This window comes from Eretmochelys imbricata, chromosome 9, assembly GCF_965152235.1.
Source record: "Eretmochelys imbricata isolate rEreImb1 chromosome 9, rEreImb1.hap1, whole genome shotgun sequence".
Lineage (NCBI taxonomy): Eukaryota > Metazoa > Chordata > Testudines > Cheloniidae > Eretmochelys > Eretmochelys imbricata.
In genome coordinates this window covers 11,997,773-12,069,861 of record NC_135580.1, presented here as the reverse complement: position 1 = coordinate 12,069,861, position 72,089 = coordinate 11,997,773, and the positions used below count along the sequence as shown (strand labels likewise).

Genomic DNA, 72,089 nt, shown 5'->3' with positions numbered 1-72,089 from the left:
TTCAGTACCTGGACATGTGTCTTCCATGAGCTACTAGAAAATAATCTCCTAAAAATGAAATAGGTGTTACATGTCCAGTCTGGCATCCAGAGCATCATGATGAGTTTCTGCTGCAACCAATTTTGTTGCCACAAATTCCCTGAGGCATTCTTGCCCAGCACTATTTAAAAGGGGAACATTCAGTGTGCCCTGGGGAAGTGAAGCATGAAAGTCCTGTTATCACTGACAGAAGTTTTGCCGCCAGTTCCCCATCTGCTGTGCTGAATGTTAACTTCTAATATTGGCACTTCAGCTGAAATAATAAATAGGGGCTCCAAATCAAACAACATATTAGTCAGTCAGATCCTTGGTCAGTGCCAGGCCTTGGTCTGAAAGGATTTGGCACAGACATTCTTGTTTCAGGAGAGTGAAAAGACCAAAGAAAATCACATTGTAACCTTTTGCTGATCTAGGGGAAATGCGAGCATAGAACAGTACTAAATAATGGGTCAAAACCAGAACCATTTATTCCTAGTCTCTGTCAGATTTGGGGGCTCAAATGAAATGGGACCTGGCTAGGAATCACCTCAGGTTTTAGTTTTGCAAAACCTAAGCCACCCTCAAATTTTGCCCATATCCACGGGGTTCTGCAAAGCTCCTTCTTGCAAATGATATCTAGAAACAGCCTAAAATAGCACAGAAGGCAAGAAAATCATCTGAACAAGGATTAATAGTGGCTTTAACTAGTGTCCGTGCAACTCATGGAAATGTCCATTTATCTCAGCTGAACCAAGGCTAGACCCTTAGATTCTATTCCAAGGAACCATGATTAGGGGGAAAAAATCTGCCTCCTTATATAAAAAAAATAAACCATCATTGTCCAACGGTAATAGTACTGCAGCGTCATTCTTACAAACTGTAGGTTTGCTGTAATTAATAGAGATTACAGCCATAGGAAAAATTGCAGCCGCTGTGCCAGCTCTTAGCATAGTTGCCATTTCTGTATTGGGGTATTTAGCCTGAAACTGCTGTGTTTTTTGTTTTGTTTTTTGCTGCATCTTTACATTTCTAAGAACCCTGCTAAAACAGCAAGTGTTTTGTTCTCATTGCTTCTGTTGCCCGGTATAGAAGGGAGATGCACATTGTGGTCTCTCAGGGAGACTTGGCTTTTGTTCTTTCTTATTGTTGGCTTTCCTGAATCTATGCTAAATTGGTTTTAGACTAAAAGTCTGCTATGAAAACATAATGTACCCAAGTTTTGGCTCACCAGCCAACAGGCAGCTCCACTTAGTAAATTATAAAAAGTTTTTTCAGGGTACTATAATGAATCATAGAATATCAGGGTTGGAAGGGACCTCAGGAGGTCATCTAGTCCAACCCCCTGCTCAAAGCAGGACCGATCCCCAATTAAATCATCCCAGCCAGGGCTTTGTCAAGCATGACCTTAAAAACTTCTAAGGAAGGAGATTCCACCACCTCCCGAGGTAACGCATTCCAGTGTTTCACCACCCTCCTAGTGAAAAAGGTTTTCCTAATATCCAACCTAAATCTCCCCCACTGCAACTTGAGACCATTACTCCTTGTTCTGTCATCTGCTACCACTGAAAACAGTCTAGAGCCATCCTCTTTGGAACCCCCTTTCAGGTAGTTGAAAGCAGCTATCAAATCCCCCCTCATTCTTCTCTTCCGCAGACTAAACAATCCCAGTTCCCTCAATCTCTCCTCATAACTCATGTGTTCCAGTCCTCTAATCATTTTTGTTGCCCTCTGCTGGACTCTTTCCAATTTTTCCACATCCTTCTTGTAGTGTGGGGCCCAAACCTGGACACAGTACTCCAGATGAAGCCTCACCAATGTCAAATAGAGGGGAACGATCGCATCCCTCGATCTGCTGTATCTACTTATACAGCCCAAAATGCCATTGCCCTTCTTGGCAACAACAGCACACTGTTGACTCATATCCAGCTTCTCGTCCACTGTAACCCCTAGGTCCTTTTCTGCAGAACTGCTGCCGAGCCATTCGGTCCCTAGTCTGTAGTGGTGCATTGGATTCTTCCGTCCTAAGTGCAGGACTCTGCACTTGTCCTTGTTGAACCTCATCAGATTTCTTTTGGCCCAATCCTCCAATTTGTCTAGGTCCCTCTGTATCTTATCCCTACCCTCCAGCGTATCTACCTCTCCTCCCAGTTTAGTGTCATCTGCAAACTTGTGGAGGGTGCAATCCACACCATCCTCCAGATCATTAATGAAGATATTGAACAAAACCAGCCCAGGACTGACCCTTGGGGCACTCCTCTTGATACCGGCTGCCAACTAGACATGGAGCCATTGATCACTACCTGTTGAGCCCGACAATCTCGCCAGCTTTCTATCCACCTGATAGTCCATTCATCCAGCCCATACTTCTTTAACTTGCTGGCAAGAATACTGTGGGAGACCGTGTCAAAAGCTTTGCTGAAGTCAAGGAATAACATGTCCACCGCTTTCCCCTCATCCACAGGGCCAGTTATCTCGTCACAGAAGGCAATTAGATTAGTCAGGCATGACTTGCCCTTGGTGAATCCATGCTGACTGTTCCCGATCACTTTCCACTCATCTAAGTGCTTCAGAATTGATTCCTTGAGGATCTGTTCCATGATTTTTCCAGGGACTGAGGTGAGGCTGACTGGCCTGTAGTTCCCAGGATCCTCCTTCTTCCCTTTTTTAAAGATGGGCACTACATTAGCCTTTTTCCAGTCGTCCGGGACTTCCCCCGATCGCCATGAGTTTTCAAAGATAATGGCCAATGGCTCTGCAATCACACCCGCCAACTCCTTTAGCACTCGCGGGTGCAATGTGACCCAAACTTTCACATTCTCTGTAAAAAACTGCAATAAATATATATAAAAATATATCTCTGGTGCCTTTCTAGGGCAGCTTTTTAAGCCATAAGACTGTGTTTTGGACATTGACCTAGCGGCTGGTGAATTTCAAATAGCAAAGTGCTGCATGTGGACAGGAGGTAGGCTGGAATGATAAGGTGCCAGCCCCGAGAAGTGCTCTTCTGTGAAATGTACTGTATTACAATGTGGCAAAGAGGAAAGATGGTCTTGAGGTTATAGCACTAGACTGAGACTCGGGAGATTTGGGCTCAATTTCTGCCACGAACTTCCTATGTGACCTTGGAAGCCCACTTTGTCTTTCTGTCCTTCCATTCCCTATCTGTAAGGTGGGAGTAATAATACTTCCTTTTTATCTCTCTAGTCTATTTAGATTTTAAGTTCTCTGGAGCAGGGGCACTCTCTTAGTAGGTGTAAATACAGCCCCTAGTACCATGCTGTAATCGGTTTGGTCTTGCAAGGCTGGTTGGGACTGGGTTATGGGATCTTTACAACAACCCTGGACTTTACAGGCGGTAGCGCAATTCTGTAACATGCTGGTGACATACAATGACCCCATAAGCAAGACAAAACTGTGTTCTAATACAATGGCCCAACAAGGCTTTCACTGTAATTATTTTATTAAACTAGAACTACCAGAGGGAATGGTGGCTTTCTTCCAAAGTTCTATCTGCACCTTTATGCACACAATTTAACCAAGTGGAAAAAAAGGAAGCCTGAGGCAAGTTCAATCCCCTTGTGCCCTGATCCCACTGGCTGTTCATGAATGAATGATTACTCCAGATCAGGCCTATCCATTGTCTGCCAGCCAGGACTGTGTCTCTGTTGCAAGATAATATCATTCAAATCCACCCATTTCTTAGTTCCTAAGGTGACAACTAATTTCTGCTCAAAAGTCCTTGTCGGGTTCCAGAAGAGGTACTGTTCATAGCTTGTATTTGCATACATCCCTCCTAAATGCAGAATTGTATCATTCTGTGGCAGGGACAAAGAGGAGACTGATTGCTGATGGAATTGTGACAGCCATTGAGCACACAAAACAAGATTATACTTGCACAGTTCCTTTCATCCAAGGATCTTCGAGCATTTTCCAAACATCAATTAATTGTTCCTCACAATAGCCCAGTGTGTTTAGAAAGAGTGCTACACGTTCAATTTTACAGATGAGGAAGCTGAACGTAAGAATGGCATCACTGGGTCAGACCAATGGTCCATCTAGCCAAATAGCCTGTCTTCTGACAGTGGCCAATGACAGGTGCTTCAGAGGGAATTAATAGAACAGGGAATCATTGAGTAATCCATCCCCTGTCATCCACGCCCAGTTTCTGGTAATGAGAGACTAGAGACACCAGAGCATGAGGTGGCATCCCTGACCATCTTGGCTAATAGCCATTGAGGGATCTATCCTCCATGAATTTATTTAGGTTTTTTTTTTTGACCCTGTTATAGTTTTGGCCTTCACAGCATCCCCAGGCAATGAGGTCCACAAGTTGACTATGCATTATATGAAGAAGTATTTCCTTTTGTATGCTTTAAACCTACTGCTTATTAATTTCATTGGGTGGCCTCTGATTCTTGTGTTATGTGAAGGAGTAAATAACACTTGCCTATTCACTTTCTCCACGCCAGTCACAGTTTTATAGATCTCTGTCATAGCCCCCTCGTAGTCATCTCTTTTCCAAGCTGAAAAGTCCCGGTCTTCTTAATCTTTCCTCAAAAAGAAGCTGTTCCATACCCTTAATCATATTTTTTGCCCTTCTTTGTACCTTTTCCCATTCTAATATATCTTTTTTTGGAGATGGGACGACCAGAAGTACATGCAGTATTCAAGGTGTGGGTATATCGTGGATTTATATATGATCATTATAATGATATTTTCTATCTTATCTATCCCTTTCCTAATGCTTCTTAACATTCTATTAGCTTTTTCGACTGCAGCTGCACATTGAGCAGATGTTTTTCAAAGAACTATCCACAGTGACTCCAAGATCTCTTTCTTGAGTGGTAACAGCTAATTTAGAATCCATCATTTTGTATATAAAGCTGGGATTATGTTTTCCAATGTGCACTACTTTGCATTTATCAACACTGAATTTCATCCACCATTTTGTTACCCCATCACCCCGTCTTGTGAGATCCCTTTGTAACTCTTATCTGATGCAAAGAGAGGGTAAGTGATTTGCCTGAAATCACACACCGAGCCAGTGGCAGAGCTAAGAATAAAGTCCAGAAGTCCAGATTCCCTGTTCCCTGCTCTGATCATTCATTAGATTACAGGTTTTATAGTCCCCGGCAGTTACTCCACAGAAAGATAGGTTGCCTGCAGTGATAATACGTCTTTAAACTAAACTTGAAGTAAGAAATCCACCTGCTTGTTAGGAAGGCAGTGTGGGCTTAGCTCAGGTCTATAACACCAAAAATCTGGGTTCTATTCCCAACTCGGCCACTGATCTGCTGGGTAACATTAGCCAAGTCACATCACCTTGCTGCGCCTGAGTTTCCCCATCTGTATAATGGGGATAATGATCTCCATTGTAAATAGTGTTGAGATCACCTCATAGAAGAGCTATTTATTATTATTCATGTCTAACTGTGTCCCAGAAAAAATCAACAGATATCTGGCACTATAGGTGTTTGTCAGCTATGTATTTTGAGCTCCTCATGCAATTTACTGACCCACTAAAACTGAACTGCCGTATTTCTCTGGACAGAAATGAAACCCAACAACAACAAAATTAAAAGAGTAAAAAAAGGCAGGCCTAAAGCAATATAGAGTTGTATTTATTTTTTAATTCCATCTCCTATAGCATCCATGATGAATGGTGTGACAAAAGGAACCTAACTGAATTAGAATTTCAGTATGGCCCACATAGACTGTAGCTCTTTCCATTCATAAACGGCACATCTGGGCTGTAATTGCCTGCTTGCTTATCTGCACGTCTCTTTTTAAAGCTAATCCAAACGCCAGACTCAAAACTAAGTAATTCCACAGTGTTCAATCCCCACTGCACGGTAGTTTTAGCTTTGCCTCTGCCTTTGCTTTGCTCCAGCTGCTGTCCTCTGTGGCACAGGGGTTGAAACAGAGGAGATAAGAAATTATTGTCCCCCTAAAGGAATTAGATGGGTGCAGTGGGAGAAGGAACAGTTGCTGCCATATCTGCCCCTGCTGTTTGCTCTTTTCCTTTGGGGGTTGTTTTGCTGCTGTTTATCTCCTTCCTTCCCCCGCTTCCCTGGTGTATCTCTGCTCCTCCTTTGTCATTTCCACTGGGGTGGGGGGCCTCTTTTTTTTTTTTCTATAAAATCCTCTCCCTCACACAGATCACATCACAAATTCTCCTTCTGCCTCCCACCCACAAACACAGCCACCATCAGTTTTTTAATCTTAGCTTTCCCCAGGTGACACGTGCCATTGGGTGACATTTCAAAGCCAGGTATTGCTCAGTTAATGAAAATCTCCATTCTGTTTTCACAAGGCACAAGCAAGTATGTACACTTAGAAATGTGGGAAACTAAGAGCTACAGAAATACACAGGGCCAAAGCCTGCTCCTGCTGAAGTCAATGGTTGAACTCTCACTGACTTCATTAGGGCCAGGATTTGGCGCATGGTCCTTTTAACTTTATCATGGATCCCAAAGCAGCAGTGAGCTCTCCCCCTAATTCTCTGACTTGGATAAACAGCACTCCCCCTGGCTTCCCTACTCCTTGGCTGGTATTTGTCAGCACACTGTTGGCTTCCCCCCATGTTTCAGTCTATTTTAACCACTAAACTTAATCCTAGGGTAATTATGCCGTTGTTTCTACCTTCTCAATCAGAGTACTAGCTTCTCAGAGAGACAGGATGGTCCAGTGGTTAGGCTCCTAGCCTAGGATTTCTAAGAACTGTGTTCAAGGCCCTGTTCTGCCACAGACTTCCTATGTGACCTTGGGCAAGTCACATAGCCTCTGTGGACTTCAGTTCCCCATCTGTAAAAGGAGGATAATAGCACTTCCTTATCTTGCTACACTGTTGTGAGGATAAATGCATGAAAGTTTTGAGTGGCTCGAATACTTACAGTAATGGGGGCCGGAGATAGATCCAACTGCACATTCCTGTATACAGTAAAGAGTTAACCATTTATACAGTCAAAGAGAATCTCCCTTTAACATATCACTTCACAGTAGACCATTACACAGTATATGCAGAAGAGCTCAGCTCCAGCGTAGGGGAAGATTTTCAACAGTGTGCAGCTCCCAGCAGCTCCCATTGTGACACTCATGAACCTAGGTTCACAAGTAATCCACTCCCAAAGTGCACCCAACTCTTTTGAAAATCTGGTGTCTAAACAGAAGCTGAGCTCTTCTGAAATCTGGCCAATTATATGCCCAGGAAAGCAAGGCTAGAGGAGAAGGTATTTTTGGCATTGAGAAGTAGGATGAAGACTCCAGCTCAAGCTCTATGCTGGAAGCAAACCACCACCAGTCTATGTTCTGGTTTAAGATGGAAATGGAGGGCTAATGCCAGAGAGAACCACAGTTTTTATTTTGCCTGCCCTATGTCCCGTCCTTTCCATGCAGCTCCTGTTTATATGTGACAATGCTGGTCGTGCCAGTAAGATTCAAACACTGACTGTGTGACTCAAACAGTTAGATGTGAACTTCCACCATTGTTGCCTTCAACATCCTTCCTCCTTAATGTAGTCTCCTGAGATCTCTGTTAGGGCTAGATTCCAAACATTAAACTTCTCCACTCAAGTCCCAGTGGGGTTTTGTGTGCTATGAAGACAGTGGAGACTCATGCCTTCCGGACTTTTTCTGCTGCCATTGTTCCTGCTGCTGGACACACCACACAAAGCTGGACCATTTTACCTATAGTCCCTGCCCTCCCTGGCACTCTGGGAGCTTTTGAAATGATGAATATAGTGCTTGTCCAACATGTCATTTCCTACATAAATGCAAATGCGTTTACAATTGACAGGGCACAGAAAGCTTTAAAATGTTTACTGAGTTTTGACAGGCAGAGGTGACAATTATCCCTGGCTGTTCCCCAGGGACAGTGATCCCCGTTGACTGCAGTGCGCCAAGAGATGTGATTGCCACGTGCTGGGACTGCAAACTCATCATCACCAGATGACGATGAGAATAATAAAGGCTGGCTTTTCTTTAGTCATTCAGTCGTCTCAAGGTGCCATACAAATAGCCCGCACAAGTGCAGAGGAGGAATATTATCTCCATTCTACTGAGGAGTAAACTGAGTAAACTGAGGCCTGGAGACATTCAATGACTGGCGAGAGGTCACTCAGGGGATATGTCTATACTGTAGTCACAGAGTGTGACTGCAGCTTGTGTAGACATAACCAAGCCAACTTGAATATAGTTAGCTCAGGTACTGAAGCTGTGGCAGAATGTACTTCGGCATGGGCCAGCCACGTGAGCAATTACGCAGGGCCCCAGGAAGGCTTGTACGAACCATACTGAAGCATGGGCTGCTGTAGCATCACTGCTCCAGGACCTGAAATAGGTAGCTCAGCTAAGTCAACTGGAGCTGCAGTCACACCCCATGATTGCCGCACAGACATACCCAGAGGCAGAGCCAAGGATAGAACCCAGGATTCCTCAGCTCCTAGTCGCAGGTAGTAGCCACGGCACAGCAGTCCCTCCCTTATTGATAATCTAGGGAACATATGGTAGTTGATTGAAGAACTCACTATCACTGATCTACTAAGTAATAGTGACCAGTATAATTCAGTCAGCATCCTCAGGAGAGGGAGCATACCAAAAACTAGCTAGTGACACTAACATTCGGGGCCATGTTTGGGGGATATCAACACAAATGAGGAAGCTGCTCCAAAAAGCCCTCAAGTCAAAAGTGAGGAATTTAAATTCTATACACTCAGCACAGAGGCTTTTAAACAGAGTCACAGTAAGCATGTTTCCCTAAACAAGAGAAGGAGCAGGAAGGCAGAAAGTTACAAAGCAGAGTTAAGTGGCAAGACTCAAGAGGTTGTTCAGATGTATCTTCTCCCCACCGCCCAACATGGAAATCCAGCATTAGAGATGTTTCAGAGTAACAGCCGTGTTAGTCTGTATTCGCAAAAAGAAAAAGGAGTACTTGTGGCACCTTAGAGACTAACCAATTTATCTGAGCAATTTATCTAAGCTTATGCTCAAATAAATTGGTCAGCATTAGAGAAGGAGCATAAACTATGGTAGGTAAAAAGTGAGATGGGAACTGGGAGGTTAAGAGAACTTAGGTGTGGGGAAAGTGACATGTAGCCTATGTAGGTTGTGTGCAGGCCTGCAGCACAGGGGTATAAATGTGTTACCCTTTCTTCATAGGTCTGTTTTATTCTTGCAAACACTAGGAGAAATATTAATAATGAAATACACGTAGAAAAAATCATAGGCAGTAACCTCAAGTCAAGACATTTTGCCATTTTAAAAAACAAAATCCTCTTGTTTTCTGTAGCTAGCTAACTCCACCCTCATGTTGGTGACCCCTCATGCCATGTGAACCCAACATTTCAAACTGAGGGTGCCTTTCACTCTGTGGAATTCCCCATTTGGGGTTTGGGAACTACACCTTAGGAAGGTGCAGGAGGAGGGCAGAGAACAGGCAGAAGTCATAGAGCAGCAACATCCTCCATCTACCTTCTTAAGCTCTTCTCAGAGGCAGCATTAGTTTACTGATAGCACCAATCTTTCTCCTCCACAATGCTGACCCCCTCCCACACTGTAGAGGTGGGATTTACAGGATCTAACGACTGACAGGAATGCTTGCTAGCATGGCGCTTATTGGTGCCACTGGTCATGAGACATGCTGGAGAGGAAACCCCAGCTACTTCAACAAAAGGACAAATCCCACAGCTGAAAAATGTATAGCCAGAGGGGCATTCTACATGGGAGTAATTCATGAGATCCCTACAAGCATATACCAATGGAGTTCTGTACACCGTCATTTGCCAGTTGCTTTAATCGGCATTCAGCATTGTGGCTTATAAAATTTTGCAGATAAATAAGAGCTATTTATGTAGGTCATTGTCTTGCACTAAGGTCTGTTGTTCCTATTCCGTACCATTTGGTTGCCCTACAGTAAATGCCAGCACTGAAGTAGAGTCACGCCGTTTGATATTGCCTTCGCCACTGCACGATTTAGTGTGGCTGCTACCGGGGCGTTAAATGTTCCCTAAGTGGTAGCTGTCTTCCACTAATGCAGATGCATTTCCTTTAGCTAGTTGCTTTATAGCTGTTCTTCTTAGATCATGCTGGCTTTACTTCTGTTCCTCTGCATCCCTGATTTGCAGTAATATTTATTTTTGGTAATGGCCTCAAGTCGAACCAGCTCAGCAAATGTTGGCATTAATGTAAAGACCTGCAGGAAGAGCAGGTATTTTGACCCACTTAACCGGGGGGGGGAGGGGGATTTTTCCAAGAAATACCACCTTCTGAAGCCTTTCTTCCTGTGAACACTATTCGCCTGAATGCCACTCGTTTTATATGCTCACAGACTGGGTATTTGTTCTTGCTGCTCTGGTATACAATGCAATAGTTTCTCTAAGTACTTTACAGTACTTTAGAGTGCTTTGTATACAGGTGAGTCTGAACCTGCCATCCTTATGTAACACTAACAGACCCTGGTCATTAATGGGTGGGATCGAACCTGGGGCCTCTGGAGCTTAGTGCTTGAGCCTCTATCGCATGAGCTAAAAGCCACCTGGTTGTTAGCTAAGGCTGTAGAGCAGACTCATTTTATCTCTCTCTTTAAACAGACTCAGTGCCACTAGATGGGACAGAACACCATTCCCAGAAGGTGTATGGGTTACCCTTACACAGGCAAAACTACCACTGAGTCAAGGAAGAAGGTCAGTCTTGTCTTTAAGGAACAGGACTGGGAGTCAGAAAATCTGAGTTCCATTCTCAGCTTTATTATTGACCTGCTGTGTGGCCTTAGAATCATTGATGCTAGGCTTAGAAAACTCCTTTTGGGCCATCCCTTGAATCAGGCAGGCAAGATCTTAATTAACAGTAATTCCACCACTCTGGGCGATGGTTCCACACTCTAGCAAACCTCATAGCTAAGAAACTTTTCCTGATATTCAGTCTATATTTTCCTCTGAAATGAATCCCATTATTACTCTTATTTATACCCCATCCTGAATAATCTTCCTCCCTGCTTGGTGTCTCAGAACTGAGCACAGCCACAAGTGACTGTCCCTGTCTCTTCAATTAATACACCTCAAAGCTTGTGTTTGTGGGAGGGTGGGATTTGACTCCTGGTTCCAGGTTCTTGCTTTATCTCTGGGTACCTGTGGCTAGGAACACTGCAAAAGCAGACTGCTGAGCCACTAGGAATACTGAATACCTCACACCACTGAATAGTAACTATTCTGTCTAAGTAATAAGTGGTATTGATGGCCTCTTCAACGGGAAGGGTCATGATTGCAGTGCACAGAGTGAAAGACAGGGAGGAGTAGAAGATTAAACTGAGGGCTAGTAGGGAATCCTCAAGGCTTGAAGGACAGAGAAGACTCCCCTTGGGAGGCAAATGACTTGTTCAGTTGGGAAATATTAGGAGTGTGCATCCAAATACTTCACAGCCTAGATAATGAAGGAAATGGCCATATTCAGGCAAACCCAAACAGCTCAGTGATTATATCTTTATGCGGATGCATGGTTTTCAAAAGCCTTTTAATACCTCACCATTTATGGTGTCAAATTAACACAAGAGCTGATCTTTTTGCAAATTTCCCCCTATCCAAGACGTGAAATGCCATAAGGAGAATTGATCTCATTATTTTGGTGCCATAAATGGCCCACTGAGGCCTCAAAAGAGCCTATTGTTGTCAGAAACCTGAACACAGGCAAACCTCAGACAAACATCAGCCTCTCACACCTTCCTAAAACATTACCTATACTATCCTTCTCGGACTCTATACAAAGGTGAAGAATTAGAGGTAATAGGCATTAGAAGCCCATCCAGACACTTAACTCTAACCTTGATAAGTGATGTGGCGTGAATATAGTGCCCTGTGTAATATGCCAGTGAGTTATCAAATGATTTTCAGGGCTGCTCCCTAGAATTACAGTGGGAAGGGCATTGGCCTTGCAGGAACAAAATGATTCTTAGGAATACTCAAACAGTGGGATTGTTCTTTATAAACTGTTTGTGAGGGGGGAGGAAGAGTCACAGTTCTCTGAATCTTGTTTTACTCCTTGTCGCCTTCCCAGTGTATTCTGTATGCTAAGGAGACCCTCATGACCTTGAGTCCGTGCAAATACACACACAAATAGCATTTTGGGGCCACATCCTCCACTATAAAAGAAAAGGAGTACCAGTGGCACCTTAGAGACTAACCAATTTATTTGAGCATAAGCTTTCATGAGCTACAGCTCACTTCATCGGATGCATTCAGTGGAACAATGAAGTGAGCTGTAGCTCACAAAAGCTTATGCTCAAATAAATTGGTTAGTGTCTAAGGTGCCACTAGTACTCCTCTTCTTTTTGCGAATACAGACTAACACGGCTGTTACTCTGAAACATCTTTTCTTGTCTTTGGCTGTCTCATATTAAACTCTTTTTGCCTGATCATCAAAAGCACCATTAAATTTACAGCACTGTACCTGTTATTATTGGTTGTAATGATGACTTGCGTGCTGTTGGATTGATCTGGGCTGTAGTGGGCATGTATTTCCAAGTTACTGTCATGGTAAATGGCAGAAGTGTTAGATTAGAACTTAATCCTGCCCCATTAAAATCCATGGGAGTTTTGCCATTGACTTCAGCAGGAGTGGGGCTTTAGTGCATAAATGCTATCATGACCCGATTAGAATGTATATCCATTTTCCTCTAATGGATTAATTCAGAGCTGCTCGGCTATGTGTCACAGACCCTATGCTGCTGAGAAAGATTCTCCTTTCGCTGTGCTTCTGAGGCAGGAAGATCTGAGTTCCATCCCTGATGCTAGCTGGAAGTGCCAAAGGACTATTGTATGCAGCGTAGTGGCAACAATTAAGTTCTAGGCAGCTACCGATGTTTCACAGTCTATTTATAACCAAGGGTGTAAAAATATAAGCTGAAGTTATTTTCTACTTCTGAGGTGCATTTGTATGTTGGTACCTGTGCACACCATTTAAATGGAGATAGAAACTGCTGAACTCAACATAATATTTCCCTTGAAGTGTGAGTATATAAGAATTACAGCCCTGTGACATCACAACTGTAAGGATAATACCCACAGTGTGTGTGTAATTGCTGTATTGCCTCCCCCATGTTCAGCAGTGGCCAAATCTCCCATGGACAGTTTGCTGCATCCCTAGGACAACAAACAGATCTGAAAGACGTGAACTAAAAAGTTAATGTTCTTGATGCTAAGCACTTGATAGAAAGCAAACATTGCTCCTCTGTGCTTTGTTTCCTCTTTCTAGAGGAGCTAATAACAGCACAGAGCAATTTTGTTTCATAGTCAAATTTGCAGTAAGACATTTTATTTACATAGTTGTGGACCAAAATTGAAACCATTTATTTGAAACATCTTCTCGACAGCTAACTGAAGCACAGAGGCCCAGTTCTGCCACCTTCACTCATGTTAAGCAATACCTTATGACTAGAGCTGAGCAAATAATTAATGTTTTTCGGGTCAGTGGCCAAAAAAAAGAAATTGTTTCATTTCAAAATGAAATTGATTTTTTTTTGTTTGTTTGTTTTGTTTCTCTCATCAGATGAAAAACCAGAAAAAATTGTTCAGGTTGAATGAACCATTTGCACATAATTTTGAAATGACATTTTCTAAATGTCATGTTGATTCAAAACAAAATGTTGAAACAGTTCATTTGAAAAATGATGAAACAAACCATTAACATTTCTGAAATTCCCCACCCCCACCCCCTTTTTTTTTTTGGCTGAAACTTATTTACCAAAATCAACCCAAATTCGTGAATAGTTTTGATGACTCTCAAATGCATTTTTTTGGCGCCTCTCAAAATGCATTTTTTGTCATATTTGTTATTTGCCAAAAAACATTTCGCCCAGATCTATTTATGCCACAGTAGTGCCATTGAAAGCAGCAGGACTGCTCCTGGAGAATGCTGCTACTCATCATGAGTGAGGATACCAAAGTCTACCCCTAAGAAAATGCAGCACAGGAAATGGGGTAAATGTAACCCGTACTTGAAAACACTAGTGGGAGTTGGACTCCATTTTAATGCTGTTGATAGATTGTTTACCTCAGTACACCTGGAGCTCCCCAGACCCTGCCCTGGAACAGTGGTGATTTAAATAAAATGGAACTCTGATCCCAAGGACCAATTGGATTTTGCAAAAACTAAAACATGGCCTCCCTTTCCAATCTCCATATTAACCCCATTGAAAGAGGAACATAAGAATTGCCATACTGGATCAGACCCAAAGTCCTTCTAATCCTGTCTCTGAGAGTAGCCAGCATCAAGTACTTCAGAGAAAGGTACATGATATTGCTTCAGTAGGCAGATGTTGGATCATCTTCCTCACAGGAAAGTCTCTCCTAACTCTTAATAATCAGAGATTGTTTTAAGATGTGATTTTGAGAGTTTATATCCATTTCAAAACTCTTTTCTTTTTAGTAGATACTATTTTATAAATTTGGAGATGGCTGTCATTCATATAAACGTCCAGTCCCTCTCTGAATCTTGCTAAATTCTAAGCCTCAATAACATCATACGGCAATGAGTTCCACAGTTGCGTTACATGTTGTGTGAGAAAGTATTTCCTTTTATCAGTGGGGCTGCTCCAATACTACGGGTAAATTATTTTGCAGTTTTGGATAAGGACTGGCATTCGCAGTACAATTTGGGCAGGGGGAGGAAGCTTAGTGCAAGGGAAATGCACATGTTGTCTAACCAAACCACTGAACCAGCATATATTAACTTAGTTTCAGATTCCTCCATGTGAAATGTCTCTTTTCCCCTAAAGGCCCTCAGAAGAAGGATCCTGGAGATTTCACACCCCATTGTTCCTGTGAAAGGATTATAATGTATAGGTGACCCTTACAGCTAAAGAAAACACTGAATCAAGTCACTTACATCTGACCTTTGGAGTGGCTGCTGTGATGTCATTACTGTTACCATTTTACACAAGATTAGGCATGTAATTATCTGTTAAATAGTGAAGGGTGGCTTGCATTGCGCAGCTAATGAAGCAGGCAGCATTAATGATATCACATATGGGTAGCTCCAAGGCACCGGCATTCTGAAACATTATGAAATCATTCAAACTTTTCCAGAGAAAAAGACCTCTCCTTCCTTCCCATACACCCTTCTGTGCATTGTAGCCACCCCTCTCCATTTTGAAGGCTGCCATCACAAAGCCTTCACTCTGACTAGGTGAGTCAGGAGATGCGTAGCTACCTGTGGTGATGCTGCTACTATTCATCCTACCTGAGAAGGCTGTATATCACCTCAACTGTATGCTCAGCTGTGTTTAGTTTGGAGCAACGTCTGTGATAACCAAGCTCCTCCAGGTCTCCCAATGACTATGGCAGTGGTTTAGGCTATATCAGCGCAGCGTAGGTCCAGCTGCGTCACTCAGCTGCCCTATTACAGTTCTTTTCGTTTTAGCCATTCACACACCGTGTGTAACTTTACCTTTCCGTAAGTGACACCGACAGGAGTGACAGGACTGTGTGTGAACAGAACCTTAGAGGCCTTCCTCCTGAAGATTTCAATGAGTCCTCACAACTGCTTCATATGAACAGACTGAGTAAACTGATGCTCAGGCCAGGTCTCAATTTATAAAAATGGACACTAAATATGGTATTGGATGCCACAATTTTCTGTTTGCTAACTGAGGCCCCCAAGGTTAGAGGCCATTTTAGTCAAGCTGAGTGTCACAGGGCTTGTCTACACTTAAAACGCTTCAGGAGCACAGCCGCAACGTTTTAGTGCGTCAGTGTAGACACTACCTACACCAATGGGAGGGGTTCCCCTGTCATCGTAGGTAATCCACCTCCCAGAGAGGCGGTAGCTGCATTGACAGAAGAATTCTTCCGTCTGCCTAGCACTGTCTACACAGGGACTTTGGTCAGCTTAACTACACCACTGAGGGATGTGGATTTTTCGCAACCCTGAGCAACGTATTTATGTTGTCCTAATTTTCTAGTGTAGACCGTGCCTTACTCATGGCTGCACAGTGAGTCAGTAGTCGAGCCAAGAATAGGACCCAGGAGTCCTGTATCCCAAGTTCTCTACTCTTATGGCCAGGGCTGCTGGAACAATTTGTACAGTGGGGGTGCTGAGAGCCATTGAACCAAACTGTAAATCCTGTATGTAATGGAAAACACTTCAAGCCAGCGGGTGGGGCAGCACCCCCAGCACCTCCAGTTCCAGCACCTATGCTGACCGCTTGAAAACTCTCCTTAATGGGTCATCAGATTGATTAGATGCTGGTAGCTACTATTTCATCCTCCAAGCCATAGTTATTTTAGTCACAAATGACTTTTCTTATACAGGTTTCAGAGTAACAGCCATGTTAGTCTGTATTTGCAAAAAGAAAAGGAGTACTTGTGGCACCTTAGAGACTAACCTTTTCTTTTTTCTTATACATTGTTCCCCTAATCCTTGACTACGGTTTTTTGCTCAGGTGAAAAGGAAAGAAAAGACTGTTTAGGTGATCAGCTACCACAGTGACAGGGGATAGCTCAGTGGTTTGAGCATTGGCCTGCTAAACCCAGGGTTCTGAGTTTAATGATTGCTTCAGGGGCCATTTAGGGATCTGGGCTAAAAATTGGGAATTGGGCGGGGAGTTGGACTAGATGACCTCCTGAGGTCCCTTCCAACCCTGATATTCTATGATCAGGGGTTAAAGTAAGGAGACTGGGAGAACACAGCTTCCTTTCTTCTTCCTTATTTGTTTAAGCAGTGCTCTCCCTCCTCTTTGGCTGGTGCAAAAAGCTCTCCTTCCTGCCTAATCTGCGTCCACTGATGAGTGTGATACAAATACTCAGATTACTGATTTATTTTGTGGTAGCGCCGAGGAGCCCCAGTGATAGACCATGATCCTAGTGCGCCAGGCACTGTACAAACGCAGAACAAAAAGATGGTCCCTGCCCCAGAGTAACAGATGGATTTTATTAATTTCAGGGTGATTTTGAGGGTGCTCAGTGCTAACAATAGGGCACTGAGCACTTGCCAAAAAGCCCACTCACTGATATACATTGTAGCTTTTTATGGTGTCACCCCAAGGCCTAAATTGGCAGAATGTTTTGGTGGTGGTTTCTCTAAATGTCAAGCCTCCTTCCCACTCCTCTGCAAAGTTTGAAGTGAAAAGACCCAGGGTTTTGTTTGCCCCATTACTGAAATAGGGGTCCAGCTGTGAAATTCTGATCCAAATCCAGATTTGGATTCCAGCCCTCTCACACTCCAAGCTGAATTTCAACTCAGATCTAGCTCTGTTTTTTTCCCTCCAAATCCGTCTCAGTCAGGTTGACAGCTACGCAAATTCATGAATCAGCCCTTGTATGACTTTGTAGATGGTGGCGTTACAGCATGTTTTTTTACACAGACAGCACTCTGGAATGCATGTGCACCCTCAGTGGAAACCACAAACAGCCACGTTTATTTCTCAGTGAGCTAGGGAATGGCCACTGAGATATGAAAAGCTTCTACATTAAGGCACTTAGAATCCAGACTATTTCATTTTTATTATTGAGTCCTGCTCCACAGAGCAATAAATGCACACAGTGCTTTACAAATCATAGAATGAGATATGGCCTCTGCCCAAAGGGACTTCACAATCAAGGGCCCGATCTGGTGAGATGCTGAGCATCATTAAGTCACTTGTTTGTAAGGATGAGTGTTCAGAACCAATTGAGATATAGTTAGGTTGGGAAGGATTAACTTTTTATCAGTGAATGTCGGTAAACATTGATTTTACCATATGCACACAAAGTGACAAAAAATATTTAATGATGATAAATAAAATTGGCAAAGTAAGAAAAATTCTTTTGAGAACTTATTAGGGATTGATTTAAGGATATTTATTTTGTATACTTTGACAGGTGAGGTTGACAACTTGTGCTTTAACAGTTAAAAAGCTTTAACTCCTTCAATCTCAACATCTACTGTCATTAAATAATTGTCTGACTCCCCCTGCCACAATTTCCCACAACTGTGAAAATTTAAAGCAATAAAACATGTTAAATGCATAAAACCCATAATTTGGTGAAAATTCAAATAGATAAAAAAATACAATGCTTAAAAATAAACATCCATCAAAATTATAAAGAAGTAAATTGGATCCTGGCAAACATAGGTAGAGATGAATTAAAAGGGAGAAGTGAATCCAAACCAAAACCCTAGATCAAAACTCCTTTACATTTCTCCCCTCTTTAAATCATAAGCTCTGAAAATGAAATGCTACTGGTATCATGCCCTGCCATAGAAAAGAGAAAGCCCCGGGCAGCAGTTTTGCTCAGGGAGTGTTTAGGGAAATCACTGTAAATTAGAAGGCAGTAGGAAGGAGCTATGGCAGGCGGAGGATAGAGAGCCTGCTTGGCAGACATGAAGTGGGAGGTTGTGCCAGGCGGGCAGTGGGTTGGGGGTATGAAAGAAAACATAAATCTTAAGAGTGGGAGAATTTGCTGAAGGGAGTGTAGATTAAGGGGACAGTAGGAGGAAATTAATTGGAGTCCATTTAAAAAACAAAATCCTGGTTCTGCTTCTAAGACAACCATGACTCTGTCAGCTAAGCAGGTTTGGAACAATAAATCCTTTTATAATCTATAGTGATATCAGATAGACTTCCAAAAGAATAAATAGCTCCAGGTGCTGCAACTCCATCTTTACTGAGGCAAGGTACCCAACTGGGAATTTTGACTGATTTAGGGTTGCAGGACTGAGCCCATAATGAACTGTAACAGATACATAACCTGTTAATTAATATACATCATGTTGACGTGCTGGGGAAAAGGTATAATGCTGGCAGGGACTCACCAGAAAGATCAGCCCATGGATGATCTTAGCCTGATCTTATTAATCATGTTTATTATATTAGTGCCTAAGAGCCAGCTAAGAATCCTGGCAATCAAAGAGTTAATCCATTATATGAGCAATAGAAAAAGGAAAACAAACTGTCCTCAACATTTATTCTGCATGCATCAATGGAGCACCTAGTCAAGTTGCTATGATTCTCTCAAGCAGCGCCAATCAGAATGCCAGCTGGGAGAGGGACTGTAACTGCAGTTAGATTTAACTAGGAGTTTGGTGACAGATCAGTGCATTCTGAATACATCATGGGCTCACATAATTATTTAAAATCTATGGCTGCTTAGAACAAATGTATCAAGAGGTCTCAGGCCAAGGAGGAAAGCATACAAAAGTGATGGGAACAGCAAAAGATTCCAGCCTATTGTTTAGCCAGCGCTTGGAGTTCACCCCAAGGTGAAGTTTTCATTTTCCAGAGTGTGTGCAAGGTTGATCCAACAGCAAAGCAAGCGTTTGTCCAGGCAGTAAAGCACAGGCAAGGAAACGACATCTTATCTCTGATGTGAGCCAGTGCTAGCAAAACAAATGAGCGAGAGAAAAAAGTAGAAGATAACTTTGTGTCAAGCAAAGCTCCTGGAAGGGTACAGAGAGGGCATCTCTGTTGTTTTACATATCGCCTCGAATAATCAGAAGGCCCACCTGCTTGGCCCAGAGCCCACTGAGCACTGCCAAGTGGATAGGAATCCAGGCCCGGGAACTTAGCACGATGGACACAACATGGTTTGGTGTGTTTCAAATGAATACTGACAGCGACTATCCCTCTCCTTCTAGGTCCTTCCGTCATCCCTCCAAGACCTCCACAGTAAGGAAAGGCACCACTGGGCAATCCTCTAAGATGTTTATTTGGACCAGTGGCCGGACCTCCACATCTTACAGACATGACGAGAAAAGGTAAACTGCAATGGCACTCACTGTGTTTTGTGGTTTTTAAACCAGGGTCTCTCTGAAGCATCAGCCCCTGGCTTTCCCCAGGTGGTTGTGAAGGGGGAGGAGGGAGGGAGGGACGGATGCAAGAGGCCATTGCCTCCCAGTATTCCCCTGCCAGAGACTTCTAGGATAGAACTGCTTGATAAATGGAAGGGGTTTCTGGTGCAGCACCCCAAAAGGGGTCTGATCAGACATGCTGGATGTGTGTCCAAGGTCCTTCTGGTCTCTCCCCGCCCCCCGGTCACTAGCACTTGGAGTTCCGTTCTGAGGCTGGCACACCCTGAACCTTTTTACAGATGTGCTAGTCACCACACATGAGCACAACCCCACCACCAAGGCTAGCAACGACATTCTGTTTTCCGCAGCCATCATGCCTCCGGCTACCATTGCTCAAGCAACACTCTCCCCAACACTTTTGCTGTCCAACCCAGAATGCAAATTCCATGCATCTCACTGATACGATGCACATGCTGAAATTAGAGAGTTGTCATAGATGTGTGTGTGTGTGTGTGTAAATAGAGAGGACATGCAGTACAGTATTAGATTTTTATTTTGTTTTGTAATTTTGACGGATAACAGCATTAATTTTTAAGCATTTTTCAATTTTTTTCCAATTTAAATGTTCACGGTTGTGTAAAATTATGGGTTTCAAGCATTTTTTCAGTTTTTATCAATTTAAATTTTCACAGAACTTATGGGGGGTGGTCAGACAGTAATTATGTAATGGCAATAGCTGAGATTCAAAAAGTTAAAGCTTTATAACCATTAATACACACATTGTCCACATCACATGTCAAAATATACAAAGTAAATATCCTGAAATCAAACTGTAATAAGTTCTCAAGCACAATTTTTCTTACTTGCCTATCTGTAAATTTAGATAGAAATATTTTTGTCAGTTTGTGCGTGTGCAGCAAAATCAATGTTTGCCGACATTTACCGATACAAATCTAATCCTTCCAAGCCTATAGGTATTGCACAATCACTTAGGGCATGAGAGTGAGCTAATTATTATGAAAAGGCCAGCTCATCTGAGTGGTGCTGGTGCAGGGGATTGGTTGACGGAGACAAAGGAACAGTGCAAGTTACTAGAGTTCCTTCAGCAGCTGGGAATTACATACAAGAGAATGAAAGGGAAGGAGGGGAGAGGTTTAAAGTCCATAGACAAAGGCATTGCTCAGTTGGGAATGAAAGAAGTTAAATATCACTGATGAGAGAACAATTGTTCGCTAGTGCCCTGCCCCATCCCTCCAAAACCTCTCCTGTTTGTAGTGAGATTTGCCAGGCGACCTTTCTTGCCACCACTCAGTTGCATTTCCCTTTTTTCTCTCTCCTCCATCCCCCTTGCACTGGCTATGAAATGTAATCACAAAAAGTCAGCCCTTGCTGAAGCAAAAACAGAGATAAATGCATCCACAACCCTAGTGGGTTCTACTGGGATATTACTGCAGCTGGCTGGCCTCTGCTTTGGAAAATGTCCTTGTGGGGTTAGGTGCTCAACCTGCAGCAAAACTCCTGAGCTCGTCTGAAAATCCGCCCAGTTATTTTGGTGCTTAAATGGGAACTGAGCTCTTCTGAAAATCTGGCCCCACGTGGAGCCTGTGCTCTTCTGAAAATCTGATCCTATATAGCTGTATTTTTGTAAAATATTTAGGGGGAGATTTTCAAAGGCAAAGAGGCCAGTTTTGCACCCGATTCCCATTGACTACCAGTGGGATTATGGCATTTTCAAAGGCACTGCCCTCTATGCCTTTGAAAATGTCCCCCTTAAATGCTTATTGGTCTGAAAAAATACATTCTTCTGTATTTATACCCAGAACTGGAAAGGGCTGTCCAAGGTTAGCCTTGTTATGGACATCTACAGGAGATCTGATTTAATGAGCCCCACACAACTCCCACGGGCTCCCACTGATGTTGTCAGTGCTCAGCACTTTTGACAATCAGACCCTTCGTACCATTCTGCAAAGAGACACAAACAGTCAGTTCTTTCCAGCACTGGGTAGTTATTCAGCAGTCAATACCACCTGCATCCAGTGTCGGATATACGCTGTAACCCAGCAGCACAGACAATTCAGGAGTCTAAGGGAGTGAGACACTGTCTACAGTATGCCTTGATTACATTCATTATATTCTGCTTCGTAAGGAAACAGCAGCAATATGGGCCCAGTGCTACTTCTATTCAGTTCAATGGGTAGGGTGACCAGACATCCCATTTTTAAAGGGACAGTCCCATATTTAAGCCCATCTACAGGTGTCCTGACTTTTTTTTAAAAAAAAGATAGGCAAATTTTCCCATATTTTCTGTCTCTCCCCCCATCAGTACTGGTGGGTCCTGCTGCCGGCCGGATCCCTGCTCGCCAGCTGCCTGCCTACCAGCGGTGAGTGAGCGGGGGGGTCCAGTGGCCGATAATGGGGGTAGGTTTGCAAGGCTGGTGGCGGGGCAAAGCTTGAACGCGTGGAGCCGGCCGCTCCCCCACTGGTCCATCAGCACAGCCCCCGCTGCGTGCCGGCTCTCATCCAGCAGGACCCTGCCCCCCCAGTCCCGTTTCCGGCTGGCACTGGCTGTGTGCAGTGAGCTGCGGTGGCTGGTGAGTGCAGGCCGGCACGAGGTGTCAGCCGGTTACATGTCACGTCGGCTGCTCACCCATCGGCCCTTTACGTGCTTCCCCTCTCGCTATCCTGTCTCTGCTTTGCCCCTTCACACACACCTTAGCCCTGCTGCTCCTCCATATTCCTCCTCCCACCCACACACACACACCCCGCCCCCCACGGGGCACATCCAGTGCTGTGGAGAGAACCAGCCTGTGACTGGAGTGCTCAGCTCACCAACAGCTTGGCCGGCAGGTTCCTTCATAGAATCATAGAAGATTAGGGTTGGAAGAGACCTCAGGAGGTCATCTAGTCCAACCCCCTGCTCAAAGCAGGACCAACCTCAACTAAATCATCCCAGCCAGGGCTTTGTCAAGCGGGGCCTTAAAAACCTCTAAGGATGGGCTGGTGCCCCAGGAAAGCCCAAGATCTTCTGGCCCAGGGAACTGGCCAGGAGGAGCTGAACCTTGAATGTGCTAAAGCCCCGCCCAGCACTGGCACAGGGAAGCCTCTCTGCTCCTCAGCTAAGCTCTGGAGTGGCGGGAGGGGAAGCAATTTCCAGCCTGGTCATGCCCCGAACCTGCAGGCTCCACAGCAGGTCCCCGAGCAGGGGCTTAGCACCCTTTTCACCCCCACTCCCCGCATGCCCTGGATCCTGCCCCCAGGGAGCATGGGGCTGCTCCATCCTCTAGGCACCCTCCCCTGCTGAGCCACCTCTCTGGCTGGGTTCACTGAAGCCTCTGCAATCAGGTTCCCTGGGCCCTGGTGCACAATGCATCCTTAGGGCTTAACCCCTTCTTGCTCACAGGAGGCAGCTGGGTTATGTTGGTGACCAGCAGCAGCCTGGAGGTGTTAGCTGTCTTGCGACACTATGCAGGCAGAAAGGGACAAGCTGCTTTCAGCTGGGGGGATGGCAGAGAGGAGAGAGATGAGCTTTTCAAAGACATAGGCCAGGTCATCCCTTTCCCCCAACCCCACTCCCCTGCGGCTGGAAGCAGCTCCTGTCCCTTCCCTCCCGCACAGTGCCGAAAGGCTGCTGCTGGCCACATTCTGGTGTGAACCCTGGCAGAAATTGGAGGGGGACATGTGACACACACACACACACCCCCGCCACGTGTTGCCTTGGGAAGACATGGCGCCAGGTACCAAGAGAGGTGGGTCTGTCCCAGGGGCTCCGCCAGGCATGGAGGGTGGAGAGCGTCGGCCAGGGAGGGTCGGGTCAGTCGGTCACCCCCCCGTATGGGAGAGGTGTACGGGAGTGTGTGTTTGTGTCACCTCTCCCCATGTGAACCCTAAAGCCTTAAAGATAAGAAGGTAAATAAAAAGAACCCAATTACGCAGTATTTCTTTTTCACAGGGGCTCAGTCAACTTGATGTTAATTTAAATGTTTGTACTGCATAGTTCTGATTGATTGCCGTTGAACTCGCTTGAATACAAGTAATTTTACCAAGTGCCCTGTATTCAGCGTAGGGAAATATGGTCACTCTATCAATGGGAGTTTTGCCATTGGCTTCAGTGGGAGCCGTTGATGGCCTTCTGTGATCAGCAGCTGCCATTACACATACAACAGTTACTACCTCTCGTTGCACTGGCAAGACAGTAGTTACCATTGCTGCTTTTGACACAATGGATCTGGGTTAATTTCCCAGTCATCTCCGTACACCCATATCTAAAGTGCTCTTAGTGCCATGCAAGTAATAAATAATATTCTGTGAGGGTGAATGGGATGGAATAGAAAACCGAAATCAGAGCATCTCAACTACGGTCTCAGAAATATAAAAGGAGAGGAGTTAATGGAGTGCTAACAGGAGGAACTCTATGCTTTGCAGTGATTTTAGTACATACAAGGTCACCTGCAAAATCACCATCTCAAATAAGGAGTGAATTGTAGAGAAACAACCCCCCAAAATGATCCCTTCATAGGAATTTGTTTTTCAGGCATCATACAGGGAGATTATGGAATGGAGCAATAAGATGCTCCCATAACAAAACCCCACAACCACAGACTTTTGAGGGGGCGTATCTTCAAAAATAAGCACCTAATGCTCCAATCCTGCAACCATTTTTATTCACCTGAGCAACTTTACACATGAGTAGGCTACTCTCATGTAAAGTTACTCACAGGCATAAGTATCTGAAGGATTAAGGCCAGAAACTGCATATAATGCATGCTCATTTTAGACATTGTTTTTTTCAAATGTCACCCTTTAAGTTTTGGGAGCCCTAAAGAAGGCTGTTTAAGCGCTCGCTCATTTCTCAATTGTCTTCTATTATTTTTAGCCCAAGTTCCTTTGCTTGGCAAACCTGAGGAATGTCTTTTTGGAGGGTTTTATGTGACCTTGTTTGGCCTGATCTAATGCAATGGGAGTCATTCTATAGACTTCAATGGGCTTTGGATCAGGCCCCCAGTTGAGTTTGCTTGTGTTACTACAGTTTTCATTACAACAAACATGATGCAACCACATACAGATGTGCTGTTTTTTTTAAATAAATGAAAGGGACAGAGGATGCTGAGCACAAAAGGTCACTGAGCGTTTAGCACCGGGAACCTTGCAGGTGAGAGGGAGGTTTGGATTTGACCTCTACATTCAAGGATTTCAGGTACTAAAGACGCCTGGCATGAGGTAATTTGAATGATATCCACATAACAACTGTGATATCAGAGAACTGAATCGGGATTCAAAGTTATTTAGAATAATACAAGCACATGTGTATTCCCATCTGACATCCGCATGACCATGCTGTCAGATTAGGAAGTGTCTAAATTAACTAACCCATTAAACCCATTAAGGATGAGATTTCTTGGTCTGATTCGTGGTTGTTTTCAAAATCCAAAGTATGTCCTTCTAGCTCGGCTGGTAGATTATTGTAGATTTTCTATGGGAGACGTGAATTAGGGAGGCAATCCTGAGAGTCCTATTCCTCACATCTTCAGTGCGCCCAGACCCTGCCAATTTGGGACCTATTTGGGACCATCCACAGCTCCTAAGGACTGTGTTGGGTGTTGTAGATGATCAACACCGCTCAGGATGGGATCTCGAGTTCTCAGCTGCCAAAGAGAATGTAGGAATTAGCACATACATGGCTATACTGAGTAAGGGCAAGATTTTGCATATAAAATGTAAGATGGGTGGAGAGGAGTAATGCTGGCTGTTTAGAGGGTCTCTGAGCCATTCATCCCTCTAGCACACCCTGCTTCTCCTTTTAAAAAGATATAATATGAACCCCTCTCTAATGTATGTGACAAATTCAGCATATGCACAGGAGCACTGATTCGACCACACCCTCAAGTCAGAAGACCAGACCCCTGAGACTTTAGTGTATAGAAGGATGCATTTGGCAAGGCCCCCTCCTATCACTGTGGCTGGTGCTAAGAGGATGTAGTGTCCTTTGTGATGGAGAATGAACAGTTCTTGACTGTAATGAACATAAACAGGATTCATTATTCAAGCCACTAGATTCGAACAGACCCTAAAGTTCTCCTTGTCTCTCTAGTTCCCAGACTGCCAAGACATAGCCTGTGCGGCCTAGTTTCATTGCATAGGGTCTCCCTAAGCTCTTGCCTGGACTCAGATATCATATAAGGTGCTGACTACACTGCAGAGATACTGGGAATTGAGAGGAAGAGATTCCCTCTGCTCTACCCCCATCCTACACAACACAGCCCTGTGTAATTTTTCTCTCGTAATAGTCACGTCAGAATGTGCAGTCATCCGAGCTGCATCAGATGAGAGCCATTTGACAGGAGAACCTGGGGATTTATCAGGTGGAAATGGCAACTGAGAAACAGTAGGAGGAGCAAAGACCTTTTGTCCACCTGAGCTCATTTACATTAAGTTCCTTTGTACACAGGGAGAGAGAGGACCTGGGAGAACCCATGTTCTCATGCTTAGGACTTTAAAGAAAACAATTAGACATGTGGAGAGTTATCATATGAGCTCAGTTATTAGAGTGAATCATCAAGATGTAATGGCCGGGATGCATTGATCTGTGACTCCATTTATACACACTGCAGTAGTGAGCTCATTGTGTCCAAGCAGCAACAGGAACAGAAATCAGCTGCCTAAGCATAGCTCTCTATCGGCCCAGTGAGAGCAGCTCCTCCACTGTGCTAATGGTTCACATCTGACAAATCCCACCCAACAGAGAGGCACATATTACACATATGCCCAAACCACTCCATCACACAGCCACATACTACAGAGTGGATTTTAGTAGGATCGTCCATTGTGTTGACCTGAAGGACAGTTGTCCCCGTAAAATAACTTTGCTACTCCAGCTGAAATGAGGGAGTAGTGCTTCTGCTGGTGGCAGGACATGCGGCTTATGGGTTAGTTTGTGATTTGGACTACACACCCACACAAGCGAGTCAGATGTGGGTAAGATCTCCCATTATGCCACTGTGCAGGCTACCCAGGCATCGAGTGAGGGTTCATAGCTGTAAACAGGTGCTACATACCATCTGACTGCTTTCACTGCAAAAGATGGGCCAGGAATGTAGGGAGTGCACAGATCCGTGGCTCCACCCCCTCTTACTTTTTCTGGTTGGTGCAGGGAGAGCATCAGAAAATGCTGCCGGTTTCGACCAGCAGCAAGTTCCCCCACTAACCCGCTGGAGCAAGGGGGAAGCAGGGGAGCATACTTAGTGCTGTATCTCCTGGAGCTGCTGCGTGAGTTGGTGCATCTGACACACCACCACGTTCTCAGATCCGTGCCTCAAATCACCGTCTAGCCATATATTTGCTCAGTGTTCAACTGTTACCCACACTCACTTATAGCAGCAATTCAGGGGATGAAGACATCACATAAAATGCATCAAATTCCATCTTTTTTTAGGGCTTTTCATCAACAATGGCAACAGAAAAATAGTTGTCAATGCTTCTGGCATGACCTCATCAGCAGATGCTTATTCTCCGTGGCCCCGGGGTCTTGAAAACATAACTGGCAGATTTTCCCCACACACTGCTCAGTTTTCCAGTCACCTTGTAGGTAGATTGTTTCTACAACATACCTTATAGTTTTTACCTTTCATTGCACACTTCTTGGCTACAAGCCACATGGGAAACATTTGTAACTATTTTCAATTAGCTGTTTGTTTTGAAATCGTCCATTTAAATCACTTTTATGTTCTGGTGACATTAAAGACTGATTGCACTGTGCCTGGTTTACATCTACAGACTGACATAAGTCAAGCTGTGTGATTGGCTAATGTTCTGGAACTGTATGACTATTGGTACCTTACTGCCTGCTTTCATTTGGAAGCAATGCATATCTTAATAGCAGCTATCAAAGTTAAATACATTTTGATAAATAATAGAAGGAGTGTAACATTTGACTATTATTTTACATCAGTGCTTTTTAAGGCAACAGCATCCAATAAAATCACAAAAGATTCCCCACAACACCACAGAAAATCTCAATAGGCTGAATTACTGTTTAGTTTCCAATGAAGGAAATAGTAGCAAGTCTTTAAGGAACCAGGTTTTATAGAGAAACCCTGGAAATCTAAGGAAGTAAATTAGAAGTGAACTCATAAACTTGGGAAAGAAAATTGTTATCTGGAGAAGGTAATGACTAGAAAAGCTCAAAGAAAAAACAGTTGGCATATCAGTAGTAATAGAAGAAACGTAGAGAGGAGGGGTGAAATCCTAGCCCATTGAAGTCCATGGCAAAACGCCCATTGACTTCAGTGGAACCAGGATTTTACCCATTGTATTTTAGGTATGTTGAAATGTTTGAGCGTTTCTAACAAGAGCTGGGCAAAACTTTTGCTACAAAACACCAAGCCTCATGTGCCTTTTCTAGTTTTGGTTCTCACTATAAACTCAAACTCTGTTTAGATTCATCAGAAGTATTGCAAAGGTTTGGGGACCTGTGGTAAAATTATTTTCTTGTTTCTAGTGGACATGGAGGTCCCATTTATGATTTTCCATCAAAACCATTCTTTTTAAAATGACTGCAGTATTATCCCTGTATGCAGTAGCAACGCTGTTGGAAATTGCAATGTTTGATCTATTAATGTAGATTACATGCGACTGTTTTTTTCTAATAAGAACAAGTGAAATGTGATAGTTTCAGTGTAGATGAGTTGCAGGTTTGTTAGAACCCAAAATAATGCTCATTCTGATGCTGCTCACCTGCCATTTTGCAGACGGTAGAAGATGAACTACTTCCGGGTGGTACTACTATGGCCATTTTATGGTGGTGCCCAGGCTCAAAGGTATGCGGCTTACATGCATCGGGTGCTGCCTGGAAGATTCAAAAGAATCTTAACAGAAAACACAGAAGCTTATGATCAGCTTCAAGTTTGTCAGTACATTTTAAACCCAAAAAGTTTGAGTGTGTTTGAAATGTACTCAAGTACATCCCTCCCCTGTCACTCTGTCCCCGTGACCTTTGAATCATCAAAGGCCTGGAGATGAAAGGACATAGGAAGTGAAAAGGACTTTCTCAGCTGGAGGGGAGAATAGTTTATTGTATTTTTCTTAATTGCAGGGGAAAAGTAGCTTTGGTGGATAATTTTCAGATAGGGTATTAATTGTAATGCGTAAGAGGTATTCCCATGAGTTACATTTCAAAAATAGAAAATAAGGGCCTGATCCAAAGACCATGGAAGTCAATGGAAAGACTTCCATTGTCGTCCATGGGCTTTGAATCAGACTCCTTTACTAACCCACAGGCAAATGAGAAAGAATGATTTATGAGGTCCCCTCAGACATTTCTGGGTGAATATTGTCTTCTGGCCTGGCTACTATAATGAACTTAGCCCTGAAGAAAATACCCAGCAAAATGCCTAATAATGTTCAGGGGAATGGGGCAAGAGCTGGAGTTAATGGGTCAAAATTCAACTGTGGAGTAATTCTATTGGAGTCGATGATACATCAGAGATGGATTTACTGAGCTGGCCCAAGTGTCCAAATGTTTATATTTGCAATATAAGGATTTTACCTTTTCAGGAAAGACTGTAAAATATTTTGGAAGTGAATTAATTCCCTGCCAGGTCAGAATGAATCCACTGAAAAAGACATCTGAGGAACCCTTCTCACCCATGAGATGGAAGTGGTGGTGGAACTACCCACCCTTTAGAGGGTTCACTGGTTAAATATGAACTTCACATAAGAATGTATTATTTTCAACCTCAGAAATATTTACCAAAAAATCAGGGATCACGATCTACTGGACAAAAGGAAAACAGTCACAGCTCTGAAAGCAGGAGAAGATCGGGCCATACTCCTAGGACTGACTATGATGGTGTGCTCCATTATGATGTACTTCCTCCTGGGAATTACGCTGCTGCGGTCATACATGCAGAGGTATATTTATTATGGTTACACTGTTCCTGGAATTTCTGGTTCGGCTGATTTCATTTCCCTCCCTGCTTTGACCTTTTAATGATTTCTCTTCTCCTCATGCTGCCCTTTGATCAGGATGGCCTGATTCTCCTCTAACTTACACCATTATAAATCAGGAGTAACTCCACTGCAGACAAGTGAGTTGTACTGGTGTAAGCAAGAGCAGAATCAGTGCTACGGTATCTGACAAAACCCTGATCACCTGTTTTAGATTTGTCACTGTTTAATTAGAGTGGGAGGAAAATGAACAGTTTTGGATTCTGAAAACACCTTCTCCATCACAATATAGATTTTGTGTAATATCTTTAACAGCTGGTCTGTGGCCTCCTGGAGTCCATAAACTATGGAGTGGCTATCGCTGTAAAATAGAGCCCCTGTCTATTCAGGGATATGATACTGTAAGTATCAGCAGGGAGCAGCAGTAATATTCAGTGGCCTAGAGAAACAATACCCTTTCAAATGAAAAATGGAAGTTTAATTTGGAAAACGGATCATGCTATTTTATAGCATTTAGTTCCCATGTAAGCTAATTCCTTCATTTTAACAAGTAAAATCCTGTTGAAATATAGTAATTTGCTAGAAGTGAGACATCATCTTTCATCGTTATTATACTGCATGTAATTTTTCTGATGTCCTTCCACAGCTTCCCTTCTTAGCTAAGGACCAGAAAGTTTGCCCTCTGATTCACTGGCTGTGCTTCAGAGTAACTTTCAAGTATGAGCCCTACTTAGACTCCATCCTAGACTTGTGATGGAGCTGTCAGCAGTGCTTTTCTATTCTGATCCATGAAGACATGGGAACAAAGAATGTGCCGTTCTGGATTGGACCATCAGTCCATCAAGCCCAATATCCTACCACTGCCAGTGGCCAATACCTGATTCTGCAGAGGAAGCGGGGGAAACATCCATTGTGTAATGCTGTACCTGCAGGAAACTATCCCTTCCTGACCTCTGCAATGCTCAGGATGAGCAGTGATGCATGAAGATTAGTTGCCCTGCATCTTATTCCCAGGCATAAAATTATTCATCCCTTTTTAAATCCAGACAGATCTTAAACTTTAGAGACAGAGATCAAGCCTGTTTAAACATCCAAGAGTATTTACATTTCAAAATCACTCTCTCTCCCAGACCTCCTTAGCAATATCATTGTCAATTATGGAGGCTGTTAATGTCAACATTGCTTTTTTGGAAAGATCAGTTATGTTAGGAGCTATAGGACATATTGTCCAAGTATATCAAAGCACTTTGAAGATATTAATTAACTAAGCCTCAAAACTCAGCTGTGAGATAGGTGTAATTATAACCCTTTCATACATGAATAAAATAAGGTACAGAGAAATAAAAGTGAAGGAGCCAGGAATAGATCCCAGGAGTCTCTGTCATTTCTCCTGCAATAGCCATTAGGCCACACACCTTAAAGAGAACAATTCCCCCCCACACACACACACACCAAAATACATCTTGCCCTCATGGGCAAAAATCCTACACTTTTTCATAATCATTAACAGAATTATCATGCCATAATTGAACTTTAATTATCAACCATTTTTAATACATGGAACCTACAACTATAATTGTTACCAGAGCAAAATACTTAGTAAGAGAATTATCCAGGAGATCATTTAAATCACTTAGCATATAATCTTGTCACATCTTTAGTTAATTCAGATTAACTTTCCTGAGTGTCCCTGTGTAGACAAACCCTGATTCATACTTGGTCCACAGCTTGCAGAGTTTGGGAATACTTTGCTATATCAGGGAGAAGGGTTGACATGTTCTCAAATGAGCTATGTCCCAGCTCTTCTGTGGCAGAAAGATAGGACAGCCTTTGCAATGTAAGCGTGAAAGGTGCCAGAACATGTTGGGGCTCCCAGCAAGGTTCAGAGGAAGACCAATGGGAGAGGGGGACCCCCACTGGACACTAATGGAATTTCCTGAATAGCTGTCAGTTGTGATACTCCAATGACCTTTGTCCCTAAGAAAAGCCTAGTCATAGATTGTATTTTCTTATTTCCATCTCAGTAGAAATAAGGTTCATGATGCAGTACCTATCAGGGAGGTTCAAATGGTACATTGCTCCCTGTTAGGCTCTTATGTACCCAAGATAGACCAGAAATTCTCCAGCATGATTTCTCAAAGTGATTTATCTTCTTCAAAACCTAATGAGACCTGTACCAGAAGAAAAAGTATTCTGACAAGTAGCATTCCATATGGTGGTGGAGGGCCATATGGTACAATGTGTCTATGTAACCGTGAAGGTATTTTCTAAGTACTTCACCTTTAAGAGTGAATTGGTCCTCCTACTCTGCCTTGAGGAGTGCACTCTCAGAGTTAATTCAAGATGGCTGCCATTAATGAGTGAGCTGCGCAGACCATGGTCTCTCCCAGGCATGTTTTACATTTGTTCTTAGCTTTCTTTGTTCCCTTTAATCTCAAATAAATGTTCTACAAACTAAAAGTTCCTGTCTGCTTTTTGTCTATGGAAGAACATAGCACGTGCCCATGCCCAGTCAGTGTGGTGCTCTGTCTCCCTCTAGTAGTGGCTAGGCCAATTAGAGATTGATTAATCTGCTAGAGCCTTGGTTAAGAGACCAGGTTAAATCCCTACTGCCAACAACCCACCCAAGTGTGTTGCCATTACATGCATGTGAAACCACTGTATTTGTATTCCTGAGACATTACCTTCACATGCTACAGAATAATAATCCATTCTATGATGGATGAGCGGTACTGAGAATGTAAGTCCACCCTGTAAGCAACAGTCTCATGAAAGAGCTTCTCCCCCAACGACTTACAGTATCATATCCCTGAAGGTAACACCCGGCTCTGTTTACTACTTTGCTGCCCATTTTTGCTGTGATTTGTCTAACCTGTCTCTTTTCTACCTAGTGTTTGGACAGAAGAGGCTCAGTGCACGCTCCTCAATGCATCCATCACAGAATCATTTAACTGCTCATTTAGCTGTGGTCCAGACTGCTGGAAAATCTCTCAGTACCCCTGCCTACAGGTGTACGTTAACTTAACTTCTTCTGGGCAAAAGCTCCTACTTTACCATACTGAAGAGACGATGAAAATTAATTCTGAGGTAGGAACATGGAACAAATTCCATCTCAAATGGATTTCTAGAGGGCTGTTCATTTTGCAGTATCCATTTTCTATTTTAAAGTAACGAGGCTTCCAGCCCCTGCCTTATGTCTCCCAGTAGATCTCTATTCCTCCTTCATAAATGTTCAGCAGGGGCAGCAGAATCAGCTGTGTTAGCTGAACTCTTTCGTTGAATTGCTGTGGGGTGGATTGTGCCTTATTCTGCACAAACATTCCCTCCTGTGAAGGAGTCAGGTACAGCTTCAGTCCTCACACTCCCGAGGTACCGGGCCTAGGAAATTCATGCACAGACACAATGCTAGAAACCCCAAAGAGGGGTAGAGTAGAATCAGTACAGACCATCGGGTATGTAGAGTCTCTCATGGTAGAGAACAGATTTTAATGATTATAGAGGATTTTTTACTGAGGCTCCTGGATACAAACAAACCCTGTGGTTCTCCCTGGTGTTGCGTTAGCCTGGCAACTTAAGGTATGTCTACACTGCATTTTGAAGTCCGTGGGAGCAAACCTCCCATGCCGGGTTGACAGACCTTTGAAGTTGTAGGTCAGGCTCTGAAGCTTAGGGAGGGAGGTGGGCTTCAGAGCCCACAGTCCAGCCCAAGCTGACTTCAAAGGTCTGTCTACACAGCTATTTTTAGAGTCCTACTGTGAGCCCCACTCGCTGTCAAACGAGGCTGGGAGGCTCGCTCCCGCAGGCTCCAAAATGCAGTATAGACAAAAGGTTAGTGTCACCATGCAGGGTCCCCCCAAATCCTGGCCTGGAGTGAATAGCTATGGAGTTGGTTGCTGATTGCCAGAGGGACTACGTGTTACACCCTGTTACAAAGGTATAGCACATACCACTCTTGTGTGTCTCTCCTGCAGAGTTAGGACCTGCCGGAGGCAAAGTGCCCCCTTGGAGATGCTGCTGGTCTGCTGTCAGTCCTCCCCTTCTTTTGCCAATGCGGGCAGTGACTTAATGACACAATCTCACCCTGAGTGTCTGTCACATTGATATTCTAAGTGAGCTGTGTACAAGTCAATGCACATTTTTCGTATGGTTGTACTTTATACTCTAACACCTCTAGCAAAGTAAATACAGCGTCCATGGTAGTGAGAATAGAAGTGGCCTTCTCGATGTGGAGCTAAGTCTAGCCAGCATGGCAACAGAGGTAGGTGATGGCTCTATATCTGACAGTAGACAGGTCTCCATCGTGGACATGGCAGCCAAATTCTGCTCTCTCTCTTACACCGCTGCAGCCCAGTTGAGGTCAGGAGAGTGTTACCCATGGACCAAGAAGTGCAATTTGGTCCCCTGGGTGCCATGAAGATGCTGAAAGTGTATCAAAGGGATATTGTCATGATAAAAATCATATAAAAATAACAGCTGAGATTCTCAGCTGGTGTAAATCAACATAGCTCCATTTACACCAGCTCAGTTTTACTCACCTGTTTTATTAATACCTTGAAATTATTTCAAAATCCTGAGCAAAAAATTGTTCTCTGCACCACTATTAATCCAGAGTAAACTTAATCCAGTGGGACTGAGCCAGATCAAATATCTTCAGGAGACTATAACGAATGTCTCCCAGAGATTACGAGTACGTTTGTGCTGGTGACTCATTACTATGTGTATCAGGGCTTGTTAATGTTCATGACTGTGGCGAGTGACCATCTGCAGATGGCTGTTTGTATTCTTTTAAGTAGCAGGGGATTGAGGTCAGAGCTTCAGGAGCTGCCTTTCATCTTGGCATCCACAATTATTTGCACAAATTATTGCAAGCCCAATTTTGCACCTGCAGTTACTTGAGGATGCAGTTAAAATCATCCCAGGGCCCTCCACTACACCCCAGATGATATGCATCTGGACACAATAACAGAGGCCCAGTTCAAACTGAGCTGCAAATACATCCCATTCAGTTACACCAGGCTGAATTTGACCCATTGTGTTTCTATTTGAGGCAGCAGTTCAGCTGACCAAATTACCTCTGTGTATTAAGATGAAGTGATATTGAAATTAGTCAAAGCATTTAATGGTTTCACAAGGCTAGTTATTCAGTTGGATAATTAACTCTTGTAGTTGGGATACTAGTTCCTATGAAATCAAATTGTGAAACAAAGGATAATGCCCCAGCCTTCTGTCTGTTGTAAAGTCCAGCAGCTACTAATTCTCTGTCCAGTATTACTTTAGAAATATGGTTCTTAGAGATCAGTTTAGCCAGTAAACAGCAGAGACTTGGTTTGCTGGCGATGTATGCACAAACTCCGGTGAAATTCATGCTGTATTTTGATTACAGCAACTCAAATACATTTTGGTCCTACAATGCGTATAAACAAATCAAAGGATTCTGTATAAATCTCCAGACTCTGCCGTTTGAAGATTTTTGTTTGTCTAAATCTACTCTTAAATTCTCCCAAACACAGCCTCCCCTTAATCTAATGTAGGCACAGTTAATACTTCCCAAGCCCAAGGTTGTTTTACAGGTTAAACTTTGCTCTCAGGAGGATTCCTAGGGGTTTTTTCTGATTTGCTGGTGGTTCTGTGATCAGAATCCAAATCCAGTATTAAATGGGACTTGGCCCTCAATATTAATGTCTATTAAATACCAGACTTCTTGAAACTTGATGGAATTAACATAGACTCCAAGTTTCAGCACACTCAAATCAGCACAACAAATCTCTGCTACCAGGCTAGCAGTCCTCTCCTCATCGCAGCTCTGTGGCTACATTATTTGGGCCACAACCAGGGCACGCACCCACCCCTGCTGGGCTGACAGCTGTGCAGTCATAGCAGTTACAGTTGAGGTCAGGGTCACACTGACACATCCTGTTAGTATATAACTGTGACTCTTATCTAGCGATCAGTAATCACTTCATTTTCTTCCCTCTTTTGTCGTCAGTCTGTGCTGGAAAGCTAAAACTTTGGTCCCAGACAACAATGAAGTACAAAAAACAGAGTCTGGTCCTGTAGTGGCCAGACTGATATATTTAGGAAGGTCTGAGTCATTATGGTACTGAGATGCACTATAGGGAGAGGTGTCTGGGTCACAAGGCACAATGCTAGGCTACAACCACAGGCCACAGTAGACGTGCTGGCCATGTCTGCACTGCAGGGGCTATGACGGCATTGCCCTGTAGTGAAGATACAGCCTACTTTGATGGAAGGGGTTTTTCCATCACATCACCTCCCCAGGCAACAGTAAGTAGGCTGATGGAAGCATTCTTCTCTCAACCTAGTTGCATCTATGCTGGGGGTTAGGTTGGCATAGCTACATCACTCAGGGGAGTGATTATATTGACCTACATTTTAAGTGTAGACCTGGCTGTCACCTCATAAGAACATAAAAATGGCCATAATGGGTCAGAACAATGGTCCATCTAGCTCAGTATCCTGTCTTCCAACAATGGCCAATACCCGATGCTTCAGAGGGAATGAACAGAACAGGGCAATTATCGAGTGATCTACCCCTGTCATCAAATCCCAGCATCTGGCAGTCAGAGGCTTTGGGACACCCAGAGCATGGGATTGTGTCCCTGACCATCTTGGCTAATAGCAACTGATGGCCTATCCTCCATGAATTTATCTCCTCCTTTCTTGAACCCACTTATTCTTTTAGCCTTCACAACATCTCCAGCAATGAGTTCCATGGGTTGACTGTGCCCTGTGTGAAGAAATACTTCATGTTTGTTATAAATCTGCTACCTATTAATTTCATCGGGTGACCCCCTGGTTCTTGTGTTACATGATGGGGTAAATAACCCCACACCAGTCATGATTTTATGGACTTCCATCACATCCGCCCGTAGTCGTCCCTTTTTCCAACCTGAACGGTCCCAGTCTTTTTAATCTGTCCTCACAAGGAAGCTGCTCCATGCCCCTCATCATTTTTGTTGCCCTTCTCTGAACCTTTTCCAGTTCTAATATATTGTTTTTGAGATGTGGTGACCAGAACTGCATGCACCGTTCAAGGTTTGGGCGTACCATGGCTTTATATAGTGGCATTATGATGTTTTCTGTCTTATTATCTATCCCTTTCCTAATGGTTCCGAACATTGTTAGCTTTTTTGACTGCCGCTGCACATTGAGCAGATGTTTGCAGAGAACTATCAATTATCCAAGATCTCTTTCTTGAGTGGTAACAGCTAATTCAGAGGCCATAATTTTGTATGTAGAGTTTGGATTATGTTTTCCAATGTGCATAGCTTTGCATTTATCAACACTGAATTTCATCTGCCATTTTGTTGCCCCATCATTCCGTTTTGTAAGATTCCTTTGTAACTCCTCACAATCTGCTTTGGACTTAACTATCTTGAGTAGTTTTGTGTCATCTTCTAACTTTGCCACCACACTGTTTAGCCCTTTTTCCAGATCACTAATGAATGTATTGAACAGCACTGGTCCCAGTACAGATCCTTGGGGGCCCCTGCTATTTACCTCTCTCCACTGTGAAAACCGACCATTTATTCCTACCCTTTGTTTCCTATCTTTTAACTAGTTACTGATCCATGAGAGAACCTCCCCTCTTATTCCATGACAACTTACCTTGCTTAAGAGACTTTGGTGAGGGACCTTGTCAGAGGCTTTCCTGAAAGTTCAAGTACACTATATGAACCTGATCACCCTTGTCCATATGTTTGTCAGCCTCTCAAAGAATTCAAATAGATCGATGAGGCATAATGTCCATTTACAAAAGTTGTGTCGACTCTCCCCCTAGAGCAGGCATATAAGCCACTTCCTTCTCCCATATAGTGCTGGAAGAAACCTGCATTAAGTAACATTAATACTTAGCATTGCATCCCTTGGATTTCAAAGCATCGTTATCCCCACGTTACAGCTGGAGAAGTTGTGACTTGCCCAAGGTCACACAGGAAATCAATGCAAGAGCCCAGTTTTCTGATTCCCAGACTGATGCCCTCTCTACTGGAGCACACTACCACCGCAGTGTTGGTCTTGGGTGCTGATTGGCCCAGTGGAGAGCCATTCTCTTATGAAACACCAAGGCTAGAAGACCCTGCTGTACACTCCAGCATTGGCAAACAGCATTAATTTCCATCACTGTGGTTCAAGGCATCCCATAATTTTATCTGGATACTGGTCCGTCAGCCTAGGAAAAATACAAGCCAACGTGCTTTCAGGATCCCAAGCATCCTAAGCCAGTTCACCCCATGTGCAATATTCCTCATGTTTCTGATACTAGTTTTGGTTTTGAAATGAAGGGGCATGCCCCTTTCTTGTTATCTCTAATTCTTTATGTACCCTTCCCACCTTGTTTTTCCTCTGTATTTATAACCTCATCTGCGGACACCTAGCAAGCAATAATATATACTGCTGCTGTGAGAGGCAGGCTAGGAATAGCTGATGGGACTTCCCCGCTGCTAGACCTGACAAGCTGCCATCCATTCAACAGGTTGGAGAGGGGCCTCATGCACAGGAGAGAGGAAGTGTACATGAGAGTGCTTGATTTTCTATGTGCCAACAGGGTCCTGGTGGTCAGTGTCCTTCCACCTCATCATATTCCTAAGACCACCTCCACCACTCACCCACAAAAAAAACCATGCAGCTGCGTCCCTGATCCCAAACATTACTGACAACACTATGACAAGAGCTGCACTTACATTCCAGAAGGTCAACACACGTGACCTTCCAAAGGTCAGCCTAAACCTGCATAATCTTTCCAGCTCACTGCATACCCCCACTACACACACACACTGCAGTGTCTGCAGCCACGCTCTCCACTTCTCTCCCTCGCTCAGACTGAAGAAAATGCACTTTGATTTGAAATAATGATTACTCTAGAAGACTCACGGTCTAAAATAGCTGTCTTCCCAAAAGGTTAAGGGAAGGAGTAGATGCAATTTATAGTGAGATATATAATGCACTCCTGTCAGTTTCTGATCAGAATCAACAGGAAGTCAACGGGTGTCGATTGAGCTATTTTAATCTCCCCAGAAGATCACACAAGATTTTTCATTCCTCTCCCTGTGCATATTTTATTTCTAGCCTTTAAAGACTATTGCCTAGCTCCTTGTCAATCCTACAGCCATAGCGCTCTCTTCTCAACTGTCAGCTGCTAGCAGCCTCTGGGGAAAGTAAACAGGATCAGCAGTCTCTTCTATTCAAACTACTGAGTCATTCTGATACGCCTTGGAAGTGTTGCAGTACTTCAAGCAGTTCGGGAAAGGCCTGATTCTGATCTCTCTGTATATCAGTTTAATTCTTTTTCTCCACTGGGGTTACTCCTGAATTATATCCATAGAACATAAGTGATGTCAGGAACAGACACTATGTATCAGTAATCACTGTTATATTGCACTGTAATCAAAGCCTCCAAGCCCAGAACAAACCATTGTGACCATTTAGTTCAGGGGTGGGCAAACTTTTTGGCCCGAGGGCCACATCTGGGTATGGAAATCGTATGGTGGGCCATGAATGCTCACAAAATTGAGCATTGGGGTGCAGGAGGAAGTGAGAGCTCTGGCTGCAGGGTACAGGCTCTGGAGTGGGGCCAGAAATTAGGAGTTCAAGGTGCGGGAGGGGGCTCCAGGCTGGGGCAGGGAGTTGAGGTGTGGGAGGGGGCCAGGGATGCAGGCTCTGGGCAGCGCTTACCTCAAGAAGCTCCTCCCAGAAGCAGCAGGATGTCCCCCCTCCAGCTCCTACATGAAGGTGCAGCTAGGCAGCTCTGCGCACTGCCCCGTCTGCAGGCACCACCCCTGCAGATCCAATTGGCCCTGTTTGCTGGCCAGTGGGAGCTGCAGGGCGGCGTTTGTGGCAGGGGCAGTGTGCAGAGCCCCCTGTCTTCCCTATGCATAGGAGCCGGAGGGGGGCTGTGACATTGCTTCCGGGAGCCATGCGGAGCAAGCCCTCAACCCCACTCCCTGGCAGGAGCTCCAGGGCCGGATTAAAACGTCTGAAGGGCCGGATGCGGCCCTCGGGCCGAAGTTTACCCACCACTGGTCTAGTTGGACCTCCTGTATAACAGAGGCCATAAAACTTCCCAAAAATGATTCCTAGAAATATTTCAAGAAAGAAAAGTCCAAACTGAACCAGCTGCAGAAAAAGGCTGCCAGGATGATCAGAAAAATGACGAGCTAAACTTATGAGAAAATTTTGCCCAAGGAGAGTTCAGTGGCAGAGCTGGGATTCTAACTCAAAGCTACCATTCTCTTGTCTTACACATCCCTCCCTTCTCCCTTGTAGACCATCCTCTTCTCTTTGGGGGTCAGCTGGCTAAATGCCAAATGTGACCGGTAGAGCAGTACGAGAGCAAAAAGTCTACCCACCATTGTGAAGTTTTTCCCAGCTCTGCTGCAGCCCAAGGTTGCTGTGCTGATCCAAGGCCCCAATGTTCTGAATCAACTGTTATTCAGAAATGATAATGGGATCTAGCAGGTACCCACAAAAAGTTCAGTTACCTTTAAACCTGCTGACGTATGAGTACTGGGAAAGAGACAGTAGCAGTGAGCCACCCATGTTCCACTCTCTTTTCCCATTGTCCCACCTCCAGGGGACAGTATTTCTTCAAATCACTAAGGGCTTTGTGGGAATTAACGATGAGTCAAAGAGACAAAGCTCTCTTCTTTGATCCATGCTGCATATCTCTCTTCCACTGTTCATCTGAGACATAAATTGAGGTCCTTACCAGACCATAAGATCATTAAAGTTCCCATACCAAATTTTAGAAGAGCAGGATCATTAACCATAGTGTCCAGGCTGAATTCCACATCCAGTAATGACATTCCAACCGCCTATACAGCCTGCAAGTTCCACTGGACAGGACAGTGCCCTTCCCTTCCTGTCCTAAATGATGGGCTGCAGAGACACCAATTTTCCATTAGTGTAACTCCACTAGCATAAATGGAATTACTCCTTACGGTGGTGTAAATGAGACTCTGTATTTCCATCGCCTATTTCATAGAGACAATGTGAGGTTTAGTTACTTAATAGGCCTCATTACACCACTCTCCCTTACACTGATGCAAATCAAGAGTAACACACATTTGAAAGTGGTGGAGGTGAAATCAGAATTTTGCCCCTGGTTCAGTTCTCCAGTTTGGAGAGACATTCAGAAATCTGGACGCTTATCTGAATTCTCCAAACCTTTGAATCTTAAAAGTTGGACAGCAAATCTTACAAGAATGAGTTCTCGCCATAGATCTCCAGTTCATTCTGTGTGTGAACACATTAGAAACATCACAAGAACCGCTTTTCTCGTGCTCCTTAAATGTAGATATGCAAATATTTAAAATAAATGAGTGGAAAGGTCAAAGCAAACTGTTTTTCAAATTTGGAACAAGAGATATGGCTATTTTGGGTCTATTTCAAATGAGGATCAACAGATTAGGAGAGTTCTCTTATTTTCCCTGCCAATTTTCTTATGCCTACCTGGAATACATCCGGCTACCCAGAGACCCAGACATTGGATATTTTTTATATCTGCGCATTTCTAATATTACATGTGATTGACATTAAGGAGATACAAGTGTTGTATAGTCCATAGATTTAATTACAAGATATGGTGATAAATAACATGAAGACCAGAACACATAAGGCACTCAAACACTTGTCATTCACAGGAGCTTTGCAACACCTCATTGCCAGCGCCTACCTTGCCCCTTTAGTAGGTTAGTGACCTTGGACAGGTGGACTAGGAGGGTTGTTTCCCAGCCACTGATCTGTCCAGAACACATAATCCTAAGCATAACTGCCAGCAGCAAAAGACAATGCAGGCAGCTGCATTGTTCTACAACTCTGGCTGCAAAGACTATCAGCTAGAAAGATGAAGCAATGTCACAGTTTAAAGCTTAACACACGCTGATGCTTTAGAAATTTGCCATTGAATCAGGGATTGTAAACCACCCAAGTACTCAGAACCTGAGATAATGGCACTGCAAACCACATGGGTATTTAGAACTTGGGATAACAGGCCTTCTAAAGCACCCTGGCACTTAGCACCTACGATAACAGGCATCAATGATTTGTACAGCATATATAGGACCCTGGCACAGATAAAATCCTTCCTACTACAAGGACCCAGGGATGACTGGTATAGGATATCTAGCTATCCTTGCACTTGGGAGGCTTGGTATTTGAAAATCATCTTGCCATGAATAGCCTCACCGGGGTTGGTATGTCTACTGTCCCTGGCATCAAAAGACTTAATAGAGTTGGAGGCCTGGTGTTGTAATTCATCTGCATACTAATAGTCTGGGCTTCCTAGAATATATAAGCACCTAGGCATTACTAAAGCAAAAGGCAAACAAAGCTAAGCCTCTCTCATTCCCTTCCATAACCAAAATCCAGTCCAGCAAATTCAGTTCACAGTTATTCCCAGGCTGAGCGTTTATACACTGTCTATGACCAACACTGGATGGAAACTAAGAGCTAGATTATGGCCTGTGTTGTCTGGCTATGTAGGGCCTCTGAGCTGCTTCCCTTGACCTTGGGTCCAGGAGTCTGTAGTCAGGTGGGCACTATTGCCCAGATCCTCCCAATGGGAGATAGGCCCAGATCCTCACAGATGTTTAGGCGTCTATGTGCCTGCTATTTCTTGCCTCAAGCAAGTGGATGGGGAGTGGCTGAAGAAGGGCAGAGAATGGACAGAGCCTTGTTTAATCTCATCCTCTCCCCTGCACAGCTCAGAAGTAGTAAGCAGTTACCTGCGGACAAAGGCCATAGCAGTGAAGGAATTGTGACTCTCTGGGGCGTTATTACGGCCTAGAGATTTTCTAGGTGTGTTGGGGCAGCTATATACCACCCCTCCCACAGGGCAAATTGGAAAAGAACAATTGAGTCCTAACAAACTACACAGAATTGGCCCATGATTAGGGGGACTGATAACATTAAAAAGGCCAAATATGTACCATCTGGCTTGGCTCCATTTGCAGTTAGGGGGAAGACAGGCTAACACACTACTGGAAGGCTGTAAACACCAAGCATGCAAAGGAATTACTGAGAGCGATATATTGCCAACCTCAAATATTCAAAAATCATGAGTCAGGCCCCTAAAAATATCGGATCGGTTTAAAAATCATGAGATTTTAAATAATAAATTTGGGGTTCTCTTTATTTTCCATCCGCTTTTTGAGCCTTTAGGCTGTACTTGGGTCAGGCTTTTCTCCACAACCATGAGAGCCAGAAATTTACTTTTTAAAAAAATGAAGGCTTAGATGCTCACCTAATCACAGGAATCCAGCACAGGGGGCTTTCAGAACAAAACTTGAATATCGACACTCGCAATAAAATCCCAAGAGCTGCAAACGCTGAGGTTACAATTGCCAGTTGAAGCAATGGGATATAAAGGAAACCACAGGCTGACCCGAATGAAACATTTCCTTACAATGCAACCTATCAGGCTGTGATCTGTGAGGTTCTACTGGGAAATTGGAGAAACCTCGTGGCGGGCAAAGCACTGGAGAATATGCTGGAGGGAACAAACCTTCTCTAGCAGGAAGATGGATGAGATGCGACCTCTCTGGTCTTTTCCATCTCTAGTTTCTATTGCTCTATGAAATATTCATAAAAGAAGTGCTGACGTGCTGTACCCTTAATGCCGCAGTCTGCTAATGCCATCCAGCATCTCTGCTGCACTGGAAATCAGATTCTCAGCTAATAAACTCACCAATGAATCAATCAAATCCTGTTACAAGGTTAATCTATGGGTTGTTATTAGGGCAGCAGGACTTTATGAAAAGTCATGGCATAGTCATAAAAGAGAGCAGGGAAAGTTTATGAAAGTTTATATATTTAAAAAAATCAAAAGTCACAGGTCATATGATTTTAATCAAAATGTCTTTTTCCTTTGCAAATCTCACTTGATAAAATTTAATTAATAACCAAAACCCACTGACAGCTGTTCTCCCAATGCAGGGAGATTCAGCCATGCAGCAGTGCTGAGAGGGGTCTGAGAGAGCAAGAGAGCTACCCACAGACCAAATCAATCACGGAACCCAGGATCACCCTCTGGCCATGTGACAAACCACTGCCCCTAATTACGGGACACATTCTGCATGGATGTGCAAAAAGGAAATATATAAGAAATTTCCACCTGTTCCCAGTTTGTGGTCATGTACAGGGGTTTGGCCACTACCTCCCTGGGGAATGAAATACCTGCTTGCTCCATTCTGGTGCTTCCCTCTCCCCTGGGGCTAAGTGTCTGTAAGAGGGTAGGGTGAGGATTACTCCATTAATATCTGTATAGAACTTTGAGTTCCTCAAATGGAAACCGCTATAAAAGAGCACATAATTGTGACCATGACTATGACTATTTTACTATTCATTTAATTGTACTGTAGTCTTATGAAATCTCTGCTGGAGATTTTCCTGTTTGTCATCTGAAATAGTATTTGGTTAGAGACATTTCTTTTCCTTTTAATTTCTTCCCAGTGTTCCTACATCCCCAAGTGTGGCAAGAACTACGAAGAGTCCCTGTCACTTGTCAGTGTTGTACTGGAAAATTTCAGGAAGTACCAGCGCTTCTTGTGCTTTTACGACCCAGAAGGCATTCAGAAGAATGTGATATTAACCAAACTTTACAGTTCCAACGTGCTGTTCCACTCGCTTTTCTGGCCAACATGCATGATGGTTGGTGGGGTTGCCATCGTTGCCATGGTAAAGCTGACTCAGTACCTCTCCCTCCTCTGTGAGAGAATCCAAAGGATCAACAGATAAAAGCAAAAACTTCTCTGAGATGTATTTCAGCTAAAATACTGTTTTTTCATTCTTCACCAAAGAACCTTAAGTTTGTAACGTGCAAGTCTGTTATAAGTTCCTTACTATATTCTTATAAGTAGAGCAATAATGCAAAAGCTGTTCTATATGCAAACATGATGTTATTATTATGCAGACAACAGGAAAGAAATACTGTTTGTGTTGGTTGTCTATCTGATCTCATTTTATGCTGGAACTAGTACTTCTTTCTTTTCTACAGCCAAAATAGGGCTCGGTGTGACCATTTGCCAAGCTTTGTCAATGAACACATCAACATTTCAGTGTAACATTCTGGGGGAAATTCACCCCGTGCAGAGGTCTAGCAAAAGGCCTGGGCATCATTTATGTCCCATTTAATCTTCAGGGCATGCAACGAATGGCTCTGGAGGGAATGAGGGGAAGAAAAGTATAGAACCTATGTCTTTTTATGGTAAGAGGGAATAGACTGGATGCATACACTACTGACAGCTTAAGTGGGACTTGCATGTTGCTTGTGCTGGCTCTCCCTGTAAAGGGGAAAATTTCACCCTCTGGTATTTTAGGTCTTTTGTAAAACACCTTGGAGATGGATATTTGCAATATGTTTTCCTCACATCACATCATCTACAGAAGCTACAGCCAAAAACAAAGAAAATTCAACCAATTTCAGTTTCTACTCCAAGCTGAGCACTGAGCCCTATTGCTGGAGATGGGACCAGACACCTTATGTAAAGGTTTATTACGCATTTGTCTTGTATTTGCTACCATATCACTGTAAAGAAAAAGAAAAACACAATCAGCTATTTTTTCATTTTTTACTTCCAACTATTTTAACTTTTTTTACTTGATTATATAGATATATAAAAAGAAAAGGCTACATAATATCTAATTGTGTATTGTAACTTGATTATGTTTTTTTTTTCCTTTTGACTAACTGGAAACTGAGCAGTATAACTCCTGTATTTATTACATTCAAACCCTGGAAAAGACCATAACATCAATGAGCAGCAACGTGGGATCTTATCCAATATTCACACTGACATTTCAATCAGATGGAGGTCTCTCTTACTGTGACATTTGTATTGAAAAAAATCTCCTCCACTTCATTAGATCTATTAATTGAATTGTTATACAATAATCATAATATTTCTGGAAATTATGATCGTTATGCTGTGCTGGCTGAAGTGACTTTCATTCCAAAATGTCCAAGTGTAATATGAGGTATTGGAAAATTTGAGATGCAAACTAATATGTAGTCCTAGCTGTCATGTATGTTCCATGGGGGCTTTACTGATGTAATTCCATGCACTCTATGGGAACATCTTTGGCATAATTTATTTTTATTTCCCTAGTCACAACTTTCCATGTTGTTATACTCTACAGACAATCTCAACGTTTTTTTACCTTGCACCTAAACTGAAGGACAAATTTGAGGCAGTCTCTCTGATTACCCCATGAACTTACGATAGAATATTTATAGGAAATTATTTACAGGTACATTCAAAAGAAGGAGATTCCACTTTTTTTCCCTTTTTTTTGCCAAAAAGATAGCAGAAGGAGAAAATCCAGAATCTTCTGTCTAGCTCATCCATATATCAGTACCTTCTTCCATGATGTAGTATTGAAAACTTTAAGGTGTTACAAGATTTTACAAATTGTACAAGTGTAGTCGGAGCTGTAAAAATAAGTTCACAGCAGTGGATTTAACCTGCAATCTTGTAATCCATGGTATGATTTTTCTTAGGCAAATAAATTCCGGGGGGTGGGGGGTGTAATCAGGGCTCCAAAAATATGTAATAAAAATATTAAATTAAATCTTCAGGATTTCAATACCTTTTCCATTCAGAACTGGTTTGTTTCAACGACTTTTTTTTTAAGATTCTTTTGCCATAAAACCAGGATTGCAAACCATCTGTAACATGAGAGGGAGTTTGTAAAAGTTTCTTTGTGAAAGCTATCTATTTATCTATTGTAGGGTTTTGTACAGCCCTTCACCATGGTATCTGGGCAACTTTCACATTTTTTAGATTGACAGTGGAGAAGCCCCTAGTGGGCTTCAAGAAGTCGCCTTTTAAATTCAAAAGAACTCACAACATTATTTTGTACAAGGCCAGAAAATCTGATTGATGCTTTATTTTCTCCCCTGGAGAGTTCCAACATAGAATAGATGGAGATAGAAGTCTGTAGAGGAGACGAATCCTAACACTCCGGTGCAAAGGGATTAATCAAGATCAAGGGCAGCTGAGGGAATGTTTCTGTTGGTACATTGCCTGGCTTTTACTAAAGATACTGTAAGAGAGGGCAAAAAGGTATGATATGTGCCCCCAAAGTGGAGGAGGAAAATCCTCAGAGTTACAGTCGGAATTTTGTAAGCAGGAAACCGCAAGAAGAGCTATCAAGAGCTCCATTGCATCTGAATTACAGGAGCTGCCACAGGTAAGAGCCAGTTGTGCCCAACAATATCACAACAGAAGGAGGAAGAGTGAACGCAACTGCTATCCCAAGTAAGTGCACGTGCAGTAGTGGGAGGCAGAAGACTCTGCAAGGCAAGCAGAGATTCCTCCAGTTACAGAAGATGCTGAAGGAGAGCTGAGGCACTTGCTTGACCCAGACTGGTAGGAAGTCCTTTGCAGTTCATTTTTAAAGCAGGTTGGGAGGTGGTGGGGCCAAGGACTGAGCCCAAAGTTGGAAGTCAAGAAATCCTGAGCTCTGTTCCTGGTTCTGCCACTGACCTCTGTGACCTTGAACAAGTCACTTCACCTCTCTGCTGCAGTTTCCTCATCAAATAGGGATAATATTTGCTGAACCTACCTTACAGGGATGGTGCAAGGATTCATTGACTAGTGTTTGCGCAGTAGTTTAAATATATAAAGGACTACACAGTGTAATCACTAATGATTATTATTAAAGCATATCAGAAGAGGGTCCAAAAACAAAGGAGGTAGCCAGGCTAGGCCCACCCCGTGGCATTTAGCAAAGGCCTCTTGGCAGGTGTCTAAAATGTAGCATGCCATGGGAGATTTTATTTTCGTTCATTCAAAAGTGGATGCTTCCTCCACCAGTAAAAGAGGCTGGTTTGTGTTCAAATTTGCTATCCTAAATTGCCCCTTTCCTTATATAAAAACTTCCGTGTCTTCTGCAGCACTACCTACATCAGAGGAAGAACTCAGCACTCTCCACTGAAATTGTTGCAAATCAAACATTCTGCCCAACACTATCTAGTAAATAGCTGTAATAACACAGGATTCTTTAGGAAATTACTGACACAAACGCTGGCCATTTACATGATGGTTTACGTGATCGGCAATAGAGTAGCTCTTTAGTTCCGTGTGTGACATTTTAGGGGCAGTGATTGTGCCACTTTTTGTTTCTAGTGACAGGAAGCTGATTACGCTTGACATTTACACATCAAATGCACTTTTCAACATGTTGTGCCATAAACATTTTACCAGCGTTCCTGTGGGTGAAACATCTTGACACTGTTGCAGCCTGTAATCATTTTGTTGACATTAACAGACAGATCTGTGGGATAACAAAATAACTTGAGTAATTGAATGGAGTGAGGTAAAACAATAATTTAAAAGGAATTATCAGTCTGATCACTGGCACAGTTGGCCCCCTACTGAAGTATCAGCATTTCAAATACAGTTTAGGCAACTCCTGCTGCCCCGGAGAGATTAATTTCAGTCAGAATATTTGCCTGAGCTATTTCTTTCTCTACCTCATTTTACCCCCTCTTGCTCATTTCCCATGAACAGGAACTGAGATTACTCTGGGCAGATCAGTTGGAGCCGAACATCCCCATTGACTTTCTACACAGCGTCATCAACATTATCTAGTGGGAAGAGGAAGCAACTGGGATTCACAGGTTCTGTGTGGCTCTTCCACTGACCATGACCAATTCAATTAACCCCTTTGTGCCCCAGTTTGACCATCTCTGAGGCATGTGGTGAACATTTAATGCTCATAAGGCACCTGAGATCCTCTACTGGATGCTATATAAAGACAAAGGGCCAGATTTACAAGTATTTAGATGCTGTAAGATATAGATAGGTGCCGACTGGAATTCACAAAAGCATCTATGCCCTGGTCTATGCTGCAGAGTCAGGTCGACATAAGGCAGCTTACGTTGACCTAATTCTAAAATGTCGCTCCCGCTGACGTAACTCGCCCACTACGCAGACTTAATAACTCCATCTCCATGAAAGGCGTAGCGCTTAGGTCAATGTAGTTAGTTCGAAGCAGCGTCAGTGTAGACCCTGCATTGCTCACATCTCTCTGCCTTTCAGAAGCCATCCCACAATGCCCTACACTGACAGTTAAATCAGCGCACGCTCTCCTGGTGAAGACGTGCACTGCTGACCCAAGGAGCGTAGTGTGGACATGCAAAAGTGATTTAATTACTGGGGTGGCTGTATGTGGACATAACTTAGGTTGACATAATTTTGTAGATTAGACATACCCTACGTGAGTTAGGCACCTAACTCCCATAGACTTTCAATGGTTTTGATTAGGTTATTTAATTTGTAACTTCCTTGCTGTAACACCCAACCTTGAAACTATGCTGCAAACCTTCCCGCAGTATTTTGCCAGAAGGCTACTGCTTACAGCAGGTTTACTAGACTGGTACAAGCCACCACAGTAGAACATTAGAGTATTTACTAATAAGGAGCAAAACAAAGTCAGACTCTGTCTGAATGACTTTTTACCTTGAAAATGTCCCGGAGTTTCAGGGAGTGGGTGTTTGGGGTGTGTAAGGAAGGCAGAGATCAGGCCCTTGGAAGTGAGTGAGCCTGCATACCCCAGTGGGTGACAAATGTGAGAAAATGAAGTAGAACAATTCCAGAATCTCAGGGAGGGAATGGCAATTAAAACCCAAAACACAAGTGCTGGAAGACAGCACAGGCCTTTGTCTGGAAAGTAAGAGACCTGCATTCTATAATCTTGAGCAGGTCACTTGGCCTCTGTTTCCCCTCCCATCCTTTGTCCATCTTGTCTATTTAGGTTGTAAGTTTCTCAGAGCAGGGCCTATCTCTTAGCTTGTGTTTTTACATTGCCCAGCACAACAATGCCCTGATCTTGGTTACGCCCTCTATGTGCTATTGTAATACAAATGGTAGTAATAATGAGCTAGACCAGGGATTGGCAACCTTTGGCACTCGGCCCAACAGGGATATCCACTGGCGGGCTGGGACAGTTTGTTTACCCGCAGCATCCACAGGTTCGGCCGATCGCAGATCCCACTGGCTGCGGTTCGCCGTTCCAGCCAATAGGGGGCTGCGAGAAGCAGAGTGGGCCGAGGGATGTGCTGGCTGTCACTTCCTGCAGCCCCCATTGGCCTGGAACGGCAAACCACGGCCAGTGGGAGCTGCGATTGCCAAACCTGAAGACGCTGCAGGCAAACAAACTGTCCCGGCTCGCCAGCAGATTTCCCTGATGGTCCACGTGCCAAAGGTTGCCGATCCCTGAGCTAGACAAAGTCATTCTCCTCTGGCTTCCTATTTCCCAGGCTGCATTGTAAGAAGGGTGGCCTCATCCCCTGGAAATAACTACACATACACACACCCCAATATGGGGGCTGTGTATTAAATACTCACTCTGATACCCACTGAGGGTGCTCAGGACAAATACATAATAGTCATTCCGAACCAGCCAACTTTGATTTACACCCCGTGCAAACCCATTGGCTTCAACCAAGTTGCACAAGGATGCAGAATTTGGCCCGCTGGCTGGTAGAGCCAACCAACCCCCAGCAATACAATTCCAGTTGCCCATTAATACTGCATTTTTGTGGTGGGGGTACCAGAAGCAGCCCCCAAGAACGGAGATAAACTATAAAGTCAACTGAAAATATACTCGTCCTGCTGAAAAAGCAGTAAGGACTATTCCAGACGTGTCCAAGATTATGGTAACAACACAGAACTGGACAGGCACTTCCTTTAGCAACTCTAGAGGTAGCTAGCCACCCGCCATAGTCCTAGCCTCTGCTACCCAGTGTGGTAAGCAAACAGCCAGAGTCAACTCTGCAAACATACTAACAGTTCCTAATTATTTCCATAAACAAAAGACATGTTTATGAAACAGCAGACCATATACAGTACATTGTTATACTAAAAACTAAGTACTGTTCCTATGGTTCTCAGGCATGTCTACACAAGGGTTCACGGGGCTCCAGCTGTGGGGCTACAAACTTACAGTGCAGACATTCAGGCTCGGGCTGGAGCCTGGGCTCTGAGATCCTCCACCCTCCCCTGCCAGGGTCCCAGAACCCAGCTCCGGCCTGAGCCCAAACATCTACACTTCGATTTTATAGCCCCTGCAGCCTGAGCCCCAGGAGCCTGCGTCAGCTGACACAGGCCAGCAGCAGGTGTTTTATTGTAGCGTAGAAATTACCATCAGTGGGAGGTACTACCCCAGGCTTCAGTGTAACCAGGATAGGGCTCTTAATAATAAAAATAATCCCTAGCTTTTATAGCACTTTTCATCAATAGATCTCAAAGTACTGTATGAAGGTCAGTATCACTATTCCCATTTTGCAAATGGGAAAACTGAGGCAAAGGGAGGTGGACTGACTTGCCCCAGGTCAGCAGCAGGCTAGTGGCAGAGCACATAATTGACCCTTAATGGTGGTCCTAGGGTATTATACACTATGCTATACCGAGATGGCTCAGCTGTCCCTGGGGAATAGGGATTTCTAATTTTGTTAATATTTGGGCTGAGCCAGTATATCCTAAACTCCTATGTGTTTTTCTATAGGACCATACATCTGAGGCTCACAAAATATTTTGCAAACATGAATTAATCAAGCTTCACAACCCACCTGTGAAATAGGGGAGCATTAACTGTGCCTGCATTTCACATAGGTAAGTTGAGGCACAGAGCGTTTTAGCAATGTGGCCAAGGTCACATTGAGACTGGAGGTCACACATAACTTACCTAGGACATGGTGAGGTCGCCATCACATGAAGTCAAGACTGGATACCTTTCTAAAACTGATGCTGTAGTTCAAACAGACGTTATTGGCTTGATGCAGGAATTACTGGGTGAGTTTCAATGGCCTGTGTAGTCCAGGATGTTAGACAAGATTATCATTCCTTCAGGCCTCAAAATCTATGAATCAATGGATTCACAGTGGATGAGAATCTGGATATGAGTCAGCAGTGTCCTCTTGTTGCCAAGAAGGCTAACGGCATATAGGGCTGCATTAGTAGGAACATTGCCAGCAGAGTGAGGGAAGTGATTATTCCCCTCTATTCGGCACTGGTGAGGCCACATCTGGAGTATTGCGTCCAGTTTTGGGCCCCCCACTACAGAAAGGATGTGGACAAACTGGAGAGAGTCCAACGCAGGGCAACAAAAATGATCAGGGGGCTGGGGCACATGACTTATGAGGAGAGGCTGAGGAAACTGGCCTTGTTTAGTCTGCAGAAGAGAAGAGTGAGGGGAGATTTGATAGCAGCCTTCAACTACCTGAAGGGGTTTCCAAAGAGGATAGATCTCAGCTGTTCTCAGTGGTGGCAGATGACAGAACAAGGAGCAATGGTCTCAAGTTGCAGTGGGGGAGGTCTAGGTTGGATATTAGGAAACACTATTTCACTAGGAGGGTGGTGAAGCACTGGACTAAGTTACCTAGGGAGGTGGTGGAATCTCCATCCTTAGCGGTTTTTAAGGCCCGGCTTGACAAAGCCCTGGCTGGGATGATTTAGTTGGGGTTGGTCCTGCTTTGAGCAGGGGGTTGGACTAGATGACCTCCTGAGGTCTCTTCCAACCCTAATCTTCTATGATTCTATGATTCTAATGGCAGAGATTAGAATCTACCAGTTTGGATTTCTGGGTCCCTGCTCCAACCATCTCGACCACCCTCCCTTTATTCCCAGCCACCGCTTTTGGCTAGTGTTCTGTCTGTCACCGTCACTAGTGAATGCCACGGCTGATACATGACCCCGTACAAAATCCCTTCATGATTCTACATCTGAATTCCCCAATTTCTTCTGGTCCCCTCCCAGTTCAAGAACAGCACAAAGATAAACATTTTTTAATCTGCCACACTTAAAATCCAGCAAATGGCGCAAGGCAGCTGAAGGCCCCTTTACACGCTAAGCAAACATGTCAGGGAGGTGCCTCAAGCAGCATAGAAAACATTTTGTCACAATTAAGTGCATCTCCCTGAACTGAACATTTTAGCTGCTGCTTCCAATGTACAAGTCACTGAGGAAGACAAATCAAATGTAAGAGGCAGGTGAGAAAAGCCATATTTAGTCTATGGCTTCATTCAAACGCACTTTTTGCTCTGGTAAAACTATTGTGGTTGGGGTATGATTTTTTTTTACCAATATAATTCTACTGGTACAATCCCTAGGGTGGTCACAGCTACACTGGTATAAAGGTGCCTTCTACTAGTATTGTTTATTTTCCTTCTCATAGGGGAATACCTATACAGCATAAAGCACATTTATAGTAATATCACCACATCCACATTAGGGAGACCATACCAATATAATTTTTGCATGTGGACAAAGCCTAAGAATCTGAGTGTAGCAAAATCTCTTCTCCATCAGCTGCCCCATTGCTTCCTCATCTGCCACATATGTGGGCCAAAACACACTTCTGTGTCCCATGGAAACCCAAAGAAAATGTTGCCAGGGCCGCATTGAGGAGCTGGCGATCAACACTTCAGAGACCATCACTGACTATTATTATTTGTATCATGGGAGCACGTCTGAGGTTCAAAAGAGACAGGACTAGAACCCAGAGCTGTAGGGTGTGTGATGCCTCCAGTCTGCTCCACAGTAGTCGTGGCAGGACTCCCCAGTAGTCGTGGAAGGGCTGCGATGCTTATACATGCAGTTAAGATAAAGACCACAGGAAGTGCTACTGTGGAAGGCCAGACTGACATCTTCCCTCGTGGCCCCGTGATTGGTATAGGTACTAGTATCACCCAGGAAGTGTCTGTGCAATGAAGTGGGCTTCCCTGCCAGCTGTAGCGATGGACCTGTCTCTCAGCTTGCTCTTGGACGCCTGACCCCAGTTTGGACCCTTGGCTTCCAGCCTTGAACTCTGAATCTGACCCCTGGCTTTGATACCAGGGCTCTGGCTCCAGCTCTGCCCCCTGGTTTCAGTACTTGGACTCCGACACTGGCTTTGACGCCTTGTTTTGGTACTTGGGGTCTGACTCTAGGCTTTGGCGTTTGACCTCTGACTCTGTCTATGGATCCTGGCTTTGCCTCTCGAATCCTGGCTCTGTTCCGGCCTCCTAGGGCCCTGACACCAGTCCCAAACTCAGGCTTTTAGACTCTGACTCTGGTTCTGACCCTTGACTGAAGCCCCTGGATTCTGGCATTGGCCCTGACCACTAGGCCTGGCCACGTAAACCCCAGTCATGACAGCACCTCCAGGCTCTAACGCAGATTAGGCCCTACTGTGTTAGGTGCTGTGCAAACACATTGTACAGTTTTCAGGGCAGGGACAGTATTTTACTATCTAACTAGACAAGAAAGATGAAAGGAAATAGAAAGGAAATTATGTATTGTTTGTATTATAGTGGCACCTAGAACAGATCCCCATTGTGCTAGGCACTGTACAAACACAGAACAAAAAGACAGTCCCCGCCCCAAAGAATTTACAGTCTAAATATCAGCTCCATTTTACAGCTAGGGGAGTCAGTCCCAGTGAGATTAAATGATTTGCCCTAGGTCACAATTGTGGCAAAGCTGGGAATTGAATCTAGTTCTCCTGCTTCCCATTCCACTGCTGTAACTGCACGGCCATCCTTTCTTACACTGATCTCCTACTACAGGCTCCAGCAGCAAAGGAGTAAACTATTTGCCTGATTCGGTTCTGGTGTTTGAAATAGACACACAGCGTCAGCTGATAGTTATGCTTCCATTTGTGCTAAGGTTCTTAGAAATGTATTTACTACTTTTTGGAAACATCCAAAGCTGCCACCATCTCCTCAGTATTAAACACGAGTCCCAGCATTTCTATATCCTTAATGCCTTGCGCCTCATGATAACAAGCCATTCATTACTCCACTAAATCGCCAGTACAATGCTAAACACGCCAATCTGTGCACATAGCAGGGCGTGCTTTGATTAAAAGCAAACAAAGCATAACAGGAAGTGTTCTCTCTCCGCCTCTTTTCCGGCAGCTCAGTTTTGACAGTTCTCCAGCCATTTGAGAGCCCTTCTCTGAATGGTTCTTCAGCCAGGATCTGAGGCTGCTGGATTGTAAAACAAAACTAATTTCAGGGGAAAAGCCTGGTCTAGAATGAACAAAGAGAACTATTTATTTTAAGTAGGTAAATGTGGCCAATTTGATTTTCAGCTTGTTTAAGATTTATCAGATTTCTCTGAATGCTGAGTAATGTAACGAGAAACTGATAAGCTTGAATTAATATGCAAACTAGATACCATTATCTTGGGTTTGAATAGAGACTGGGAGTGGCTGGGTCATTACACATATTGAATCTATTTCCCCATGTTAAGTATCCTTGCACCTTCTTGTCAACTGTCTAAATGGGCCAACTTGATTATCACTACAAAAGTTTTTTTCTCCTGCTGATAATAGCTCATCTTAATTAATTAGCCTCTTACTCCACTTTTTCATGTTCTCTGTATGTATATATATACATCTTCTTACTATATGTTCCATTCTATGCATCCGATGAAGTGAGCTGTAGCTCATGAAAGCTTATGCTCAGATAAATTTGTTAGTTTCTAAGGTGCCACAAGTACTCCTGTTCTTTTTGAGTAATGTATGAAATTCAATTATATGTTTATATATGTTTTATGTTACATTTTTCCGTTCTCATATGCAGAGCTGGCAGCTATGCGTATATGTTTGATGTGTCCCACACTGTTTTAGGTAACTTTTTTTCTCACCATTTAAGGGTTGTGTGGCCTAGGGGTTAGCCCACCTGTCCCATGGCACAGCCCTTTAAGATTTTAGGAGGTCTGAGGTGTGCCAGAGGTCCTGGGAATAAGTAGTGTTTGGAAACAAAACCCATTACTGTCTCTTTAAGGGCCCTGGACCAGAAGCCTTGCAGTGTCCCCCTCTCTCCCAGCCAGCTGGGATAAGCTTTGGGAACAGGACCAGCATATATGCTACCTCCTCTGGCACAGCAGGGGGGCAGGAGAAGGCTGCCTGTTGAACAATCCAAGCTAGAGGACTAATTTGGGGAATGAGGGCAGCTGAAGGTAAAGCTACTAGAGCCCTGCAGCTGGGCTAAATTACAACCCCTGCTCCAAGGAGGAGAGCTGGGGCACTTGTGTCTTGAGGAGAAAGAGAGAGAAAGAGAGAGAGACTGCCTGCTGTATGACCCAGCTGCTGCCAAAGAGGCTGGAAAGGGCTTTGAGGAAGCTCCTCTGTAGTTGGTTGGGTAGAAGCCACATGAGGAGACAGAACTTCGGAGCAGGACAAGTGGAGTTCACAGCCACGAGCAGGACACTGACAAACAGGGAAAAACTAGGAACAGCCCAAGGACAGGGCAAGGGATTGGAACAAGCAGTCCCTAGCTGGCTGACACCGGGCTCTTGGGCTGGATCACAGAGGAGAGGGCAGCCCTGGGTTCCCTTATCTCTCCCATAGCAAGAGTGGAAGGACCAGTCTAAGGACTTAAAGCGGCAAAGACAGATGAGTCCTAAATGGGGGCTGAAGGTCTGGCATGAAGACTCTGGGTTTCTGTTTGTACTTTTTCTGTTATCCCGGAAGGGGACTGAACTGAAAGGTGGCCTGTCTGGAGGCCCAGGTCACAGAAGCAGCAGACTGCTACAACTGCAGAATGACAGATGGCAGCAGGTGCTAGAGCAGACCAGAGTGGCATGCGAGAGCACTCTGGCGGTGAGTATGCCCTGTGACGATTGGCTAGTAATGATATTTTAAATCTACATAAAGCTTTTCATCCCAAAATGCTTTGCAAATGATATGTACCAAGCACCTCTGAAATGCAGTCACCACTGCAGTGGAGAGCAGTAGTCAGCTCACATGCCACAGCACAGAGGAGGGGAAACTAGACAGACAAAACCCAACAGGGGGACCTCATCCAGGCAGCTGAAATTATTTATCATATCCTCATTTACAAAGAAAGGGGTCTGTCTCTACCTTGTAAATTGTATGGAAAACCCAATGAGAACTAGGCTCATCCACACAGCCATAAGCCAGCAATGGAGCGTTTATAGGAACATTGAATTTACAGTGGTAGATGGATCATTAATCCATTCAGTCTGGGATCCTGTGTTAATCAGTAGCCAATATCAGCAGTGGTTGGGAATTTTTTTATTCAACTTTTTTCTTCTGCAAATACAGATTCATCAAAACTAAAACTGTTCTCAGGAAAAGGTCGGTTTGGGTGAATTTCCTGTTTTGAAATTGTTTTGAAAAGGGCAAAACAGGATGTTTTGATAAAGTTCCAGTTTTTGGCTCAACATGACTTTTTTGTTCCAAAATTTAAGTTAAATTTATAGGGAAACTTTTAATTTAAAAAGTCAGCATCAGAACACCTGACACGGCTACAACAACACTGCATACAACATTGAAACAAAACATTTTGAAATTATTGAAATAATCTTTTTGGATTTTCAGTTCTCAAAAATGTTCAAGATTTTGACTTTTCATCTTGTTTTGGGACAGGACAAATTTTTGAAATCATGGAAATGCTTGCAGGACGGGAAAATCATACTGTACCCAGCTCTAGCCAATATCTTCAAAGGAAAGTGAGAATCTCCTAGAATGTATTTAGTAGTATATTGTGTGATATGTATATGTGGGACGATGGCAGGTATGATCAATTTATACCCCGAAGTTTGACACTGGATTATCCTTATGAATAATTACAAATTTTACAAGTTTATTGCATTTCATTACAAAGTACTGCTCATTAAATTATAAATCACGCTTCAATATCCAGCCACCCAAATACTTTCCTTTACTTTCACAAAAGGAAAAATCTACTCTAGCTAAATGTAGGCTGATCTGAGGGCAGGCAGGCCACTTCAGACTTGAAATAGAGTGGGGCAGAAGGAAGTGCCCTTTGCAGCACCTCCATGTGGAAGGCACTCACGGTTGTAATCACCATGCACTGCACTTAATCTGTGATGAATATAAGGGAGTTTAAGTGTAGGAAGCAAAATATGGTGACTAAGCAGGCACACTCCTATTCAGCCCCACTCAAACATGACTTCAATGCCATTAATATGCTGAGACAGCTGTACGGTATAATGGGAATTAGTTAAACCCGCAGACTGCTGCAAAACACAACACAAAGGGGGTCCTGGTGAAATCTGATGTCGCTTCCTCTGCACCACTTTACCATATGCTTAAAGACTGGTGGGAAAGCAAGTTCGCAACAGAACATTTCCCACCACCAGCTGCTCTGACTGCTCCTTCGTTTGCCTCTGCTGCAGCAGTGGAGACTGCTTGTCTCCCTTTCAAAGTATTAATGTTACCTCCATTTGTGGTAGGGTTGGTGGGGAAGACACCGGTGGTTGGTTAAATGTGCGATCGCGTGCCGTGCCAGCTAGCGTTGTGAAATCCTATCACTCTGGGTTTTCTGAGTTTTAAATCTCCCCCACCTGGGAAAGAGTAGGGTGACCAGATCGCAAGAGTGAAATATCAGGACACATTGGGCAAGCAGGTGGGTGAGGGGGGAGAAAGAGAGCCACAGATGCACAGCCCTGACTGGAGCTATGAGAAGGGGCACACAGCCCTAGGAAGCTGCAAGAGGGGTGTACGGCCCCTCCTGCAGCCCGCACCACAAGCCACGGGCATCTGTTACCCGGGGTTCTTTCAACTCAAAGCTCTTGGTAACTTTTACTCTGTGCGAGGTGGTGTCAGGAAATAAATCAGGGGAGACACGGCCGTCTGACCGATAGATGGCTGGCACAAACAGGACAACACAAGGGTGCTTTCACTTAAAGCTAAACTTTTCTTAGTCTCAAGGACTTATACACACGTCCGCAAGAGGTTAGTAAAACAACCCCAACCCTTGACAATTACCAAATCTGAGTGTGGCTCTTGAGTGGCACAGCAGCAGCCCGTCTGCCCCTGGGAAACACAAGATGCATCCAGAGAGAGAGAGACTCCAGTCCTGAAGAGTCCCCCTACCTCAAACTTTTTCCCCTTATTTATACATTAGTAATAGAATGATATGTTCCTTAAAGCAAACTTGTTAAGTAAGCAGTTTCAATGGTCAAGCGAGAGGTTCCTTCTGATTATCGATTAACCAGGTGTGGATTTTTCCAGAGTTTGCAGCCATGAGGCCCCAATAGACATTCCTGGGGCACATCCTGCTCTTCTAAGATGCATGTAACAGCAACTTCAATAAAATTCTTATCAGGAAGGACGGGAGGTCAAGCTGTCCTCTCTGTGGCACCCCCTCCTGCCTTGGTTAAGCTAATCCTGCTGACTTGGCTAATTTACAGCCTGCTGACTTGGCTGCTTTTAGCAATAAGCCATAGTGGTTTCAGGCACTTTACTGGTTTGCCAAAGTCTCCCCGTACACAAGGACTCATGGCCCCAGCTCCAGCCCCCAGCAGAAGCCACTGGGCCAGGAGCACAGGTTTCCCCTCCCTTCCTCCCAGTGCCCTTCCCCACAGCCCCACCACCACAACTAAACAATGCCCCACACAGACCCCCACTGTCCAGTGCCCTGACACACAAAGATCTCCCCCACCGCCCAGCACCCCCCAACAGGCCCCCACTGCCTAGCACCCCAAAACACACAAACCACCCTGTGGTGGGGTGGTGCCCCACCCCCTGAGAAGAAGGGCTGAACCAGGCCAGAGAGGCTGCGCGGACCCACAGCAGCCAATCAGAGACGGCCTGGGGAGAGCCAATCAGGGCAGGGAAAGAGGTAGACAATCAGAGCCAGCATAGGCCCTATATAAAGGCTGCCGAGCAAAGAGCAAGGCAGTCTCTCCCTGGTGGTCAAGGGAGGAGGACTGGCTCCTGAGCTGAAAGGTAGCACCTGGGATAGAGCAGTTCTGGGGAAGGGCAGAAGGAGCTTGTATGTGCATAATGAATTGATCAATAATCACCATGTCCAAGTGTTTAAACTGGTGGCAAGTAAACCTCAAATCAAGAATAAGCTGCATAAAATGGCAACAGAATTTTTTCCTGAACACTTCTGGAGATGTAACAGACCACAATATCCAAAGTCACTGGTGATTTTGGATGCCTCCATTTTTGGGTGTCCAGGTAGAGATGTCTGATTTTCAGAAAGTGCAGAGAACCCATCCTCTGAAAATTGGTCCCCTTTAATATATCTTAATTTTGATACCTCAAATCACTAGCCACATTTGAAAATTTGGGCCAGAAAGTTTGGATAAAGCTGAGATAAGTATCTTCAGGTCATCTCAGAATGGACTGGCATCCACCTGCAATGCAACAGGATTTATCAAACCAACAGGGGTCAAGTTAGAGTTACTGATTAAGTTGATTGTCAGTGGAGAATTGATAAACTTGCTTTAAAAGACAGATTTTTCTGCTGATTATCCACCACGCTTTACTCTTCCTTCTCCTTACACTGACGCATCCTGTTAAGGATTCTGGGCGGAGATGTCCTGCGGCCTTTTCCTGTACTAAGAAGCATTATCATTAGGACTGCCACCAGAGGGAATTCAGGACCCTCCCTCAAATCCTGGAAGTCTTTGCTGGGTCATAATTCCCACTGAAGTCAAAGGGAGCACTATTGGAGTAAAGTCCATAGGATTTTGCCTTTTTTGTGGATAATAGTCCATTACAAATGGTTGGGTAATAGGTTCATAGATGTCAAGGCCAGAAGGGATCACTGTGAACATCTAGTCTGACATCCTGTGTAACACAGGCCATAGAACTTCCCCCAAAACAATTCCTACAACATATCTTTGAGAAAAGCATCCAGTCTTGATTTACAAATTTCCAGTGATGGAGAATCCATCATGACCCTGAGTAAATTGTTCCAGTGGTGAATTACTCTCAGTTAACAAGTGTGCATTTTTCCCAGTCTAAATTTGTCTATCTTCAACTTCCAGCCACTGGATCATGTTAGACCTTTCTCTGCTAGACTGAAGAGCCCATTATTAAATATTTGTTCCCCATATAGGTATGTAAAGACTATTATCAATCACCCCTTAACCTCCTCTTTGTTAAACTAAATAGACTGAGCTACTTGAATCTACCAACATAAGCCAGGTTTTCTAAACTTTAATCATTCCCATGGCTCTTCTCTGAATCCTTTCCAATTTATTAACAACCTTCTTGAATTGTGGACTCCAGAACTGGACACAGTATTCCAGCAGTGGTCACACCAGTGCCGAATGCAGAGGTAAAATAACCTCTCTACTACTCGAGATTCTCCTGTTTATGAATTCAATTGTTGCATTTATCCTTTTGGCCACACTGTCACACTGGGAGCTCATGTTCAGCTGATTATCCACCACAACCCCAAATCTCTTTCAGAGTCACTGCTTCCCAGGAGAGAGTCCCCCATCAGATAAGTATGGTCTACATTCTTTGTTCCTAGATGTATACCTTTATATCTAGCCATATTAAAATGCATATTGTTTCCTTGCGCCTAGCTTACTATGCAACCCAGATTGTTCTGTATCAGTGACCTGTCCTCATCATTTACCACTTGCCTAACTTTTGTGTCATCTGCAGACTTTATCAGTGATGATTTTAAATCACCAGTCTAGCTGTCATCTAGGTACTTACAGAATTCCCATCCCTGTAGAGGTATGAATGCTACCTGAGCTTTGCAGTTCCCAGGCTTATCTGTCTCTTATTTTATTAAAACTAGTTTTCCCATCTCTAATCTCATTACCTTTTGTCACTTCTACTGTGACTTTGCCTTGGCACAGGGCAAGCAGTGGCAGAACCTGATGCTGATGCATGGCATGGCAGGGAGAGAAGGATATAATATGACAGAGCGACACTGCTGGGAAGAAAGCATTCTATTTGCAAATCACACACTGTTTCCACAATCTGTCCATGGTCAGGCCATGCTTATTGTGATGGATAGAAGCAGAGTGAACAAAAGCCATCTCCATGAACTGGCAGGCTTCATGTTGCACAGAAACATAGAAATGACACATAGGCAGTTCAATGCGCAGAGGTTGAAGTGGGCTGGCTCTTGGCATCCCAGAGAGCTGGTACATTCATTGGGAAGCTGCCATCTGGTACACTGGAAGCTTTCATTACAATTAAATAAATAGTGATTATGCTTGCAAAGGTGACCTTCCAAACATGAGACAAGTGTAAACCGATGTAGCTGATTCTGCAGATAGCCTGACATAACAGCACTGAAAGGTGAGACCTGTTCATACTCGCTTTGATGTTGAACTCTGTGCCCTTATAACGGCCACTTAACTGTCAATATAGTGAACTCTTTCACTGCTGCTCATACATGGACGAGAGATACAAGTCAGGCTGATGTCCCACGCACAGCGTGTAAGAAAGAAGAGGATTCATGACTCTGAAGATCTGTACAATCGACAGTGAGTGGACTCTTATTCTGGTACTTCTTGTGGGTGTTTCAAATAGGCAGAGCACAATTTGTGAGTGGAGCCTGGAAGGAACCCACTGCTTTGTATTCTCCATTTTCCTGCCACAAACCTGAGGCTATCAAGTGTCTGTCTTAAGGAGGCAAAACTCTTGAGCCTATCTGAATCCATGGACTTCTGATGGCAATGTTGCTTGAGCCTGGCTCACCCGCTTGCAAGTTCTTTATCTCAAGCAAATGAGGTTCTGACCACAATTGCAAAATTAAGCACTAAGGGCTAGACGTTCATCCTGCGATCTGCCCCGAATCACAATTCATTCCCTGATTCTCCCAGCATGGTGGCTCAGCTGTATTGGTCAGCACATAGGAGAAGGGGAGACAGGTTCCAAGGCTCCACCCACTTCCTGCTCCTGCATACTAACTCCCCATCCATCTGCACAGGAGATGAAGGAGGAACCCAGTGATGGCTGCTCCAGTCACTGTAACCCACAAAGTGGGTTACTCATGCAAGGGTATAATGGGGTACTTTATACCCTATCGCTGCCTTACATGGGCATGTAGGCATCAATTGTAAGCCAGTGTAAGTGAAGGTAACATCACAGGTGTTTTGCCTGACTAAGGAGTGCCAAACAGGACTTTAAATTCTGCCTTGAGTTACGCCAGTGTAGGTCCATTGACAATGAAGTTACCAGAGCTACACTGGCTGACATTGGGGGCTTGTCTACACAGTACTTAACTTGCCAGTAATATTAGACCATTGGTCTACAGGAGTGTTCCCAAAGTGCAGCTTGATAAAGGGACCCTTCAGGGCTCAGATGTGAAAATGTTGTTGTCCACTAGCCCCTTTGCTAAGGGAGCCCACAAAACCTGCCTCCATGTGCTGCTGACCTGCTCATAAGATCATCCATGTGGGCCTGTAATTTCTTCTTTCTCTTTTAAACCATTAGATGAGGGCTTCCTGCAGAGAATAAGATGGAAGGCGCTGTCTGCACGCACCTACCCAGCAGGAAACACTAAACACAATTCAACAGGGCCAGAAATTTATTTCACGGCCATAAAATCAGATTTTTAAAAGTGTATTTTGGGCAGTAACCGGAGCCAAGAGCTGGAATATTAATTGGATATCCATCTCACCATAGACAGCTGACCTTGGGACAGACTGCTTGAATATCTCTGTCTGTGATTTGTGCCCTCAATTAATGTATTTGATGCTCATCTGGTCTCTTGGCTGCCTGCATTCCCACTATATGGGCAACTTCGAATCGCACTCGGCCAGCAACGCCAGAGGAAACCTGGGCTTTCTTGGGTTTCAAGGAAGGGTGAAGATCCTGTAGGTAACCCTGCTGTGAGTGAAGGTTTGCAATGTTGGCTTTAAGAGAGAAGACAATTTGCTTTTGCAAGATGCTCCTTGCATAGCTAATCCTGCTAGGATCCATGTAGTGACAGCAATTTACATTTAGATAACACTTTTCATCCAACATAAAGGGCACCAGGTCAGCTACTGGGGATGAAACTCAATGAACTGCCTCTTTATTAGATTTTCCAGTCCCAAATTGTCTCCCAGGACACTTCAGCATCTCTTGCTCAAAGCCCCCTCTGGTACTACTATAGCTCACATACAGTGGCTCACATGGACTGTGTTCTTTTTCCTGCTTCTCTCTCCAGCAAGTTGATTGAAAGGCTGGTTGGTCTGTGATAGGCAAACCAGTCTGTGTGATGTGACAGCTGGCCCAGGTTGTGGGCTCTCCAACCAAACATGAACTGTTGTGCTGGGTTCACAAGCATTTCCTTCCACTGCAGGGGCTCGGTGTGTGTTGCTCCAGCTTCTGGATCTCTGTGTGAAAATGTGCACAGAGACCATTCCTCTTTTCTTGAGCTGTTTCAGCTGCTGACAAAGCTATTCTGACAACTATTTCAAGCCTTGGATAAAAATCCACTGCCCTGATGCTGTTAAATTGTGTCGAGCAGGCTTGTAATTACTGACCCAAAAAAAACCTGCGTTAAAAGAACATTATTAGGGTTGCAAAGTCAAGCACTCAAAAGTTAGGCAATTCCAGTCTTAAGGTGCAGTCTTAATTCGGCCCCCTTGTTCATGTGCATTCTGATACAATCTTTAATTACATGATCACATACTATTTTATCCATAGGACCCTTGCCTCGTTCCGTGCACAGATTGCGCAGTCATCATTTACCAAGCAGCTATTCAATATTTCATTGTTCAGAGCGTGGCCCCATGACTTATTTACTGCGCACTATTCAAAGCCTGCTCTGAAGACAGAATTATCAATTTCCTCCTGGGTTTTACTATGACGCTTATCACAAAGGTGTCTGCATGCTAGTCAAATATTAATTAATTTATCTTCACAACACTTGTGAAATGAATGGGTATTACCCTCACTTTGCAGATGGGGAACTGAGGCACAGAGGAATTAAGATCAAAAGTATCTACTAATTTGGGGGGTCCAGTTTGAGAAAACTAGGACCACATAATTTTTTTCGGAGTACTTAACATTAGATCGCATTTCATATGTTCAAAGCACAGCCCCCATGGACTTCAGTCCTCGCTGTGAGTGCTCAGCACCTCTGCAAATCATACCCAGAGTCTCAGATTGGGGCACCTGATGAGGAACAAACCATTAGTGAAAAAGTTTGGTTTCAGTGACTTGCTTAGCATCACATAGGAACTCTGGGGCAGAAGCAGGGAGAGAATCCAGTTCTCTGGGGCAGCATTAAGCTGACTTAACCATGAGACCCTCCTCTCTCTTCCTACAACCCACTGCCTCAGATACGACACACCATCCAACTTCTGCAACAAATAAAGCAGGGGCTTAGAGGCAACAATCTCCTTCACTTCACAACCCTGACCAGGCCCATCCCATGCGCAGAATGAGGCTGAGTCCTGTGACACACTCTTTTGCCCATTTCCCCTCAACCACAAGCCTTTCTGCTCTGTGCCCTCTAACCTGTCCCAGTTCCAGTTCTGTCTTTTTTCACCTCTCCTCTTTGGCCCAGTCCCAGCTCCTCACCTAGCCAGCCCCAATCTCTACTTCTCAGATTTCTCATCCCCATCTCTTTGCCGAGCAAGTCCTAATCTCCCCCCTCAAAACTCCTCATGGGATCTGTCACTCTCCCCAACCAAGGCTTCCAGATGCCCTCCCCTGCCCACATTTCCCCATCTCCATTGGCTCCTGGTCCCAATCTCCCTCGTCAGATTCCTTATCCAATCTCACTGCCTCCCCAGCACCTGGTCTGTTCCCACTCCCACCTCCCCACGCTGGTTCCTCATCAGATCTTTCTCCCTTCCCCCATCACCTGCTCCTACCTGCTACACTCTTTAATTACATGATCAGTCCCAGGATGCTGAGGAGAGGATAAAAGGGGAGTTATGGAGACACAGGCACCCTGCACATATCCATTAAAATGGGAGTGAATATAACACTGGTGCAGGTGAAGTAGAGGTAACACTAGATCAGTGCAGGGCAGGCAGACTTTGGGCAAGGCTCCCTGTACAGCTCTGCCAAACCAGGTTGGTGCAATGCTGAACTGAGACCAAATGAAACATTCTGACATTTCTGAACCAAAAACTTCTGTGTTCCACCAAAAAAATCGATATTTTGACTTTTTATCCAATCGCTGTCAAAATACAGGAATTTCCCAGGGGACAGAAATTCCAATCAGCTCTGCTTCCAACCTTCTCAGGCACCTGGGGCTGACTTTTTCGAGGAAGTGCGGCCCCTTTAGGCCTGCTCCCTGCTGAAAAGGGGCCACAAAGCCACTGGAAGAGCCCACCGGGGAAGTTCTCTGATGTAGAGGGAGTCCTTGGCCAATCCAGGGTCAACATAGAGGACTTTGCATGGCTGGGGCATCCTCACAGCCCAGCTATATCCAGCTGCTGAAACTCTGTATGGGCTGGCACACAAGTTAGAGCAACTCCCAGGGCTGCTCTCTCTGCAACAGGGCCTCTCCCTGCCCTTGACAGCCCCACCACAGGAGAGGAACACAGTCACCTTTGCACTTCTGCTTTGATCCCCAGACGACGCACAGTTCAGCTACGCCCCCACATGCCACAATGATGGGTGTAATATAGACAGACTAGCAACCCCTTTTTCATTCCAGTCCAGAAGCTCTCTTGAGAACTGATTGCCAAGGTGCGTGCTGCTGGTTTTGTGACAGATAAACAAAGAACAGAGGCTGAGGTCACCAAATAGATTGTCTAGCTCCAGCCCCACACAGTGTAAGCTCAGAGATCCATCAATAGCCCAGGCCAAAAAGGACATTTTATTAACATCTAGTCTGACTTCGTGCATCACACAGACCAGAGCTCACATGCACTAGAAAAAGCCATAGTTGACTAAATCAGACATCAGCACTGACAACCAAATTATTCCTTCCCCACCCCTCCCCCTTTGGACAAGAAAAGTCACTTCCAGAAAAGTCCTTAACACGAGCTACAGGTGGCCACCCGGGATTTACAGAGCCAGTTCTTAACTGACGGTAACCTTAATCTGAGCCTCCATATTCTAGCAAAATGTGGTAAAAGATGATAAGGTGAAGCAATCAAGAGGAGATGAAGCACAACTAATTGACTTACCTGGATTATTTCAAAAAGGGTGGGGTTTTTTCCTCATTGGTGACTTTGCTGGAGCTGAAAATGCATCTGTGTCTCTCACTCTTGCTCTTGTTTTGAGTGTCTTCACCTAATTTCTTTTAAAGATATGGTTTGAAGCCAGGAGACTTCGTGCTCAGTGACTCAAAAATATATTGAGCATATGAAAAATAGGGAATTAGTGAATCTCAATGCATAACACATTGTTACTGCATAGGATTTCCTGTTTGTCAGTGGGGAAAAATAGACCTGCAAGATGCAAAACTTGAATGAATGAATAAAAAAAAAGTCATGAATAACATTTACCTACTAAACACCACAAAGTTTTACAAAGGTACAAACTTCAGCATATAAGGCACAAGTTAGCAATGGGAAAGGAGGTATGGTTTGTCTTCCAGTGCCCTCTCCGTTTCTCTGCTGGTGAATTTCAAGTTGGATCTGAGCCCCACAGTTAATGTGTAATTGCATCCAGGGTGTTGGTTGAGGCCCATCTCCAGTAAACGCCCCCCCCGACATTGGACCAGCTGTTTAGAGGTCAGCTGCAGAGAGGAAAGGGGGAGAATGAGAAGCCCCAAGTCATAATGCACTTGTGAGACAGAGCATTCATAGGACAACATGGCTACCTGTGAGGCTTTAAGAGCTACTTGCTATCAGTATACACTTTAGCAACCAGTAACATGGGGAGGGAGGACAAGGATATTGAAGCATTCAAGATTTTCTGGTTCAACAACTGGTGCTCTGAGGAGCCAGCCCACTGGTCTAGAGCCGTACCATGCACTGGGAGCTGAGCTGAAGATTCAGCCTCTTTTTTCAACAGTCGGGCCATTTCAGATTAGGATTGCTATGGAGGCAGTTCTCCAAAGCCATTGGAGGGAAATTGAGAGGAGCACCCAGAGTGCTCACAGCATTGGAGGCTATGGAGTAAGCTGTGCCCAGTCTTCCTTAGCTAGAAGGACAGCCAGGCAAAAAAGGTTTCTATTTTTTAATAATGAGGGAGCCCACAGGAACGTTTTATTTCTTTTCTCTACCCTTTCAAACCAATACACAGGCGAAGGGCAAAGGGAAAGATCAATGCGTTGCTGGATAAATTCTGACCACTACTATACAGAGGTCTATAAAATCACGAATGGTGTGGAGACAGTGAATAGGGAAGTGTTTATTCCTTCATATAACACACAAACCAGGAATCTCGCTATGAATTTAATGGGCAGCAGGTGTAAAACTAACATGACATACTTCTTCACACAACACTCAGAACTTGTTGCCAGGGGATGTTGTGAAGGCCAAAAGTATAATTGGTTCCAAAAAAAAAAAAAACTAGATCAGTTCACAGGGCAGAGGTCCACCAATGTCTAATAGCCAAGATAGTCAGAGATGCAAACCTCCATGCTCTTGCTGTCCCTAAACTTCTGATTGCCAGAAGCTGGGCCTGGACAGCAGGGAATGGATCACTCAGTAATTTGACCTTTTCTGTTCATTCCTTCTGCAGCATCTGGCATTGGCCATTGCTGGAAGACAGGATACTGCGCTAGATAGAATTTTGTCGGACCCAACATGGCCATTCTTATGTTCTTATATAATACACCTGTTTGTTACATCCACCAATCTATTTATGTAGTCCTTGCAACTTGTTCTTATATGGTTAATTTTCTAGCAAGCAACTGCTTCACCAACTAGGAGCTAGCAGTTATTGTCGTGGGTAGCTAGAAGCTCGGCCTCTGGGTGGTTTTGACACAGGGCAGAATTCCTTCAGAGTAGGAAACTGCACAGAGCACTGTGTTTAGAAACCTCTTTATAATATATTAACAAGACTGCTGTGCCAAGTGAAAAGGCATATAATACTATTTGTCAGGCTTAACTAGACTGAAGTAACAGTAGAGAAGGGTTTCAGAGTAACAGCCGATGAAGTGAGCTGTAGCTCACGAAAGCTCATGCTCAAATAGATTGGTTAGTCTCTAAGGTGCCACAAGTACTCCTTTTCTTTTTTTTTAGTAGAGAAGGGTTGGATATTTCCATGGTTTTCTTTTTAATTTTTCTTTTCTGTTTTACATGTCACCTTTTATTTTAATTGGTATGTGTCTTATCTCTATAACTTATTTGTATGACGTTCATCTTTTGTCAGTGATGAAGTACCAGCATAGTACACCACCCATTAGAACTGAATGGATGGTCTTTTAATTGATCGTTAAGCTTTTTTTAAATAGGAGATTTATCTAGGAAAAAATTAAATAAAATAAACCCTACCTAGAAGGAGTGCTAATTTTATACAATTAACGGGGATTGTCTCCGAGGCCATAATCACACTGAAAAGACTCAGAGCTGAACTCCAGCCCTGCACTTGCCACTGAGCACTTGCTGAAATGTTTGTGAAAGCCAAAGAAAATAATGGGAGGTATTACTGCTGAAACAAAATGTCAAAATATTTCAAAATTTTCCAAACAGAACATCTGAAGATGAAAAAGTCAAAATGAAATATTTTGAAATGGTCAAAGCAAAATGTTCCAAGTCTTTCTATGTTTTTTTCCCCACTTTTTTCAGCTGAAACCATTTTTCAAATTTGATCCAAATTCACAAATAGTTTTGGTGCCCCAAAAAATGCTTTTTTCTGCTAAACCACTATTCGCCAAAATTATGTTGCTCTACTTCAGGTCTCAAAATACCATTGTAAATGAGGAATCATCATCAAATGGGGGTGTTCTAGTGGGTCCCACAGGGACTGATTCTTGGCTCTATGCTATTTTTACGTTTGTATTAATTACCTGGAAGAAAACATAAAATTATCACTGGTAAAGTTGCAGATGACACAAAAATTGGGGAAATGTAAATAAAGAAGAGGACAGGTCACTGAAACAGAGCCATTTGGATCTCATGGTAAGCTGGGCACAAGCAAACAATATGCATTTTAATATGACTAAATGTATCTATCCAGAAACAAAGAATGCAGACCACCCTTACATGGTAGGGGCTCTATCCTGGAAATTAGTGACTCTGAAAAAGATTTGGGGGTTCTGATGGATAATCAGCTAAACATGAGCTCCCTGTGCAACAATGTGGCCAAAAGGACTAATGCAGTCCTTGGATACATAAATGGGGGAATTTTGAGTAGGAGTAGAGAGGTTATTTTAGCTCTGTATTTGGCTCTGGTGCAACCACTGTTAGAATATTGTGTCCAGTTCTGGTCTCTACAATTCAAGAAGGATGTTGATAAATTGGAGACAGTTCAGAGAAGAACTACAAGAATGATTAAAGGATTAAAAAACATGGCTAAAGTGACAGAGGCAAGGAGCTCAATCTATTTAGGTTTCAGAGTAGCAGTCGTGTTTGTCTGTATTCACAAAAAGAAAAGGCGTACTTGTGGCACCTTAGAGACTAACAAATTTATTTGAGCATGAGCAATCTATTTAGCTTAGCAAAACGAAGTTTGAAAGTTGACTTGATTACAGTCTCTAAAGTCCAAACATGGGGAACAAATATTTAATAATGGGCTCTTCAGTCTAGCAGAGAAAGGCATAACAAGATCCAACGGCTGGAAGTTGAAGCTAGACAAATTCAAACTGGAAATAAGGCATATATTTTTAACAGTGAGAATAATTAACCACTAGAACAATTTAAAAAGGGTTGTGGTGGATTCTCCATCGCTGACCATTTTTAAATCAAGATTGGATGTTTTTCTAAAAGATATATGTTCTAGGAATTATTTTGTGGAAGTTATGGCCTGCATTATTCAGGAGGTCAGAATAGATGGTGACAATGGTCACTTCTGGCCTTGGAATCTATGAAATCTATGAAGGGTACACCCTCTGCAAACTGTTCTTACTAGAAATAAGTCTCAGGATTCTGGATTTTTGCAAACCTCTCAAACTCAGGTCTTGATCCAGTAAGGTGCTGAGTAGTTTATGGGAAATGAACATACAACTTAGAGTGTCTGCTTTTTGGGTCTGGGACTCTCTTGTTGTTGTGTGTTTGTACAGCACCTAGCACAACAGGGTCTAGATCCATGACTAGAAATAGTGATTAATAATTACAGTGGGGGTGAGAGTGCTCAACAACGCCCAGGAGGCTCTAAGCACCTTGTAGGATCAGTCCCTATTGATGGGGTTCATGAAACTATTTCCATTTCATGAACTTTGTCTTTGGCATGTGTATAATTGAAGTCCTGACTTTTTTAACCAGGTTTCTCTAGCTAAAGGGAAGTAAGTCTTAAATTTGGGATAGAATGAATTGCCCAAGCCTGGGCTGGCACAAGTCATTGCACTACAGAGAATTAACCTACGCTATAACATGGCAGAATTTGTAATGTAGTGATATCAGTGATGCCAGCATCAGGCATCAAGAGTCCAGCATTCAGGACTCTAAAAGGTGTTATTTTTTCATTTATAGCTTTCTCTCTGCTCCATTTTTCATTTGACTTTTTTGCCGTTGGATTTTGTTCCCTGGTCTCTTCCCTACTCCTTTTTTCCACATTCTCCACTAAATGGAATTGAGAATCCAACAGCATCCCAGATCAAGTCAAATTTTCAGATGGAGTCTGACTTCCATGGAGTGACACTGATTTAAATTGGCTGAGGATTGGCCACTTATAGTCAGATCAGCAATTATATGGTTGATTGGTATTCAAGTACTTAAATATTTTATGACTCCCCATCAGTGTGAAATAGAAAATTAATTCCAAGGGGAGCAGTACAATTCCCACAAAGGAGCGCTTCTGATTTCCAAGGGAAATTTTATATCAACCCCCTGTGTTTGATTTGCTCAAATGAGTTTGCCTCCACCCTTCCCAGTACTTAACAAACTCCAACAATAACCCTGCCTGGTAGTATCCCTGCTATCCTAGGGTGCCTCCAAAGCACATGCAGGCAGCTCTGCCAGGTTGGATTCTGGATTTCCGATTAGGATAACGGTCCATAGTTGATCAGCCAACTCATTTTATTAATGACCTAAGCTTCAGTCCCACCTGTGCCTTCAGAGATAATTGACTGCTATGCTGCTCTCTTAGTGAAGTCAAACAGAAGGGAACTTTCAGGTTAATGCTATTAACAAGAGTAGACTTGTGCCAGTGCAGTCCTGGAGTGTTGTTATACTGGATTAAATAAAACCCCTGAATATTTATAACTACAGAGATACTGCACGCCTGACTGCAGAAAAACAGCTTTACGCCCATCTAGTATTTCTGAGCAGTGCTTTGGCACTGGAAGAGGAAATGGTTTTCTGTTTATGTTTTATTATTGCATTTTAAAGGTTGTTCAGGCCCAGGGAATTAGTTTTATAATACTATATAACTGAGACTCGTTTAGGGGCCAGGACTTGTCTGCGGTGGGGCAAATGGTGGTACTGTCCCAAGCTCCTCCTGCTCATGATACCAAAGATTGAGCAGATCTTTACAACTTTGATGCCCCTCCTTTTTTCATATGTGCTTTGAGCGGCAGGTCAGTTGTTCGCAATGTTAGCGTACGTGGGATTGTTATTAAGCTTCAGAGTTTGCCCACTACTTAAAATGAATGAGAGCATTTTACGTGTCTC

The 72,089-nt window shown here is 43.8% G+C and overlaps 1 protein-coding gene across 1 annotated transcript; it reads left to right on the top strand.

The window, feature by feature from the left end:
• The first annotated feature begins 19,684 nt into the window (after nucleotides 1–19,684).
• KCNMB2 (potassium calcium-activated channel subfamily M regulatory beta subunit 2) lies at nucleotides 19,685–44,469 on the top strand. Its single transcript, XM_077827070.1, has 4 exons — nucleotides 19,685–19,740; nucleotides 29,509–29,679; nucleotides 32,607–32,802; nucleotides 44,185–44,469. Exons 1-4 carry the CDS (start codon nucleotides 19,685–19,687, stop codon nucleotides 44,467–44,469), a joined length of 708 nt encoding a protein of 235 aa, XP_077683196.1.
• Nucleotides 44,470–72,089: the final 27,620 nt, after the last annotated feature.

Coding starts and splice junctions, on each gene's coding strand:
- KCNMB2 (XM_077827070.1), top strand. CDS start 19,685: ATGTTTATTTGGACCAGTGGCCGGACCTCCACATCTTACAGACATGAC. Junction 19,741..29,508: donor TACAGACATGACGAGAAAAG/GTAAACTGCAAT, acceptor TTTCAACCTCAG/AAATATTTACCAAAAAATCA. Junction 32,803..44,184: donor CGATGAAAATTAATTCTGAG/GTAGGAACATGG, acceptor ATTTCTTCCCAG/TGTTCCTACATCCCCAAGTG.